The 72,089-nt window shown below is 43.5% G+C and overlaps 1 long non-coding RNA gene across 1 annotated transcript; it reads left to right on the top strand.

The window, feature by feature from the left end:
* Positions 1-26,212: 26,212 nt before the first annotated feature.
* LOC146889770 (uncharacterized) lies at positions 26,213-66,693 on the top strand. The gene is made up of 2 exons (XR_014999726.2): positions 26,213-26,554; positions 65,886-66,693. It is a non-coding gene; the product is annotated as an uncharacterized LOC146889770 (long non-coding RNA).
* Positions 66,694-72,089: the final 5,396 nt, after the last annotated feature.

Genomic DNA, 72,089 nt, shown 5'->3' with positions numbered 1-72,089 from the left:
TGATTGCAACATGCATACTTTAGGTTGTGTATCCCAGACTGGCCCATCTGAGGAACTGATATGTAAGCTGTGAACTATGTGACAAGAGGGAGCCAATCATGTGAGGGTGAGTAGGGCGAGATTAAAAGCCGAGCGAATAGTGTCCTAGTCCCTTGGGCAGCACAAGGAAGCTAGGGCAAAGTTGAAGGTAAAGGTCACCAAGGTAGGCAGAGGTCGCTAGTCTTGAATAACTTTACACTTGAATAACTTTAGGGCAAGAATCTGTTGTAGTTGTGAGTAACACGGTGATGTTTGCCCTTCAGAAGGATCATGCTGGTTACTGTGAGATTATACTACCAATGGCAGGAGCGGAAGGTAGGGGCCGGCAAAAGAAAAGATGGGGCGCCAGTTAAAAAACGATTACTCTAGTCAACACGAGTGATGGTGTGGCTTGGACTGCGCTGCTGAGGATGAAAAGATGTAGTCAGGTCATATTTCAGAGGAGAGTAGAGGAACTGTTGATGGATTGGGTGTGAGTGTGAACAGGAGCGAACAGGCTCTTATTGCTGCGGGACCGGAGTGGATGGCTGATTGTTTTATTGACAGAGGGAAGAGTGGAGGTATCAGGAGTTCTGCCATGCTTGGTCAGGGAATGATTAATGGAAGAGGGCGTTCACGCTCTGTGTTACTTCCAGCTTTGTGCAAACAGCTGTACCTGTGTCTCTAGGTACGCGACCCATGTAAGATCACACGGAGCATTCCATGCTTGGCCTTGCCCGCCGTTTCTTGAACCCAATTGCTGATTCCTCTGCTCCTCTGTTCTGGCTTTATGTCATTTTGTTTAGCTCTGGGGAAAATCATTTGTCTTTTTCTCGTTACTCAACCTTCCATTCGAATGTCAGCTACTTCCGTGTCTCGGCGTTAGCTTGGGTCAAGTCATCCCGTCCAGTCAGACAAGCTTTCCTGGACCTGTTTTACCATTCTGTAGAAACAGCGCTAGGAAACTTTACCATCCAGAACCCTCTTTCTCTTTGTCCTTGGGAGGACAGTTCAGCTATCATGTAAGTCCTAAGTGAATTCAGTCAATTGTTATTAAGTTTGACGATTGTTATTCTTAATAAAATCCTCCTTTGTTCCAAGCCCCAACTTAAATGAATTGCTTGCTAGGTTTTTAATAAACATATCTAGATTTAGATTTTAATTAAGCAGATACACACTTTGAAGTGAACATTGACTTATACTTGAGTCTTTGAGGAGCTTCACCGTTGGTTTCCCTTTGTCTGGTCAATGCGTTCATCACAATGTAGTACTCTTCTTTTGAGCCACAGCCACTGCAAACCGAGGAATTTCTGTGACCCAGTCAGCCAGTTCTCTGTTTGTGGATCGCTGTTACTATATTAGTTCCATTTCCATAGCTGTGATCAAATGTCTGAAAGAACCAATTTGAAGGAGCAATGATTTATTTGGGACCATAGTTTCGGAGGGCTCCTTCTACTCTGGAAGGAAAAGCATGTAAGATCAGCAAGCAGGAGGTGGGCTAAGAAGCACAGATGAAGAAGTCAGGGCAATATAGCTCTCAGGCATGTGCTTCCTGCAGCCTGCTTCCTCCAATGAGTCTCTACCTCCTGTCTTCTGTCACCTCCCAATGAAATCATCATATTACAATTCTAACAAGGAGTTTATTCATTATGTTGGGCCTTCATAGTTTAATGGCATTGGGAGGTATCCTCACATACACATTGGGAGGCGTGTTTCACTAATCTGAGGAGCATTTTTGAATCCACTGAAGCTGGCAATCAAGACTAACCATATCAGCTACCCTTAGGATAAAGCCTGCTGATCCCGTATGCCTTGACTGAGATATGACTGAGTCCCAAATGGGTTACAGGCTACCTACTTACCGTTTCTAGCCTCTCTTGCACTCACTTTGAGTCTGTCGTTAGGTGAATCCCAGCAGTAACCTTGGAGTCAAAGTGTGTGAGAGGTGGGTGTCATCTCCACACTGTCTTCACCTGTGTGGTCATCCCAAAAGTCACATATGGAGAAGCTAACGTTAAGTGATAGCAGGACTCTTGGTGTCTTAGGTAATGTTGTCTGGCCTGGGTTAGAGTTCGTTTGACAGGTAAGTAGATGGATGCTTCCTGGTTAAGCCACCATGCTTTGGAGTTGCATTTCTACACGACTTCTTGGACTGTTTGTACAACACATGCAGCTGTCCCAGCCCTGTGCACTCTCCCCAAGGCCACTTCTAGCCTGTTCTCTTTGGTATATAAGATATCTCACTTCCTCCAAGGAGTTGTACTTTCTCCGCCTGTGGTTGTTTCCCACTTGCTGGAAAATGTCAATGGGTTCCTCTTCCTATTTCCAATATACGCATTTCATCTAAATCTTCCTCAATGCTTAGGTCACAATCTAGCTGTCACTTCTAGATTAAGGCCCTCTAATTATTTCTGATCTATAGCTTCTGGTCATCTTGTGTAACATGGGGGCCGGCTTGTTGGGGTTTCTGTCCCGCCCGGTACCCCACAACCAGTAAGCCCCCCAAAAATCACACAGAGGACTCCAGAAGATTATAAACTGATTGGCCCATTAGCTCAGGCTTCTTATTAGCTCTTGTAGATTATATTAACCCATTATTCTTATCTATGTTAGCCACATGACTTGGTACCTTTCTCAGCAGGGCAGCTCACATGTTGGTTCTTCCGTGATCTGGACAGAACTGCCAGAGGGAGCTTCCTGCTTCCCAGAATACTCCTGTTCTCTTTGCTCCACCTCTACCTCCTGTCTGGTTTTCCCACCTATACTTCCTGCCTGGCCAATCAGCGTTTATTTAAAATATGATTGACAGAATACAGACAATTCTCCTGCACCAATCTTGCTTAGTGCACTTCACTGCATTCAGTTGGCCACCCTGCTACACTCTCGACTCTGTCACGGTCCAGACACCATCTTTCTTGCCTGTTACTGGGGCTCTAGTCTTTACCAGAGTGCCAACATTTAGGAAGATTTCAATATATATTTGTTCAGTGACCTTGACATCATGATGACTTCATCACCAGTAGGAGATAAATAAAAGCAAATAAGATGGAAATTGCACAAAAGGGGAGGACATTGTAATGCACAGCCTTCAGAACTATAGGAAGTCAGGTTAGAAGAATCCTAGATACCAAATACTGGTGGATAATGGATGTTTTTGTATATACTGTGTGTTATTATCTAAAGTATTGAATGGAAATATAATATTTTTTCTTCTTTCTCTCTTCTTTTCTTTCTTCTTTTTCTTTCTTTCGTTCTTTTTTTTTTTTTTATAAAGAATCACCAGTGGCCTTCTATTGCACATGGGGCAAAACTAAAATATCTCAACATCGAAGTATAAGTCAGCTAGAAAAGCTAGTTCTCATCTTTCCTCATCAGTTTCTGCTTCTATCATCCACTCCTATGCATGCTCTCTATTCCAACCACATGACGGCATCTTCCTTTCTCAAGGCCCATAAAGCTCCTACCCTGCCCACCTGATATTGACAGTCTGCTTCAATGACTCACCTGCTAAGACCGGCCAAACCCCTTAGCATTGTGTTGTCCCGTGATGCCTCTAGTCTATACTGGGTGGTCCCAGAGAAGATCTTTCATATCTGTCCCGCTCTCAGCTGAGAAACATCCATCTCTTGGTAGTCACTCTCTCATATATTGTTACCATCATAGTTCTTAGCCCCGTGAGAAGGAAGCTCTCAGGATGCCTGGGAGGCAAACGGATGGATGCACAGCCGTCGCAGGGATGAAGCTGCGGGAGCACGGAGAACACTCTTCCCAGCTCTGTCCTTACGTATTTGTTTTTCCTCGGTGACAGTAGGAGTATAGAAAATGGTTTTTTTTACTTTCATTATTTTCTTAAGTCTATTTTCCACTTCCTTATTTTCTCTTTGTACTTGATAGGCTTCAAAGGGTGGAGAAAATACAGATAGCAGATTTCATACCCCATGGCTATTTATGTTTTGGTAGCAAAATCTTCATCCAAAATACATGGACTTTTGATTTTTGACAACTAGAAAACAGCTTTTCTTAATCGCCTAAAATTTTATGTCCCCTTCTTGTATGAACTTTTCTTCTAAAGTTTTTTTTTTTTCTCTCTGGGATGTATATAGGTTTAACATGTCCCCCTATGTTGAGACTAGAAGAAGTTTAATTCACATTGATTTTTTTCCCCTAATTTCAAGTGTGCTGTGAATTGCCTTTTAATCCCCCACCCCCCAGGCATTTGGCCTTCAGCACTGGGGAAATTCCATCCCTCTTTCCTCACTGCAAGTATTGTGGTGACAGGTTATTAATCTTGACAACTCTCCAAGGTTGAGTCACTGGCCGGGGATGGCATGCTGACAGAAGCCTGCCCGTCTTAGAAGGGGTGGGCTTATCCGTAGGAACCTGTGAGAGATGCCACCCGACATCCAGGCTGGCTCTGGTTCCTACACAGGAGGTTCCATCTTATGCTCCCATTGACTCTGTCCAGTGACTTCTAAGCTCCTTCTCGGGACCCACAGGCCAGCGATGGATTTAAAAGCTTGCTGCTCTAGTCTTGGAGCGGATAAGCAAAGGATAAACCATGTTCCTAGGAACACTGTGTCAACCTAGAATATCTGCTTCGGGGAGATTGGGGAGGGTCTTGAGCAAGTTTGGAAAAGATTCTTAGTCTGTTCAGATGTACCTAGGGATTCATCAGTCCCCTTGTGAAACAGATGGGGAACAAGTAGGAGCAGGGTCTTGCTAGTTTCCTTATGTGTGGGCTAGAATGGTCAGCCCAGACAGATTCTGCATTAACCTGGCTAAAAAATTCCTAAGAAGGGTTCCTAACTATAAAAGCGTGTGTGTGTGTGTGTGTGTGTGTGTGTGTACAAGAAAGAGATAGAGAGAGACAGAGATTGAGAGACAGACAGACAGAGACAGACATACCCAGTGAGAGAGACAGAGAGACAGAGATATACAGAGACAGACGGATACACCCGGGGGGGTGAGGAGAGAGAAAGAAAGAGTGGGGGAAAGGAGAGAGAGAAAGAGTGGGGGAAAGGAGAGAGAGAGAGAAAGAGTGGGGGAAAGGAGAGAAAGAGAGAACGCATGCTTCATGCACATTATTGTATGTGTGTGTGTTCACCCAGCAAGAGCAATTGCTTTTTGGCTTACAAGTGCCAAGTCCTGCATTCTTTCTATAAGGCAGTCTGGATTTTGTTGTGCTCAGCAGGCCCTTCGTCTAATGCATTGACACCTTAATGAAAAACAAAAGGTAGATTCATCAAAAGAGACAAGATTGCTGGAATCATAAATGGAGACCATCAGGGAGGCCAGCGACGATAATAATAATAAATGGTGGTCATCGCCCCAGAAACTTGCTTTTCTAAGGGGCTTTGATAATTACCTGTCATGGTTTTCAGTTCCCACACCCTCTCCCTGAATGGATGGAGCCTATTTATATCTCACGAAATGCTTCGTCTTCGCCTCTCAAAGGGCGTTCCGTGTCCAGGCGCGAAGAGGGAAAGGGGTTATGTGAGTTGTCCAGGAGGGAGAAGTGACGAGACGCTTTTCGGTAGCTGCTCAACAAGAAGCGGCAAGGGAAGAAGCAAGAAAACAAACAAAAGCAAAGATAGCGTGGATGGGTGGATGGGTGGATGGTTTGGAGGTGATTCTTGTCCCCTGCAGAGAGGCACTCCTTCGCCATGGGGTTGTTCAGTGCAAGAGATGTCTGACATCGTCTGTCTCTCCTGGGTCATGTTAAAGTCAAGATGAAACGCCAGCACAAGCAATGGCAGGGGAGATAGGGGAAACAGAGCCGGTGAAAAACCTGTTAGAAGTGCGGGAACTTGGGGGATTATAATTTCTCTTCACTTAATGGATGTTCTAATATAAATGACTGAATCTAGTAAAACCACAGGCACCTAAAGAGACTGTATGTCCTGGTCCTTCAGTCTTTATGGTTTAATTCATAGAAGTACATAAGGGGTATAGTTGTAAAGGAAAAGGAGAGAAGAAGCCTCCATTTCCATCAGGGGAGGAGGGAAACTCAAATCAGGGCGTGCCAGCTAATATTAACTCTGTGGGCCCTGTGACTTGGGACAATTCTATTATCTGCTCTGGGACTCAGTGGCTGTATTTGTTTCATGAGTACATAGGGCCCTATCTAGGCCCTGCTTTTAGTTTGAAATCGTAATATCTAAGTCTTTACGGTATTGGATGCTATAAGGTTCAATTGGATAATGTAAATATTTAAATCTTCACAGCATTACTGGAGTCAGTCGATGATTACTAGATGAATATCCAAATGAATGCTTCTCTTCAATATTGTTCCTCTGTGTAGGACCCATAGCCAGTCCCTGACGTAGGTGCTCTTTTATAATGAGTTGTTGGTAATGACAACATCATTTATAAATGCACACGCATGGATTTCTTTCTTCTGTATGGATGGGGGCCTCTGGGTTGGGCTCCGATGGCCACACCCTTGTTGCTCCTGCTCCTGCATCACACTGTTGGCGTGTGGGCTGGGAATGTTGACTCACCTCTGACGGGCTGCTGCAGAAGTGACAGGTTGTCACTTCTGAGATGATGTTACAGGAAGGCAATGTCATCTGTCCTTTCTGTTTCTCAATTTGTGCTCCTTGGGAAGCCACCGCAGTCTTCTGATTGCTCTGGGGTAGAGAGCTGATGACTCAAGGCAGGATCCCCTTGAGTACCAGGGGCTGGTCCACACTTAAACAAGCAAGCCTAGATATGGTTTTTTTTCCCAGGCAAACCTCAAAATGATTGCCACCTCGGTAGATATCTCAGTGGCAGCCTTGTCAGAGACAGATTGTCAACCCACACCATTGATGACATAATAGGTATTTATTATTAAGGTAATATTTTTATTCTTTGAGAAGTGAAAAAAAACACACAGTGTATTTTGATAATGTTTATTTCCACGTCTCTAACTTCTCCTGAATCTACCCCACTCTCTCACCTTTGCGTGTGTGTGTGTGTGTATGTGTGTGTGTGTGTGTGTGTGTGTGATCGAGTCCAGATTGAGTCACTAAGTCCAGTTTGAACTGCTAACGTACTCCTGGATGTGGAGTCATCCATCCACCGGATTGTAGTTGACCTATCAGAAGCCACACCCTTAGAGAAAACTGACTTTCCTCTCCCCAAGAAGCCGCTGACTCTCAGTAGCTCTTCAGCGAGGGGTGGGAATCTCATGTTCCTCCCACATGCATTCTGGAATGTTGAATGGCTTGATCTTGCACAGGTCCTGTGTCAGCAACCACGGCTGCTGTGCATTCCTGAGTACAGCAGCTGTTTGATGGTCAAAAGATGATGCTGTTTTGGTCTGGTCCTCTTAATTTCTGACTCTTAGAGTCTTTCTATGTTTCTCATTTCTATGGTGAGCCTTCAGCCTTGGGGGAAGGATGTAAGACACGGGTGTCCCATTGTAATGGAGCATTCCACTGACTCTTATTCTTTGCACTTTGATCTCTTGTGAATTTCTGCTTCAACCACTGACTAGTGGGCAAAGAGACTCATCTGATGAGGTCTGAGACCTATACTATGGGATTAGCCATAAGAATTCAAAGGGTCATTTGCTTCTGTGTCTGTTTAACAAACTAATCATAGTAAGTTTAACCCTGTGGCCTATGAGTTCCTAAACCATGGGTTCTTGGCCTGATTGATAGGACAGACATGTGTCGCCTCCTGGGGAGTGGGGTTTGAATCCAACAAGAAAGTTGTTGATTATTCTTGCAACATTCATATCACTACTGTGGGCAATATCTTGATATACCTTCCAACTCAGTTATTATGGTAACTCAGTAGTCACAGCTAGATAAGCCCATTCCAGACTTTTTTCTGCCTCCATCGGAGTGACCTGTGGGTTTTTTTCTTTTATTAATATTGACGTGAGAAGGCCCAGCCTATTGTGATCAGTGCCACCACTGGGAAGGTGTCTTTGGGATGTATAACAATACAGGCTGGGCAAGCTATGAGGAGCAATCCAGGAAGCAGCACTCCTTCGTATTGGCTGCTTCAGTTCCTCCCTCCAGAGTTCCTGCTCTGACTTTCCTTCATGCAGGTCTGTAAGCTATAAGCCAAAATAAATTCTTTATTCCTCGGTTAACTTTGAGCTATAGTATTTATCATAGTGATAAAAACCATACTAAGTAAAGGTTATGTCCACTAAAAAGGACATAACAAAAGTTTACACCAACATGTCTGATGGCTTGTGTGGTGGCTTGAATGAAAAATGTCCCCTATAGTCCAGATATTTGAAGCTTCAGTCCCCAGTCATTGGTTCTGTTTGGGAAAGGGTGGTTTGAGGTGGTACAGCCTTAACGGAGGAGGTATATCACTGGGAGCAGGCTTTGAGATTAAAAGACCTTCAGAACTTCCGGTTCACCCTTTCTGTTTGGCGCCTGTGGTTCAAGATTTGAGCTCTTAAGTCAAGTTCCCATGTCTGCCACTGATGCCGTACTGTCTGTCATTATGAATTCTAACCCTCTGGACCATAAGCCAAAACAAGCTCACTCCTCTTTACGCCACCTTATTCACGGTGTTTTATCACAGCAAAGGGAAAATCACAAATACAACTTACTGCTAGAGGTTTTGACTGTACAAACAAGACAAGGGAATGATGAGGTGGTAAGTGGTTCGTGGGTGCGAATGTATCCAACCTGACAGCAAAGAATAAGGGTTTGCAAAGGAAATGAATTCTACCTGGAGAGGATTAAGGTTAGTGGGTAAGTCCCTAGCTCTCCTCCCCTGCAACTGAGCTTAAGAAATTGGAAACAATTTGACATTTTGCTGATTGTCTACCGTTGTCAAAAGCGCCACAGACATAATTCATGTGTTCAATATCATTTCCTCGCTCCCTGGACAGTAACGCAGACATACCGCACATTGTTGAGTTGGCTCTTAACCAGAGTCAACTGAGCTCATGAAGCTATCTCTCGTGAAGTCTGCGATAACTTCCTCCCTCCCTGCTGGATGTGGGTAGCCTCACAAAATGCTTCCAGGGCTCCAGCTTCACTCAGCGCTCATGGATCTCAAGGGTTCCACACAGACAGACAGTCTCATTTCTGGAGGTGTTACTGTTGGATAATTTGGAAGCTGGGGATATCAGCAATACAGGAAGTGAAATGCGTTTGCAACTCTCCACAAACAAAAGCACGTGCTCTTTTCCCAAGGTCTGGATCACTCTGCGTGGCTTCTGGCTATTTCTCAGACCTCCTCATTTTCGTGTCTCTTGTGTTTAAAATAACAGGCATCAAGAAGTCCTAGTGAACTCAGTATGACAAAAATGCCATAGTACCATGGTTATTGATAGACTGTTCACAAGGGACAAGCATGGAATCAGTCTCAGTGTCCATACTTATCACTGAATACATATGACATGCATTGTACATACTGTTATTCAACCATTACAAAGGAGGTAATTGGTTTTTGTAAATATTATTTATTTTATCAGCCTGAGTAGCCAGGAGGGCATCATGCTAAGTGAAATAAGCCAGACACAAGAGGACAAATATTAAAATGATATGCACACATGGGATCTGAACAAGTTGCTCTCTCAGAAGAGGAAAAACAGGATGGTAAATATTAAAGACTGGGGAATGCTAGGGTAACACTCCAGCGGAGAGGAATTGGTGAAAGGGTATGTTACTGTATAATTAGGAGGAAATAAGATAAAGAAAGCTTGTGCCCAGTACAGTAACTGTAGGTAATGACCGTCTGTTATGGTCTTAAACAATTCAGAGTGGATTTCATGTTTCCTTCACAAAAAGTCAGTGCAGGAGCTGAATTAGTCCTTCTGTGCTGTGCGTGTGTCTCAAGACATCATGGTGTGTGTGGCAAATACACACGATTTTACATGTTAAAGTAAGGGAGAAAACACACAGATCATAACACAATGGAAAAAATGCACTGGTTCTGCGGTAGCTCTTGCCCTACTCCTATGAACCTTCCTAAAAAGGAGCTTGAAGATGTTGCTGAAACAAAGAAGCTGCCTGGGGTGACCTGGGCTCAGACACAATTTCTGCCCCATTCATAGCTCACCCACCACCATCTCCTGCCTATCTGGCCGCAGGACCCTCCTAAGTAGACTCCCTTCTCTCTTTCCTACCTCCATCTTCCTTCCAAAATGGTAGGCACAAATAATCTCTTAATTGATTTAGATGTTTTTTTTTTCTTAAATGAAAGTGTGTGCCTATTAAAGAAAGACAAGTTGAAAAGTACAGGTAATGAAAATAAATCTTTTAAGCCAGCCTGCTAGTCCCTAAGGCCTTCTTCTTAGATGCAGCTATGTCTTAAGGGTTCTATTGCTGTAAAGACACACTGTGACCATGGCAACCCTTATGAAGGAAAACATATAATTGGGGGCTGACTTCCAGTTCAGAGGTTCAGTCTTTGGTCATCATAGCAGGAAGCATGGTGACATGCAGTCAGACACAGTGCTGGAGAAGGAACCGAGAGTTCTACATCTGGATCAGCAGACAGCAGGAAGAATGTACCACACTGGGCCTGGCTTGAGCATCTGAGACCTCAAAGCCCACCCCCAGTGACACACTTCCTCCAACAACACCACACCTACTCCATCAAGGCCACACCTCCAACAATACCACTCCTGAGGAGCCTGTGGGGCCAGTATCATTCAAATCACCATAAACCATGTTTACAATTGAATGCGTAGTTTTTGAAAATAGTTTATATGTGTGTGTGTGTATATATTTGACCATTTTTGTCTTCTATACGAGGATGTACTCTGTATATATATATATATATATATATATATATATATATATATATATGATGTGTATGACAAAAGCTCTTTAGAAGGCTTAGGAATAGCATCCTTCTTTTTGTTATTGTTGTTACCCGAGGTTTACTGAAAATATTACCCAACAGCAGAGGAGGTTCAAACCTCCTGGAAATTCTTCCCACTGTAGGCTGAGTGAGCAAGAGGGTATAGATATGAGAAGCCCCAGCATTTCCTCATTGTTGGGATCTACTCCAATGATCTTGGGCTGAGACCTTAGGAACATAACCATCTCTCCTTCCCATCCTGCCCCTTGATGGAGAAGCCTCTCTGAATCACCTTCGGCAGACGTGTGGCCTCTGCTCTTGTGGAGCTTCTTAATGGGAAGGAGAGTGATCTTGCACACACACTGTGAGTGTGAAAGTCATTGTCATTGCTTAGTTGCTTAGAGTACTTCCTTTTGTTTGGTTGCTGTTGTTTGCTTGTTTTTTTGAGACAACGTTTCTCTGTGTAACCTTGGCTGTCCTAGAACTCACTTTGTAGATCAGGCTGGCCTTGAACTCACAGAGCCTCTGCCTCCCAAGTACTGGGATTAAAGGTGTGCACTACCCATCACTTAGAGTACTTCTAAATGATGACCCTTTTTTGTTTTGTTTTGTTTTGTTATGTTTTTCATGTGATATTGGTTTAAATGCAGCCTATGTTGGGGGTCTGAGTAAAAAAGCATATCCCAGACTAACAGAGCCTTCGAGATCCAGCTGATCTGCCCGCTTCCCTCTGAAGTGTGTGACAAGTCTCACGCTAGTCCCCTCATTTTCCGCTTTTCACACTGGACTCACATTAGATCTGAAAACATCTAATGCTACTTCCTAGGGATTTTGACACATTTTTCTCAGGTTTCAGAGTAGCTTTCTCTCTGCCGTAAGATTGATGTGTGGCTCTTTCCCATATACACATACCACCCATGCTTAGCAACCACATGGTTTACACGGAAGGGGCACACCCTCCAATCTAAAGGGACACAGATCCACCCTTTTGACCGCGGTGGTTGGCTCAGGCATCTGATGGTTATGAGGTCTGGCTTGGATTTAGCGTAGTCAGCATAAAAACATGTCTTTCATTCTCCTTCCAAGCATGGGTAAACTCTGTTGGTAGATATTATGATAAAAACTCAGAGACAAATATATATATATTTATATATATATATGAACTTTTGAATGATAATTTGAATCTCTTAGGAGCAAAGCCAGAGCCTTGATCAACTATATTATCAGATCTTTTATCTTAGCCAATAAATAAATACTTTAAACTGTTTTAAGCATTTTCCCCCTTGGGTTTTGTATGCCTTTGACAAGCTAAAGCATTTTTTTTTTTTTTTTTTGGTTTTTTTGAGACAGGGTTTCTCCGTGTAGCTTTTGGAGCCTGTCTTGGCACTAGCTCTTGTAGACCAGGCTGGCCTCGAACTCATGGAGATCCGCCTCCCTCTGCCTCCCGAATGCTGGGATTAATGGCTTGCACCACCACTGCCAGGCCCAAGCTAAAGCACCTTCCACACTGCTCTTGCCCCGCACAAGCTTGTTCTTTACTCTTTCTCCAATCTTCCTGCTTGCGGTTTCCTCTGAGAGGTTCCTTGATGGCTTTCCAGATGAGGCTGGGCCTTCCTTCTGCCTTTCCTGCACTGAGGAGTTTCCTCCTGAATACTCCTCGTCGTGGTTGTAAGGCGTGATGGTGTTAATATCCCTCTCCATGTGGGAAAGCTCCAAGTGAAAGCGGGGCCACATCTACCTGGTTCAATGTTTTCAAACAAGACCCTGCCACATGCCCTACACGTCAGCTGTTTCATAAATGTATGTAACATGAGGGCCGGCTTGTTGGGGTTTCTGTCCCGCCCGGTACCCCAACAAGCCAGCAAGTCCCAAGGAAAATCACACACAAGACTCCATAAGATTATAAACTGATTGGCTCATTAGGTCAGGCTTCTTGTTAACTCTTATAACTTATATTAACCCATTATTCTCATCTATGTTAGCCATAATGGCTCCGTACCTTTCTCAGCTGGGCAAGTTACATGCTGCCTCTTCAGTGGTCTGCACAGGAGTGGCGAGAGAGTTTCCTGTGTCCCAGAAAACTCCCAGTCTCTTTGCTCCACCCCTACTTCCTGTCTGGCTTTCCCGCCTATACTGCCTGCCTGGCCAATCAGCGTTTTATTAAAATATGATTGACAGAATAAAGACAATTCTCCCGCACCAAATATAGACTCAGTGCGAAAGCAAATGAATGGTAGAACATGTTATAGATAATTATTATATATAGTATAGACTTCCTTTCTTCCCTCTCTCTCTCTTCATACCTCCATCTTCTCCCTCCCTCCTTCCCTCCCTTCCTTCCTTCTGTTCTTCCTTTCTGCCATCCTTCCTTCCTCCTCCTACTTCTCCTTTTTCTGAGACATGATGTCACGTACAGTCTGATCTCCAGCTCCCCAGTCTGTAGCCAAGAATGACTGACCTCTTGGTCCTCCTGCCTCCACTTCCTGAGTGCTGAGATGAGATAGGTGTGGACCAGCATGTCCAGTTGATAACTCGGCCTTTCCCAGTGATTTTTTTTTCCCAGATGAGAGTTAAAAGATCTCACACATTTAAGTACAGTGTTTATTTTTTGATCCAACTTGAGCAAACAATCCTGAAACTCCAAGATGTAGCTATCCTGTCTCTGTCATCGAATCTCTGTGGAAGCGGTTTGTGTGTGATGATGGGTAAGAATGCCATGGCAACGCAGGTCTAGTCCTGGAGAGGAAGGGATCTTTTAAGTCCTTGGCTTTCCATCTTCGGGCCAGTCTCTCAACTTCTAGCTGTAATGCTTTTCTCTTGGAGGTGAGGATTAGGATTCTGTCTGCTTCATAGGGCTTTTGTTAGGTTAAATAATGTGCTTTGCCATATGACTTTTCTCAGTAACCTATTTCTGTTTAAAAGATCATTCATCCATTCATTCATTCGCATGTCTGTGCAATTATGTGCGTGCCACAGCACCCAGGTGAAGGTCAGAGGACGACTTGCTGAGAAGAATTCTCTGTTTCTATCACATGGGTCCCGACAATAAAATTCAAGTAATCAGGCGTGGCCACCAGCGCCCTTACCTACTGAGGCACCTCACGGGTTGTCAATAGTGTGTTTTCTACCACACAGTAGGTATATTATACAGTAATGCTACACGTGGCTGTTAACTGATGTGCCACGTGCAACACCCCGATCTTGATAACCTTATTTCCTGTCTCAGTCTGCAGAGTAGCTGCCGTACAGAGTGATAGAGCATCAGTATCAGCCCAGCTGGATCTGGTTTTGAGCTTGTATGACGACATTTAAAAATGAAATGTATGCCCTGGCAATGCTGCAGCAAGCCTGGGCAGCCCGTGTACGGCGGCTCTGTTGAACTTGTCCATGTTGGGTTTCATGGTCTAAGCTGATGAGGATGACTGACCGGGTCTCTAACTCAATCTAGAGCAGTGGTTCTCAGTCTTCCTAATGCTGGGGCCCTTTAACCCAGTTCCTCATGTTGTAGAGCGTCCCCCCTCCCCCTGCATACAACTATTTTTGTTGCTACTTCATAACTCTAATTTTGTTACTGTTAGCAATTGTAATGTAAATAGCTGATATGTAGGATATCGGATGTGTGACCCCTGTATAAGGGTTGTCATGACTCACCGGTTGAGAACCACTGACCTAGGGTTTTTCTAAGGATTGACTCAATAATATGCTGAACTAAAATGGACTGGACGCTAGACCCTGAAAATTATTTCTGCCTGACTGTGACTCCCGTGTAATCTTGTGAATGCGAACAGCTGTTAGGCTCCAAAGACAAAATTGAATTTGAAAGAGTCTTTATTTTGACCGGTTGTTGCTTGTTGGTTGGAATGTGAATAGCCCCGAATGTGCCACTCACTGGGCAAGGCCATTGCTTCTCACCAGGGATAAAATAGCCCTGTTTCACTCTAACAACCTGCTGGGGTCGGATCATTAGCATATCAATGAGCAGACAGACACTCTGGACAGCACACAGGCTGCCCTGTCCCTAACTTGGGGGCTGCACCACCACGTTAAAGTGGGAACTGCATCTCTCATGCGTTCATTCACACACATCCCCCAAGCACAGGCAGCTCTGGCTGAGGCAGTTACACCACTTGAGTAAATTGCTGACTGTGTGTGTATGTGTGTGTGTGTTGTGTGAGCATCTGTGTGCAGGTACACACACCCACGTGTGCTATGTGGAAGCTGGAGATCAATGCTGTTACCCTCTATTGTTCTTTACCTATTTCTTTTCCCCCATCAGGGTCTCTCACGGAACCCAGAGCTTGGACTCTTTTGGCCACACTGGCTTGCCAGTGAGTCCTTAGAATAAATTCTCCACGTCCCAGTGCCGGGCTTATAGCCACGTGTCCAGTTTTTGCGTGGTTGCTGAGGATCTGAAGTCAGGCAGTGAAGCACGTCCTCAGCCCTTGTTAGTAAAGTAAGGCTAGGAAGATTCATGCTTGAGTTTCAGACGTTGGATGTAGTACATGAGGGAGGCCTTTTAAAAAATTAACAAGGCCTTCGTGGGGAATTTAGACTCTAAGATTCAAAAGAAAGCAGCCCCTAACTTGTTGCTTCTGCCACGGCTGCATTCCTGCCAGTATCTCTTCCCAGCTTTGGAGACAGCCAGTCTGTCTTACTGATTTGGAAATGAATGACATGTACTCTCGTCCTCAGGTACCAGTGGAAGGGCTGGCAGTGACCACAGAGTTGTGGGGCCGTCGGCCAATGCACAGTCACACAGAGAGAGAGCTGACTAATGTAGTGTTCACCGTTACTCTTTCGTGAGCTCAACACACCGGTCATCTTCTCTTCAGGGGACGCTAACCTCGTCGGCAGCATTTGAGGGCCCCTCCACCACAGAGCCTTGACTTATACAAGCACTTACCATTTCCAACAGGTGTGTGAGAATACGATGGTAAACTCCCCAACAGATCACAGCTGAACCATGTACCTTGGGGGGAAAAAGCCATTTTGGGAAAACCCCACATCTTCTAGATTTTTCTGTTCATTCAATTGAAAGTTGATTATTGACATCATACTCATCTTTAGAAAAACAGACCAGGCATAGAACAATAACAACAGACAAGTTTGGCCTCCCTTGGGACTGTTCTACAATCCACCTGAGAATTCAGGCATCTAACTCTTCTATGACTATGTAATGAGACACAGAATTGTTTTTGAGGAGGAGAATACAGGGATTTTAGTTCAGACTGGTCTTCAACTTCCCTGTGTAGCTGAGAATGGCCTTGAACCGCCGATCTTCCTGCTTCCATCTCCTGAGTGCTGGGATTACAGACAGAAGTCCTCTCGTCTGGTTTATGTGGTGCTGGAGACAGAACCCAGGGTTCCTGCACGCTAGACAAACACTTTCTTACTGCCCTTCATATCTTGCCCAAGACAGGAACTATTATTATTCAGCTTTTCTATCACGGTACCAAGGCAGGGAGACATACAATGGCTGGAGTTCAAATGGAGAAGGCACAGAGTCGCTTGGAGATGCAGGATGTTAATCAAAGAGAGTTCTCTGTTGTGTATCTGAGCAAGCTAAGTATCTGAGCAAGATAAGTTGCTCAATATGATGTGTACTGACTCCATAGTTATTGATAAAGATAACGTGTCAGATCTGTGATCTTTACAGCAGTATCGGGGTTATAGGTACTCTACCCAGCATGACATACTTGAACTTTCAAATTTTGCCTTTTTCCTTCCTTAGGTAGCATGTTGGGTGTCTGAGGCTGACCTTGAACTCACTGTGGAGCCATGGATAACTCCGAGTTTCATTTTAAAAATTGTTTTTATCATTTGTATTTCTTCAATATTCATTTTTATGCCCCCCCCCGTGTGTGTGTGTGTGTGTGTGTGTGTGTGTGTGTGTATGTGTACCTGTATTGAATGTGCAGGTGTCCTTGGGATGTAGAAGAGGGTTTCAGACACCCTGGAGCTGGAGCTGCAGGAAGTTGTGAGTCGATGTACAAGAGCAGCTTGATCTCCTCCTGACCCACCTCTCTAACCATCATCATCTCGAACCAGTCTTAACCTTGAACTTCAGATCCTCCTGCTTTTGCTTCTGAAGTGATGAGACACTTCAGAGACAAGCTTGCATCACCATGCCTGGTTTATGTAGGTCTGGGCAAGGATTCTACCACTTAGGCTTCGCCTGCAGCACCAAACTTCAGATTCTGAATTTTCCTGTTTTCCAAGCTTAGCCATATGGCATGGTCCTATGTGGTGATGCTGGTGGCAGTGAGCTATACACATGTCGCAGTCAGTCATGTGATCATAAAGCAGGGGTGAATGATCTGTAATGTGCAGAGGTGCCAGCGTTTCCTAGATATTGCCATTCAACAAATTACATGCCGTTTTCACACGTTGTTATGGAATAGGCTTTGTTTGAGGTGACTGCGCCTAGCTGTTGACTACTATGAGTTTTTTTGGCATGTTCCAAGTAGGTGAGGCTAAGCTATGGAGCCCATCCAGTTAGACTTATTAAACGCAATTTGACGTATAATAGTTTTGATTTTCCAAATCAGCGAATAAGCCCAGTGTAAGCCAAAGATCATCAGTATTCTCTTATTTAATCACTGCTAAAGCTCCAGAGAGCCATTACTAGGCTTATTTCAGGGCAATAGCATCTAAGACAGACGGAAGTATTAAGAAAACACCGGTTGAGTAAGACATGCAACGAGAAAGTAGGAGAGGAGGGATTTGAACTCCTGAACTTGGCCAATAAACACTGGTCAGCAGAATCTGCACATCGGTGACTCTCCTGGCCCCTGGAAAACGGTATGGACCCCATGCTATGTTGGCTGCCAGGGAGAGAGTGAGCTTACTGAGTTTCTTCTGCCTCTCCAAAACCTCAGGATCTTTCCAGACCCTGGTTCTCACACCCCGTTGCCTCTGTCCAATGCTGTTTCCCACATTCCATTTCTGAAGAGCTGGCTAAAGCTCACTGGCAGATGGCCAACAGAGAACTTACTTCATGGTCACGTGTCGCAGAAGTAAATGAGTTAATGTGGTCCAGATCCTTAGAGACTTTTGGCATCAGCTCTCACCAATATAATCACAGCTTTTTATCCTTTGAGGCAACAATCCTTCTTTCATTTGTTCCATAAACACTGAATGGCTGTGATGGCCTGGTCCTGGGCTGGGTCGGCATTAGTGTTTGTGACTGGGGCATTTTGGAAATGAAATGTGATGCCCCATTCATCCCAGTGAGTTTAATGGCGGAGTCCTGGCACCTTGGCAAGCAGGCTTTTTGGCCCTTCTCAGCTCTCATTAGTTCAATGGTCATTGACTACTTATCTGGACGGCTGGTCTGGCTGGCACCACCTTTGAAAAAAGTGACAGAATTTGATTCCATTGTGAAAAGGAAGGAAGAAAGAAAACAGCCTGTCTATGGTGAGATGAATTTTCTTTTTCTCAGGTCTAGAGAATGGCTCTTCTTTTCCTTCCTTCCTTCCTTCCTTCCTGTCTTCCTTCCTTCCTTCCTTCCCTTCTTTATTTCTCCTGGTTGGAGAAAAAAATAAAAATTTATGAAATAGGAATTTAGCTGCCCTAAAATCCAGTTTCAAAAGACAGGCTTTCACTGAGTCCCAGGACATTTTTGTTTTTGTTTTTTTTTTTCCCAGTTAGTTTCGATGTCTTGGTTTTTCATTGACTTCCTTCTAGCCTGAGAGAGTGTGTCTTTGGACAGGATAAACCGACAGGACACTGTGTGGTTTTGCTCTGTCTTCCTAATCTTGTGTCCGTGTCTTACAGTGGGTGACGGTCATTGGCCAGCGCATTATGGACAGTCTTTCTGATTCTGAAATGACCATCATGTGGGGATGTGAACAATTAGGAATCACAGAGCTCTAATGGGCAGGATCCTCAGCGCTAATGAAGACTGTCAACCCAGATTTCGGTTTCCTGAATAAGGATCTGGCTGCATCCAGCATCTTTACCACAGCTCCGGGGGTTCTTTGAGCCAGCGGATAATCTTCTGTATTCTTCTACAGAGAGTTCCCAGGAGGCTGGTATCAGCAGGAGCCCTCACGTGTCTTAAAGTAGTCAGAGGTCATGTGCTTGGTGGGTGACTTACTAGGTCATCTGAGAAAACACGTGATGCTTTTGTGTTTAGCTTCCCTGTGTGTGAAAGCGTGGATACGTAGGGGAGGCGTTTAGGGGACGGGACGTGCTGCTGGGCGGGTGTGTCACTGAGGACTTTCCTAGAAAAAAAAAAAAAGTTTTCTAGAAGGACTGGAGGTTAGGAGTCTGGCAGCCTACTTTCAAACCATTGTATCCAATGGGTCTCCAGATGAGACAAAAGCCCCTGAGGATAGTCTCCCTCGGCAAGGCCCCGTGGACTTTGGGACAGCACAGAATCCCTCTGGGACCATGCAGCCTGCATCTCTCTTCTCTTTCCTAATATTGATGATGATCTTGGCGGTTTGGGCGTCACTTTGTCAGCCATGCACAGGACAGATGTGGTCATTCCTGGAACTCCCCCCCCCCACTTTTTTTTTCTCAAATATTTTCCCCCAAAATTCTTTGGGAGCTGATGCTTCTCAGGTTTCCTGTCCAGGGATGCCAGCTGTCACTTCAGACCAAAGGAGCTGTCCTAATTCAGGGCGACAGGACCGGAGGCAGATCACCCCTATTTCTGTAAATATGATTTGAACGGGATTGTTCTTGACGATGTGTGCCTATGTCTGTCACCTTTACCTGCCTCAATATTTGGCCAAGCTAACAAAACATTAAGTGTTGCTTTGGTTTAAAGATGTTTTGATGGGAAAGTGGGAAGAAACATATTCGACATATTTGCTTTTGCCAGAGGTTAATGTTGGAAGATGGGAAAAAAATTTTTCATTGGTATGGAAAAGCATGCTTGTTTTTGATGTGTAAATAAAGACAGCTGGAGCTATTTGGGGCCGGCCACTTGTGTGGAGCTCACTTGGTGGTCACAGAGAATTTATTTCTTCATGCCAAGGCCCCTTCCCTGTCTCAGAACCTGAACTCGGACTGCGGCCTGACTGGGGCACTCTACGGCAAGATAGTCTGTGGGAAAGGCATTGCTGCTGCTTTGTGAGGGTGCAGGTGGCTGCTGCAGTGGCTTCTGAGGGCTGTGTTTTTCTCACCCCAAGAATTTGCAGGAGGGCATGAAGTTGGGGTGTCTAGTTCACTTATCATGCACGAAACCCCTGGTTGGATTCCTAGCACTGTATTAAACTGGCATGTCATGGCGTTGTATGCTTTAATCCTACACTCAGGAAGTGGAGGCGGGAGAATCTAGAAGTTTATCTTCTATACATATCAAATTCAAGGCCAGCCTGGACTAACTGAGGCCTTGTCAAAAAACAATACAATCAGAAATTGGGAGATCATGTGAGTGACGTATAGAATAAATGCAACAAATTTTTTGTGTTTGGCTTCAGAACACACATGGTCAAACCTCCCATGATAATTCAGGTCTTCTGCTGAACCTGACCGGTAAGCTGCTGTGCACACCCGTCAAGTTCACACCGGAAGGCACACAGCCAGCTCTTGAAGGCCAAAGGTCAGCATACTCTCCCTTTGTCTTGTCACAGTCTGGACTGTACTAGATCTCCAGAGCTGCACACTTCTAGAAATACTCCCAGAAACAATCTAGAGCTTATTGGAGGGTGACAAAACCTATCTTAGTAAGACCTCTGAGGCAAACATATCCATGACAGAGAATGGATTTGTTCCTTTTACTGCTGATTCCTGTATTTCAAACCCTAGTCCAACTTTTCCATCCCCCGAAGTGAAACCTCTGGGCTAGGCTTTTTCTGCCTCTGTCTTCCTTTATTTCCCGTCCCCTCATTCCTCCACTCCTTTCAAACTACCAGCAGGAACCAGCTCCTTTGTGTGTGTGAATTTCCCACTGGCAGAGCCCCAATCATCAGAATCACTGTTTCCCCAAAGACTCATTCGCTGCTCAACGTGTGATGGATTCACAGGGTGCCGCGTTGCTCTGCCTGGGCCTGTCCTAACAGTTCTGCACAAACAGAAACACAGGCACTGCACCTCCGGCCCACGGTGGAGGGTGGGACTTGGGGCCCGTGACAAAACCCTAGGGCACACCCGGAAATGTGCTCCTTCTCTTCAGGTTGCTGTACTTGCTGGCTGTGACTCTTTCCTCTGCCTGCTTACAGAGTTTTACCATGGGAAGTCAAAACAAGAGGGTTCTTTGGGGGCAAAAATCTATCTGCTCCAAGCAGTGATGATTTGAAAGTCCCGTGATATACCTGCCATTAACAACCCCTGGCAATATCATTCCTGCTGGGTCCACAGTGCATTGTTTTCAATAGCTCAGCTCTAGGATGGACCTCAGCACCCACAAGAAGAATTTAATCAAATCAACTCCAGTGTGTATCTCTGTGCTTTTCTAGATTTATCTGTTCTGCCATTTACAGGGAAGCTGTAAATTGTGTCCATCTAAATGTCAGCTAGAAGAAACTCTCAAAGGACTTCATGAAACCTATCACATCTGGAAACACACTTATAAGTCCATCATTTTCATACTAAAGTTGGCCAACAGGTACTACAGAAAAAGCACACGGAAATGGTGCAGAGGAATCAGAACAGACATGTATGTCAAACCACACATGCGGACAAGAAGAGTCAGCCCACAGGTCGTCTTTAGCACTACCTGGAGAACAATAGAATTTCATGAGCATCTCTAGTGGAAGTTATGCTTAAAACTTGGTGTTGGGTGGTGGTGGTACACATCTTTAATCCCAGCACTCAGGAGGCAGAAGCAGGCAGATCTCTGTGAGTTCGGGGCCAGCCTTGTATACGGACTGAGTTCCAGGGCAGCCAGGGCTGTTACAAAGAGAAACCCTGTTTCTGGAAAAACAAACAAAAACAAACAAAAAAAACCACAAACAAAACTTGGTGTCATCAGGCACTATGGTTTGGACATTGCTGTTTCTTTTCACTTTAAAGGGGGCTAGGGAACAGTTCTTGGCCTTTGTAGCGCTTGCTCGCTGGTTGTGAAGGTGAAGTTTGCATATCCTCTTTCCTTACAAGTGTCTTTTGAAGACAAGACCAGACTGGATTGCAGACACATACCCACTGTCTCACAAAGTTAAATAAATGAAAATCAAGGAAAGAAAGGAAGGAAGGAAGGGAGGGAGGGAGGGAGGGAGGGAGGGAGGGAGGGAGGGAGGAAGGAAGGAAGGAAGGAAGGGTCATTATCTTCCTGTGGGAAGTGCTCTTGTCCGGTTTTTTTGTGGCTTTAGTGGGACTGCCATGCTCCCCCCTCAGGATGTCTCTTGTTTCTCTATCTCTCATTTCTCTGTCTCTCTCTCCCTCACTTCCCCACTCTTTCTCTTCCATAGTGATAGATTCAAGGAGAGGCTCTCTCTTTGGAGAGAGGTGCATGTCACATTTGCAAGACTATACTGCTGGAACCTGCTGAAGAATGAGGCACAAATGGCAAAAAACAGAGCCATAAGTTCAAAAGTAGGAACCGGGTGGTGGGGTGACCAACATTCATTTACAGTTCCAGATCTTATGTGACGAGTTCAGCTTGCTTCTGGTGTTTTCATCTGATGGGCGGCAATCATTTCCTCTTTGCAGCCAGTTTGAGTTGGGTCTGTTTCAGTCACAGCCCCTTGGGTCCCGATGAATACCCTGAATAATATATCACCTTCTCATTTAGTCTTTACAGGACTTCTTTTTCAGAAAGGAAGCAGGTTCAGAAACATCCAGGCATGCCATTAAGGTCCTTCAATGCAGATATTTGCAGAATCCAGCCTCACACTCATATATGTTTTATTCTAAAACTCTGGGCTCGGTAACTAAGGGTCAGCTAAACAAGACTGTGCCATAGCAGCTGGCAACCTGCATGACTTGAAGATTCATTGAAAAAAATTTAAAATGAATTCTTTGAAGGTTTTATAAAATATGTTTTGGTCATATTCACCTCCTTATCCATCTCCTTGCAGATCCATCCTGTTCCTTACCCACCCTCCTCTGTGTTCATTTTTAAATCAATCAAGACCAATTTGTGCTGCCCAAATCTTCTTGGCTGTCTGCCCTTTCACTGGTGAGTGGGTCTTCTTGACCAGGGGCTACATTCTTGGAGAAAACAGACTCCCTTTTCAATTTTCAACAGCAGTTGACAGACAGAGGCACTGATGATTCCCAAATGTTTTCTTACTAAGCATGTAGGATCTGAGTGTGTTTGCCCTTACTTTGCCGCCAGTGCCTTCTCTCCTTGTTCTGGTCTCTACCTTCTGAGCAGCAGACATTTCAAACAGAGTCCTCAGTGGCTTCTGCATCTTTAGGTTACAGACAACCTAAGGAGGGGGAAATCCCATCTTTACCTGTTGAGTATCAACCGTTATCCGTGGGTTTGTCTGACCGCCGAAGAGTGTGCTTGGGGACAAGAGGGTGGTCCTTAAACCAAAGTCAGGAGTTTAATTTTTGAGAAAAAGTGAAAACAGAGAGGCACCAGGTTGGCACCATCTTCTTTCAGGGTGTGCTGTGTTTGTGTTTCACCAAGCACAGAATTCTGTCTTGAAAACAGAACAAAATGAGGTAAACACTAGCCTGGGAACTATGGTCAGACTCCAGCTGGTTGTCAACAGTGCACCCATGACACCCGGTGCTTCACAGAAGACTGTGATGTGGTAGATAGCACCTCCACAGCCTGCCACAGCTGAGCTCCGCCCACGAAGGTGCAGGAAATGGGCCAACACCCTCCTCTGTCACTCTCAAAGGCCTCTTGTTTAAGTCCTTGGGGGGATATTTTGATGGAGTAAGGTTTCACTCACAGTCGAAAGTGTTTGTGAATTGAGAGCCTTCAAAAACAGAAAACCGAAAGTCTCAAGCTTAGCCTGGGAGGAAGCTGCTTTGTGGACCTCTAGGGTTAGGGAAAGAGTGGTGAGATTGGGGCCAGGTGTGCAAACAACCCAGCACCAAAGAGTGGTTAAGTGTAAGCTGAAGCAACACACCTCTCTGGGCACTGAGATTTTCTCACAGCCGACTTTCCTCTTCAGAGGGCCCGAGAAGAGCAGCCAGGAAGTGACTTTTAGGTGATATATATATATATTTTTTTTAGCTTTTCAATGAACTCTGTCTGCAAAGTCTATCTCTTCCAAAGATAGAAATTCAGTAAGGAATGAAATCTTGCCCGCAGGCTCATGGAGCCAACCCAACACTGTAGTTCACTGCATCTGAGATCTAGAGTGCATATGTAGAATGGGAATTGGCTTCTGCTGGCCCCACAGCAAGAAAACATCTCCTTTTTGCCTTCTTCACTGGGTTTCCAAGTCCCTCAGATTGGTCATCTTGTGTGGGAATTGCAGCCCCGAGTTACATATCCCTGCCCCCATTTGAGGTGCTTATCTGCAAAGAAAACATAACTTCCCTCTGCTCCTGGAGTTGGGTAAGGAAGTTTGAGTGCGCGTGATCATTCCTTGATCCCTGCTGGGGTCAGGTGATAGTCCTTACTGGGTTCAGGTGACAGTCCCTTCACAGCCCCCTCCGCTTTTGGTGTCATGGTATAAAAGCTAGCCCCAGCAGAACAATAAAGAAGCTGTTCCACCTCAACCTCGTGCTCTGTGGATTCATTCAACCTGGACACCCTCCGCCGAGACTCGTGGTTCCAGCCCGCGCGGGCACGGTAATTTTGGAGTTGAGCTCCCCGGAGCGGGATGTTTCTGGTGTCTTCTTTTCGTCCTGGCTGTGTTTCTCATTGTGGTCCAAAGCTTGCTTCAACATTGTAAAAGAGTGCTTAAGAGGGGCTTGGAGAAATGGCTCGGAAGGGAGTGGCACCTGCTGTTCTTTTAGAGGATCCGAGTTTGGTTCCCAGTGCTCTTCTGACCAACCAGGTAAATAACTGCAATGGTCTTCCCTCTATTGATAGATAAATCAATGAGATGAGCGACTTCAGCTGTTGGGCTATGTAGGCCGGACTCCAGGGCAGGTCAGCTCTCAATTAGGGGGAGGGGTATGCAATGGCAGGTGGAGATTGGAAGCATATCATAAAAACATAAGTCTGGGTGGGGATGAACAACATCGAGGTACCTACACGAAGGTCCAGCAGATACTAGCGAGGGTTCCAGCCATGTTTGTCTGAGTCTTGAAGACTGGGTTGTTCAAAGGAGAAAGTTGCAAAGCCCACGTTTGCTCTTTCATATTAAAAAAAAAAAATCTGTCTGTAGACATCCGCCATATGTATGTTGTATGATCAAAGATCAGAGTTCTAGAAAAGCCCTGTCTCTTTCAGCGATGAAGCAGAGAGAATGGAAATGAGATATTTAAACACAGCATGCATGTAGGTAGTATATAGTCTCTCCACCCGAGAGGCACATCCAATGCCATTGACTCTCTGTTGTTCAATACCTACTGACTCTCAGTTGTCCAATGCCTACTGGAACTCAGCCATTTAACTAATAATCATGTGTGGGGCAAAGCCAGTATTTGTCAGCCATGGTGACGGGTGGTGTGGAACAAAGAAATAGCAAACGTTGTTTGTCCTGGAGATGGTCTTGGCTTCATCAACTCCCAAGGGAGGAAATGACCGCCTCTCTCCAGATAGGAGATAGGCCAAGAAATTTCCCCAGAAAAGGTGTGGTAGTGATGTCATCTTTGTAGTGTAGGCTACCATCTTGGATCAGCGCAGCGTCTGGTCTCGTGCCTCTTGATGAGCTCACAGTTCTCTAGTGTCCTGGGAAAGGCAGAAGTAGTGAGTTGAGAGTTCATGATCCGATGGCATCCAAATCCTGCATGATTTGAAATGGCTATGCTACAGGGGCTAAGCATGTACTTTAGTGTATAGAATGTTTGGGTAACATGTGCAAACTTCTGGGTTTGCTCCCCAGCACTGTACAAATGTAGCACGGCTACCTCTGGAATCTGAACATTCAGGCAAGAGGATCAGAAGTTCAAGGTCATTCTCAGCTGCATAGTGAATTTGAGGGTACCCTGATTTACAGATGTGACCCTGCCTCCAAAAAAGGAGAGAAAAGAGGAGAAATAAATGTCTTACCTTTTGTTTTAAGGAAAGGCACTCAACACAGCCTGAAACCCTGAACTCATAAACACACAGCAGCTGAGAACCCAGGGTCGGCTGGGTTTAAAGGGCCTGGGCGAATGAGCAAGCCAGGCTTTCGTGACGTCCGGGACTGGAGCTTCAGGCTATAGAAATCCACTTCACAAACAAGCACCCTAAAATAATATGGCAACTTGCAGTTTTGAGGGAATTGTTCTATGTTTTTTCCTTCACTGTAGGATACACTTAAAAAAAAAAAAGAAAAAGAAAACCATTTCGAGCTTCAGTTTTGAAACGCCTTCTTTTGAGAGCCCATTAGTCACGAAGGGGTTTCCATAGCAAACATGTGTGGGATGGCCTCGCTTGGCTGGCAGTGGTTCAAGGGAACTTCTATCATTACATCGGGACGAGGCCTGGCAAGGTGGCTAGAAAGTCCGTGGCGCCGTTCCCGCAGCAGAGGTCTGGGTTTAAGGACAAGATAAAGGCAGGGCGAAGACCTAGGGAAGAAAGGCAAACAAGTAACAAAGGGGAGATAAAAATGGAATTAGCAGCTCAGCCCGAATAATAGCGATGCAAATGGTGCCGCTAAAATAGGAAGGCACATTACTTTTTGAAAAGACAAAAGCGCAGGAAAATTGTAGTAGTGAAACATTTCGCCGGGTGAAATTGTACGCTGCGTGCACCTCTCCCAAGCGCAGCCACCTACTCGAATTTTTCCTAGCAACATGCTGCGAGGCTGTGAACTTGGTGAGTCATTTTAAGAAGATTTACTACAAAGTTCCAATCTGTTGTTTTGCTGGATTTTTTAAAATACAATTTTATTACATCTTTCAATTCCCCCCAAGCAGCTTCCTGCTGATGGTTCTGTTTTATAGCCACAAATTCTAACTGGGCCTAGGAAGCAATACATTAAAAAAAAAATCAATAAGTTTATGCAAAAATGTCTGGAATTTATTGTTAGTAAAAAATTTATGGTGGGAAAATGTATCTGGTGTGCCGATCTGCATCTATGAAAAAAGTAATCTGAATAGAAATGTTTTAAATAAAAAAAACTGTAAGGAAAGTTTATTAATAACAGAATGAGGAAATGGGGTAGAAGAAACAGAATTAGAAGCTAGAGTCTGCCTATTTTTTATTTTCATTTTGGATTCAAAGGCGTGTAAATGTTTAATGTGACTATAAAAAATAACAATAAGAAAGAGCCAACTTTAAAAACTTAAAAGCTAAAACTTAAAATCTTAAATTGATGTCATAATCACATTACAACTACATTCAATATGATATAATCTATAGAGGTAACCTAAGGGGAAACATTGCTGTTGGCAGGAATGGGAATTAGTATAACTGGTGTCCACAACAGCTGGAAGGGTCCTTAAAAGGCTAGGAGTGGAAGTAGCGTTCAGTACAGCACTCTCATGGGTGTGTTGTGCCCCAAAGAAAGAGAATCAGTATATCAAACAGACATAGCCCTCTCGTTTTGATTCCCCTTCCATCCACACTACCAAGTCTTAGAGTCAACCTTGATGTCCCTCGGTGAGTGAGTGATGAGAGAAGAGAAAATACCATCCTTTGTGGCCATAGATGAGCCTAAAGGACATTACGTTAAGCAAAAGAAGCTGGGCACGGAAAGACAAAACTCCTACGGTCACACTCAATGAGGGAACTGAACTGAATCAATTCACAGAACAAAAGGAGCAAAGTTGGGGTTGTCAGGACGGGAAGAGTAAAAGGAACAGGTTAATGGCATGAAAAAGGAACTAACTTCAAGTGTTCTGGAGCTCGGACCAGATACAATAGATCACAATAAAATTTACTGTATATTCTGAAAAATTTAGAAGAGAAAATTCGTCTTTTTTTTTTTTTAAAGATTAGTTTTAGATCAGCATACAGAGTGTTGGGCTTCATCACGGTACCCTGTTACATGTATGTTCTTGCACTTTGTCCTTAGACATTCTCTTCCCCTTTCCAGTTGGTTTTCTTTTAGAAGAGAGAGAGTGTGTGTTGAATTTGCTTATCACAAGAAAATCTCAATGTCTGGAGGTGACATATGTGGTACTCACTCAGAGTGATCCCACTGTGTGCCATCAACAGGCTTAGGTATTTGTCCTAACAAAGAATTAAGCAGATCTTCCTGACCTCATTATTGATAATATTTTACTATTTTAGCCTCCCACCTTTCTTCCCTTCCTTCTTGTATCTATATTATCTCTGTTGCACACTGTCTCTGACTGCTGGCACGCTATGGGATAAGGCAGATGAACTAGGCTTTTTGTCAGAGAAGATTTAAGACCAAAGAGCTTGAGTAAACGCCCAGAGTTTTGGATTTACACCGCAGTAATAATTATGAAGTATAATTGTGACAGATCTGAATTCAGAAAAATATAGACTCCCTAGGTCTTCCCACAGAGGAGACTTTGAAATAACAACAGGCCGCTGAGATGAGAACTCATGGTGTTTGCTCATTTACTAAGGTCTAGACCCGGCGCTGACAAGAGTCTCTCCATCATGTTCCCTGCTCAGAGGAACCAGAGTAGCTTGGGAGGAGACCAATCACAGACATGGGGGCAGGAGTTATATAACAGAAGCCCGGAGTAATCCTTCATAGCAAGTACAGAGAAGTGATGAATGGCTTGTGGCTTCCATCTAAAATACTTGAGCTGACTGAGAGAGTCTGACATTAGGTAGTCTGGACATTCAATAGGCAATAGTATAATATTATATATTATAATGATATGATGTCATTCAATACGCAATAATAGAACAATTATGAGGAACCGAAATAAGACAAGCCTGTTTAAACCCATAGATCATAAAACCTGCATGTACACAGCTAACACAGTCCTTCAGAACCCAAGACTGTTAGGGAATTTTAGAGGATGTCAGGGAAGAAATTTACAAGTTTGAAAACAAGTAAATGGAGGAGGAAAGATTTAATATGTGTATTTTCTTTTCTACACACTTCACCTTGAGCAACCAGATAGTTAACATCTTTCTGAAAATTAAAGAGAATTTCAATGTTTAGGGGAATGTGAACAAGATATTATCCCCTAGATAGTTATCAGTGTTTGGTCTACTACCAATTACCCTTAGTGATGACAATGAACTGTGGTTTAAGTAAAGAAAAGTCTTCCCTTTTGCTTGTGTTTGCATGTGTATGTGCGCCACTGCTTGTGTGTCTGTACAATGATATTTAATTCCTTGTTTAACTTGGATATAACCTAGTTATGTGGAGGGCGGGGGAACCAGATAGCAATGAAAATAAAACAACTGGGGACTTAAAATTATTAAGGTTCGTAAATGGTATTTATGTTATTATTCTGTTGCTGTGCGTGTGCATTTTTGAAAAATTTCGTTTAGAAATGTTTTAAAGCATTCAGTCAATGGTATTTTTCCCTCCTCTGCCTTATAATCTAACAGTCCTGTTTTCCCCTGTCTGTTCGTGCTCACGTGAGAAGCTCTTCGCGTGTGTTCAGAAACAAACCTGGTGGGGACAGTGACTCTCCAGAACCATTCAGAACTTTTGTCCTGGATGAACACTGGACAGAGGGAGAAATGAATCCTTCCCACTGTTCAAGCTCTGAGCAGCATCTTGGCAGGCAGGAACCCTCAGACATCTGATGTCTGGAGCGCTAGGAGAGCCTTGCGCCGGTTGGTCCCCTTGTCTAGCAGGAAGAATCACCAGAAGCAGCGGCTTGCGATATTTCTCGTTATTCTAAAGGTTTTATTCTGTATAATCTTTCATTTGTGATGCATTTCTATATGGCTTCATTACTATTTTCCTACTTCAGTTTATTTATTTTTCTATGAAACAACTATTGGTGTCTTTGGCCTTAGTCTTTCTTTTCTTCTTTCTGATTTCTGTTCCATTTCTTTATCATTTCACCTAATTTCCATGTGTTTGTTTGTTTGAGCAGTGTGTGTGTGTGTGTGTGTGTGTGTGTGTGTGTGTGTGTGTCTAGGCAAGAGGCTGATATCAAATTTCTTATTCTATCATCTCATTGAACCCAGAGCTCACCAACTCTGCAAGACTAGCTGTTTGGCCAGCTCCAGGGATTCTTTTGTTTCTTCTTCCCCCAGAACTGGGGTACAGATTCCAGTTTTGTGGGTGCTGGGAGTCAGAACTTGGGTCCTCATGCTTACGCAGCAAGCACTTTTACTGACTGAGCCGTCTCCTCAGCCCCTCATGTAACTCTTGTGTAATTTCCCCAAGCGTGTGATTCTATATCCTTTAAAGGTTTGTTCTCCTACAGAATAAATTCCTTCTCCTCATTGTACTAGATGTACTTTTTAAAAGCACCTTGTTCTTGTTTCGTGGATACTTACTGCTGCTTAGCGTTGTTCTTTAAGCGCAGTTTTCTTCTCTTTTCTTCTCGCGGTGCTGGAGATGGAACCCTGTGCCGTTTACCGTTAGGCAATCCCTCTGCCACCGAACTAGACCCATAGCTGTAACAGCAGGGTTTCTTCTGTTATGTTGTCAGTTTCTTCTGCATTTGTTTCATTCATTATTTTTGTCTTTGTTTTCTGTGTTGGAAACTGCCTTCGAATATCTAGTGACACAGGATTCTCTACATAGCTGATTGAATATTGTATGCAGATGCTGCGAAAAAAAATTTTGAGACGTGGTCTCACTCTTTAGCCCAGGCCTAGTCTCAGACTTGCTGAAGACCATTTGCCTCAGTATCCTGAATATGAAGCCAGGTCTTACTGAGTGCTTGATTCCGAGGGAGAAAGTATTTATTGGAGTCTTCTAAGTGTGGTATTACAAATACATACCCATTGTTATGGCATAGACTAATTGAGTCAGAATGATTTAATGATAAAGAATTCGCTGTACTTACTGGCTGTACTTAGCTTTATCTTGGAAAAGATTGCTGTCTCAGAGAGGATTTCTCAAATCTATTGTATTGAATGAGATAGACTAAGAATCCTACAGTCGCTGGGTGTGGTGGGGCATGACTTTAAGAGGCAAGTTGATGTCTATGAGTTTGAGGCCAACCTGATCAAAAAAGTCAGTTTCAGGCCAGTCAGGCAATCTTGGGGGTTGTGGGGGGGGGTATCATCAGGCTAAGTTTGGAGGGCTCCCCAAACCTCTGGATATAGATTGCGTTTGATTTCTCCTCTGTGCTTCATGTTCCAGGAACACAGAACTTTCCAGATTTGATGTCGCAGAATCTCTACCTCCCTGTCCTCTTCAGGTAGACTAGAGGCAATTGCCCACCTCTGGAGTGAGGGCTTTCAGGGTCTGGTCCCATCTTATTCAGACTCCCCACTGAGTCCACCTAGAGGGAGGGCTATCAGGGTCTGGTCTCACCTCATTTACACTTCCTGCTGAGTCCATCCATCTCCTTGACGCTGAGAGAGGAACCAAGGATGGATTCCATCATGTATGTTTGAGCTGTAGGAAGTGTCTTCTTTTTCCTTTCATGTTACAAATCTCATCTGCTGCCAGCCACTTTACTCCTTAATTCTCCTTGCTCTGACTCTTACTGATTCTATAGGTTTCTCTCCGTTTCTCTCTCTGTCTCTCTCTTCTGCACACTCGCTTTCTGTGCCTGTGTGTACATTTAATTTCCCCTTCATTTTCTTAGCATTGTCTTGAAAGGAAACAAAGCAAACAGAAAATTTAATCTATTCTGTTTAACTGGAAGTTTTGCTCTTAACCTCATAAGGGTTTTAAACATGATTAGTTTTGACTGCAGAGTTTGTCAGCCTTTATAAGTTTCTCGAAAACAAAATGCAGAGGACTTTCTTTTTTCTTACGCTTCACCAACTACAAATTTGGGATCATTTGAAACTTGAATTCCAAATTATAATAAAATAATAACTTTATATTATGCATCAGCGGTTTAAAATGATTTAAACTGAACTGTGCTTTTACTTTTTTCTTACATGGAGCATTTTCTTCTGGCATCTTGGTATTATTGAGTATGTATTTCAAAGCTGCGGTTGCAGATTATAAGAGCCTGCAGTGATTATGGGGAAAAAAGAGGAGGCTTGAGTTCTAGATGATCTCAGGGGTACCACTGGGTGCTGTGGCAGATCATATGCGTTTGGTCTGAGCTACACTCAACTGTGTGAGTCCCTGAGCTGATCACAGTCCCCTCACTCAGCCTAGTGCAAGCAGTGGCCATTTGGTGGATCCACACAGTCTTTCTAAATGCACAGTGCCAATTGGTGCAAGGGGGGATTCTTCCTTGACCCTCTCTGCCCGATGCTCCCATCACCACCCACTCCAGGCTCCTTGCCTATGTGTCTCGCTGCACTGGTTCTGCTAGTTCGCAATTCTGCCTTCTTAGTTTGCTTTGTGATTTTTTTTTTCCCAACACCTCCACTGTTGACACCGTTCCTTCTTATTTCCAGTGCTGTTGTGAATTTACATATTTATTGGAGCATATCAAAGTCATTGGGACAGGTAAGAATGCTTGTCCAAACTGCATTTTACTCCTTTCAGGGCAGACAGACAGATGGATGAATAGATGGACAGACACAATATCACTACTCACCAATTTATCTAAATTTGTTTCTCGTTACAAAGAATATTATATTTTCATTTTCTTTTCCCTGGTCTCATCCTCCCTCTACCTTCCTACCTCCTCCTCTCTCTTCCTTTCTTTTGAGACCAGGTCTTGCTATGCAGCCCAGGATGACCACAAACTTGCAATCTTCCTACCTCAGCCTCCCGAGTGCCAAAGTTACAGGTGTGCCCACTCACACCCAGCCTGCATTTTCTAAAACCATTTTTTCTCTCTTTGTTTGGTCAATCAGTCCTCAAGGGTTTATTTTTATTTTTTTATTTTTAAGGAAGACTCAAAAACAGCAAAGAACAAAAACAGCTCAATACTGATTTTAATGTTCGCTTCCTCTATCTACTCTGTCCAGTGGCCAAAAAACTGCATCACCAGGACAGGTTCTGTGCTTGTGCTAGTGGCTTCTGAAAAGACGTGGTGATGTGGCAGAGAGGCAGAACCCACGGTGGAAATGGTGCTGTCCCAAACGGCTTCTTGAAATGTACTCATCTCCAAAGGGCTTTCTAAGCTTCTTCAGGGAAGTAGATATTTTCCCACATTTTTAATTGACAGCCACTCTATTTTTTTTTCTGAAATAGCATTACTAAATTTCTTGACATTTTAGTTGGTACAAAGATTAATTAATGTTGCATTAGGAAGTTCTCTGATGAAATCTTGTAATGTCGCCCAAGTTGGCTTCAATCTCATGATTCTTCTGCCTTCCCTTCCTGAGTGTTGGGATTACAAGCTTGTATCACTATGCCTGGCAAAAATATTATGCTTTCTATCAAATACTTTATTTTAAGCAGGGTTTCTGCACTCCCTTTATTTTTTTAGTTGTTTTTATTGAGTTACATATTTTTCTCTCCTCCTTTCCTTTCCTTCCCCCACCCTCTCAGCTCTCTCCCATGGTTCCCATGCTCCCAGTTTACTCAGGAGATCTTGTCTTTTTCTACTTCCCATGTAGATTCAATCCATATATGTCTAGGTTCTCTGAGATTGCGGACTGTAGGCTGGTTTTTCTTTGCTTTATATCTAAAAGCCACTTGTGAGTGAGTACACATGATATTTGTCTTTCTGGTTCTGGGATACCTCACTCAATGTGATGTTATCTGGATCCGTCCATTTTCCCACAAATTTCAAGATGTCTCTACTTTTTTCTGCTGTGTAGTACTCCATTGTGTAAATGTACCACATTTTCCTTATCCATTCTCAGTTGAGAGGCATCTAGGTTGTTTCCAGGTTCTGGCTATGACAAATAATACTGCTATGAACATAGTTGAGCACATGTCATTGTGGTATGATTGAGCATCCTTTGGGTATATACCTAACAGTGGTATTACCGGGTCTTGAGGTAGGTTGTTTCCTAATTTTCTGAGAAATCGCTACACTCACTTTATGTTATTTGTGAGTCAGGGATATTTTACTATGTAGTTCAGGCTAATTTTAAACTCTTGATCCTCCTGCCTCAGCCTCCCGACTTCTGATATTAAGGAATGCATACCGTCAGACCTGGTTATTTCTGAATTCCTTAAGGTAGATTGTTTTTTACCTATTTGAATTATTGATTTCTACCATGGATTTCTACCTTTGAAATTAAAATTGAAATTTAAGAACACAATTTGGCCTATAATCTTTTTCTGTCTTTTTGGGAATTAAGTTTAAGGTTAGAGTTAGCATTGTTGTATAGTATAAAGTAAAATTCATGCCTTGGTGTGTGGTTTTCTGAGTTAATGTAGTGTTCATAGACTAAAGAAATGGTGACTTACCTTGTTCAACTTCATCTTGAGTTTCCAGTTCTAATTTCACTGCTTAGGCAGGAGAAGTGGGCAAGACATAAATAATATTTTGCTAAAGAGAAAGATCTTTATGTGTTAATATTTCTGACAGCTTGCCGTCTGTCTGCTGGGAGGTTGTTTCTTCCAACTTCTCAAGTTCTGTCTGATTCTGGGCTATCAGTGAGATTGTTGTTCTCTTGCTTAACATCCATGATTCATGTGCATACATGTGTGATCCGTGCAAATCTTTATATTTGACTCTGTATGCGTTATCATCACGTCAGATCTCTCTGTCCCTGGGACATGTGTTGACTCTTGTTTAGACTCGAGAGCAAGCAAAAAAAAAAAAAAACAAAAAAAAAACCAAAAAACAGAGCAATAAAATGGCCTAAGGTCTTTTGTCCCTGCAAGAACTATACTAGGCTGACTGTTCGTGTCCAACTTCTCATTGTATACTTGAGAAAATTAGGTGCAGGAAAGGAAATGATATGTTACATTCGCCCAGCTGATTAGCCCCAACGCAGAGCAGTGTATAGGGTGTGTATCCTGGGTAGGAGTGGAAAGACCTACAGATAGCTCCTCCTTGCTTCAAGTCAGATGATTCAGGCTGAGACGATGCCAAACCTCAGAGATCGAAGTGTGGTCTTGGCTCCAGAAGGCAAATAATATGTATCAGATTTCTGCCTTATTTTGGAAGGAATTTATACGTACGTTTCATTTTTCCAGTCATCATTTTTCTCCCTTCACTGTAGGTGAGCATATGCTTGCTGTATGAGTGTCTCAAGTAAAATATGCTCCCAAGGCAAGCCCTGGGTGACCGCAGCGTTGAAAAAGTTTGAATGGCACTTTGGAAAAATGATTCTTGCCAAAGTCTAAGTATACTAATACAATATTTACTTTTCAGTCCTTGAAAGAGTTCTGGACTGTCCACCCTGCACTTTTTATTTAAACACTGAACTGTTTTCTGTCTAAAATCAAACAATCGCATAAGTACAAAGTGTCTTGAATGACCCGCCGTGCTTTTGCTAAAAACTTTCATCGGGGTTGAATTAACAAAGACCGGATTTAGTTTTTATTTATTTATATATATATTTTTTTGCTGTATAGTACAACAATGGAAGATAAATTGCTGTGTATAGTCATATGTCTCATTTATGAAATGATTGTCAAGAATGGACTGACTATGTCTGTGATGACAGTTGGCCCTGTACGTTGTATTGCTTAGTGATGTCATCATTATCATGGTTTATGCAGCCCAAGATGCTCAACGTGACAAAATTGCATAACAACAGAGTTTTCATAACATAGGTCTGTGTATGTACTAAGCTCTATATTAGCACAGTTGATACATTTATCATAAATTTATTCTCCTTTTATGCATATGTGAGTCTCTCTCTCTCTCTTTCTCTCTCTCTCTCTCTCACACACACACACACACACACACACACACACGGCTGGAGGTTTTACACAAGGGTAGTGTTTGCCTGACATGCACGAGGTCATGGATTTAATACCGATCGAACCCAAAACTCACCAACATTTCAGCAACTTTTGCGTTTTTGAGAATGCAGCCCAGGCAGTGCTCGGTGCAACTTGCGCTAGAGGAAGGAGTATTGAACCGGGAAACACGAGCCCCTCTTCCAGCTTTGCTGTGAGCATTAGTGTGATGTCATGCAAACCATCTGTCTCGGTCTCCTCTTCTGAAAAGGAGAGACTAAGACTTCATTACCAAACCCCCTCCCAAGCCCGAAGTTTTGCAGTTCTTTCAAATAAAATCAGTGTCGCTACTTCACCAACCTTCAGAGCGTGATGTTTATCTTAGTAGGCATCCGTTCCCATCAGCGTGAGTTACAACACCGTTTTCTTTTCTGAGATAAACACACATGAGGGCAGCTTATCTTCAGGACTTCCTAGCTATTGAGAAATAGGATTTTCTTCATTAACATAGCAAGGTTTCTCACTTTTGAGAATTACTGGCAACATTTTTGGTCACTATAGCCAAAATTTAAATTATGTTTCTTTACTAAAAGCTGGGTACCATGTAGAAATATTCCAAGAGGAATATTTTAGTTTCAACCCATCCATATAGTTCTGTAACTTTTTCATTGCCAGGAGGCACAAAGGTCATTGCCTTTTGCCATAATTTAGTCCTCGACTTCAGCATACAGACTTTTGGCTAGTGTATATTCAACGTCTGCAGAAATCTAGTGGAATTGGCTGGCCAGGATGCTTGTACAGCAGAGGCCAGATACCATCTCCGGATCATCCAAGTCATTTCCATAAAGAAAATCTGTGACTCACATGGAGTCTCCCTGAGTTCTCTAGCTTGTGTCACAGATCGAAAAACATATTTTTAGATATTGGATTTTCCCTAAATGGAGGTGGCGTTGACCTGGCGTGATCATCTCTTCAGACAGCAGGCCCCCGGAGCATCTAGGTATTACTTTGCAGTTGCCCTAGCAGAGGCTCCTATCAAACCGGGGCTAAGTGACTATCTGATGCTTCTCCTGCCTTTTCCGTACAAATTTCTGTGACTCTGTCTTGATGATCCCCAACCTCCATGTTGGTGATTGCTTGCCAGGCATTTTGGCTCCGCTCAGTGCCACAAGGACACAGCTTCCCTCTCCAGAAGTCCCAATCAGGCCAGAATGAAGGAAAGTCCAGAATACAGATAAAGCGAGTGGATGTTGGGTCTGCCAGCTGAAGTCACTGTGTAGGAAGGGACTGTGTGGCCAGAGATTCGGTCCCTCCTGGTTCTGATGTTTCAGGTCCCGGGGAGGTGGCAGCAACATTGTAGCTGATATTTTGATGCTGCCTAAAGACTGATGATACCTTTTAACAGGTGAAGTTGGTGCTGTGGGGAAAGCCACAGAAGGTTTGCTTAAAGAATTTCATAATGTTTAAGGTGGGGAGGAAAGACACACTAATCTCAACCCTCCTTCCTTGTTAACTTTCTCCTCCTTTCCATCCCCTCCCTCTGCTTTCTTCTTTTCTTCCAGTAAGTCAGGGTGCTGTAGAGAAAGAGCATAGGGTTTAGATCAGATAGTTATTACCTAGACTCTTATCTTCACCGTTTTCTTCCAAATTATTCCAATGCCTCTGAGGCTCCACTGCTTATTATGTTAAGAGGCAGATCAAAAGATTTACACCCCATCCAGGCAGTGATGGTGCGTGCCTGGAATCCCAGCACTCTGGAGGCAGAGGCAAGTGGACGTCTCTGAGTTCGAGGCCAGTCTGGTCTACAAGCCACATTCCGAGACAGCCAGAGCGGTTACACAGAGAAACCCTGCCTTGAAAAAAAAAATTGCATCCCATACTGCAGTAAAGCTTAATAAATAGGGTAATAACAATCACCATTTATCCAGCACTAAATATATGCCTTTTCTAAGACAAACAGCAGGTGACACACGTAACGAGGTGTCCACAGCTCTTGCTGATGGGTCAGTCATGTGGTCATTGCATGTGTGTTCCCCAAGAACCTAGAATTTATCAGGTATTGTGCATGTTTCTGGGGTGGGGGATAAATAGCAAAGACCACATGACACCATTGCCTATTTTGAGTGGTTATGGTAAATGAACACCATCACCACCAACTCTGGCGAACCCTTTAACAGCCGGCAGCATATTTGAAGAAGGGACCCTAACTCTAGCTTGGCGAGGGTCAGGGAGTGCTTCCCAGCGGCCTCATCACACTCAGACTGAGAAGTAAGGGCTAAGAAGGGTGGGTTTGAGTAGAGTGTGCGCTGTGGAACTAAGTATGTGACGGTAAACAGATGACAGGTGGGGCCGACAGGGAAAGAAAGCAAAGATGGATGACTCAGGCTTCCCTGTGAAGAGGGAAAGGGTGAGTAAGCTGGTGCTGAGCCGGGCTGGGGTTAGGCCCATCTACCACGAGCTAATCTCAGGGTCCGTGTTAGTGATCAGTACAATCTCTGTCCCTAGACTTGGGAACAAAAGTAGTGCTATGTTGCAGACCCCTTGGTTTCTGATAGGAACAGGCAGATGGTTAGGTGTCTCACTCCTGATCCTGTGTAATCTCTTGAGCTGTATTTTTGGTTCAAAAAAAGAAAGGCTTATCTCCCTGGGAAGAGGGCAGGCCATTCTTGGTCAGCTGCTCGTTTTTATGGCTCCAAAAGTAATCTGAGAGGTGCTGGGCTGTAGGGCATGGGGACTTTTTATCTAAGTTTCTTCTGGCCAGCATTTAGCAGGGTGGAAAGCCCTCTCTGCCCGCCCTGGAGCCAGGGCCTCCTATTGAGAGTCAGCTCTCATGCTAGGGGCCATGGGGAATACCAGAGCCTTCTGACAGAGTAAGGAAGGCAGATTCAGCGGTATGACAGCCTAATTACCCGTTCCCTTCTCGTAGGAGTGGTGAGAGGGAGGATGTGCAGATCAATAAGCGAGGGAGAAGACTTGATTTATTTATTGACTCGCAGATAGTTTATCTTGGTGCCAGTGCCTCAGTTTAGGAGCACCCCTGCGGGGGCTGCTGCCTCTCCCTGGGAGGCCTGAGACAAGCCTGAGTCCCAATCACGTGACCATGCATTTATCACCCACATCTAGACACTTTAAGAGGAAAGGGGCAGCTATCAATTAGGGGGGAGGGACATCACACTTCAACTGGGATTATTTTTGGCAAACCAGGCATATAGCTGCCCAAGCTGGTAGTTCAGCAGTTATCTGGTAGCTGGAGGTTGGTGGTTAGTTTGAGATTAAGGAACACAGGGCTGAAGTGTTTCTGGATTTGTTTGTTTGCTTGTTTGTTTGAGACAGGGTTTCTCTGTGCAGCCTTGGCAATCCTGAAACTCACTCTGTAGACCAGGCTGACCTCCAATCAGAAAGATCCATCACGTTTGCCTCCTGAGAACAGGGATTAAAGGCCTGTGCCATCACCACCTGTCTGGAATTTTTTAATGACTTTTTTCCCCCCATGTTTTCCACCACAATTTCTCAAACACTCTCCATTTACGAGATTCTAGGGTGTCTCAGGTCCACATTAGCCGTCTAAACACAAAGCAAAGGAACAAAGTCGTAAAATTGGGATCAGTTGGAAGCTGAACTTGAAGAGAAAGCCCCTGGTGGCGCCTGTGGCTCCGTGGCATCTTTTACTAACTGGAAAGTGGAGGCTGTGGCATCATTGCCATCAGAGCGTCTGCCCGTGGATGATCTACCATACATTTCTGAGCTTTGATGCGGCAGGCACCATGGGTAGCGCCCATTGTTCTTGCTACTTTTGTTCATTCAGCGAGGTGACAGGGAAGATGGTGACTAACATTCAACCGCCATGAAAGAAGATAGGCAGGCATTTGTTTGATTTACAAGTGGCTTATTTTAAAACAAGTGTGTTGGTAAAATAATAGAAAATATTAGGTTTTTTAAAAACCAACACTTTCGTAGATACAGTTTTTTTTCTATTGCAAATTAAGTAGCTTGTGAGGTAATTTAGTGACCAAATATACTTTAATTTTACATTCTTTTATCTTCATAGTAACAGTAAAAAACAACCTCTGTTTTCCTCCCTCTCCCCCCCCCCAACTCTGTTTTTGAGACAGACTGACCTGTAACTCATCTCCTGCCTCAGACTATATTGTCTGACTATATAGTCTCGGATTATAATGGGATCCACGATTTCCACGTAAAAACCTATGACTTTAGCACGTTCTCTGTGGCCACAGTTCTCAGTTCAGGGTAATTGTGCCCCCACAGGGATGTGTGGAATTGTGTAGATACTGTCCTGTTCACTCAGCTGCCATGAGGAACTTCCAGACAGATGTGCCAGGCATTGTAAAAGGTGTAAAATAGCGCCCCCAAACAAATTCACTATCTGCTCCCAAATATCAATAGTGCTGAATTTGAGAAGCGGCTGTGCAGCATTTTAATTATCTAACCCAACAGTTACTCACTGAGAAGTGACTGTGTGTTGGGCATTGTAGTATGGAGGATGAGGCAGTGGATAAAACCGGATAAGAATTCTTACCCATTTAATGTTTTTCATTCATGGTAGGAATCAGGCAACAAAGAACTAAAATGCTGAGGAGTCTAGAAGTTTTTACATAGCAGTGGATTAAAATAAAACTAGGAAGAAGGTTCCCATATACCAGTAAGGAAATATACAAATGAAAGTGTTACATCCCTTACTAAAATGGACCCACTTCTCCTTGTTTATTGCATCTTAGAGGGATGGGGTACTGGTGTAGGAGGTTCTTCTTTCTACAGGGTGCTCAAGCAAGGATGGTGTGCACTGTCCCAATAGTCACAATAGCGGGCGCCTCATTCAGCTTCTGCACAGCACAGCCCCCCTCCCTCTCGGGGTTTGCATTTGCCTGGACTGCCTTCTGCCTGCCCTGCTGCTCTGCAGAGCTGCCTGGGGAAAGTCTTTCCTGGTCTGAAACTTTCCCTCACCCTTTACTTCTGCGTTGTTTTGCTTGACTTGATGTATAACAATTCTACAATCTATGGGATACAGTAGGAGGTTCTAAGACCCGGGCGTGTATGTCTTTTGTACTGATCAAACCCTGGAGCATCATTTGTACCCCCAGATTTCTGGGGAAAGTTACATCTCACACACACAAAACTGCCTCCCACCTCCAGTTAGGCCCTGCATCACTTTGGGTAAGGCAAGGGGCACTCAAGTGCAAGGTTCCTGTGCCCAGGAAAGTGGGTAGGTGGAACAGAGCTTTCACTGTTTCCACATTTTACAATCCTCCCCCACCCCACTCTCTCAGGTCCAAATTTGAATCTGTCTGATGCTGATTGCTGGGCCACTCTGCCATTTTACTTCACTGTTCTGAGCTGCCGTTTTCCCAACCCGAATACTGTCTCATGTTAACTTAAGAAGGTGCACAGCGAGTTTCAGGTTCTTCGTATGGAAGTTATAGAAAGAAAGAAAAAAAAAACTGAAGTAAGTTCATACTCTTGAGGATGATGTGTGTGTAGTATTTTTTTTAAAAATCAAATATCTTGCTTAGGTATTCCCAAATTCAGCTCCCTTTTAAAGAAAATTCTACCTCTATCAATACTTCAAATCTAAAGTGTTGCCTTAGAAGTTATGCTTTTCTCTAATTTCTTTTTAAATAAAAACAAAATTTTACTAACTACAATTTGTTCCCCCCCACCCCCTGTCAAGTAAAAGGTTTTTTTGTTTTTTGTTTTTTTTTATGTGAGAAGAGAGTAAGTTTACTCTCAGTCTCTTTGATTCTCATCCAAATCCTTCCTTAATTACCTGCAGCGGGAGGAAAAGGGATGAGGCCTCAAGAAGGAGCTAGAGAAAAAGACGACTGCCAATCACCATTTTCTTTGCTGCTGGAGGTTTTAAAACAGAAACTGTCCCGCGCTACCTTCTCGCCAGCAAGAACGACGCGGGGCACTTAGGATACTTCTGCAGTAAAGCTTTAATGCGTCTTGAGAGGGAGAGCATCAGCTTCCAATGAGGGGAACCCAGCCCTTATAAAGGAAACAGTCCTCGCTTCTGACGTGTCACTCTTGGATTGGTCCGCTGCCCAGCGGTAGAGAGTTACCAAGCACGTGCGCTGGGATTAAAGGCGTGTGCTACATCACCTTGAACTCACAGAGGTCTGCCTGTCTCTGCCTCCCAGGCATCGGGACCAAAGGCGTGTACTACCACGCCTTGAGGTTGCAGAGGTCAATCTGCCTCTGCCGCCCAGGCATCAGGACTAAAGGCGTGTACCGCCACACCTTGAGGTCACAGAGGTCAATCTCTACCTTTGTTCCTAGAAGCAATGGAGAATGTGGTCCGGCCCTCCACAGAAACCATCAGAAACCATCATCTCTCTTCTATAAATAGATATCATGTATTTTGGGGAAATGGATCAATGAATGACAAGGAATGATTAATTGGAGGAGACCATAATGCAAGAAAGATATCAGTCAAGGTCTCTGATTCACAACACTCCTCTGTGTATTCATATTGGAGTTTCACGCAGGAACAATAACACAAGAAAACCTGATGTTAGATACTGGAATGGGAAGAAAGTGAAGGAGAAAGTGGAGGAGAAGGGAATAGGAGGAGGAGGAGAAGGAGGAGAAAGAGAGCATTAATTAGTTGCATTATCTATGTGTTTATATAATTTACTTCATCTGATCCCTCAGCTCTACGAAGTATATTTGTGCTAAGCAGAGTAGAGTTCTCACTATAGGTACTCTAAGAAGAGTTTAAGTAGTTTTATTGCTCTGATATATTATAGTGATACCCAGTTATACAGAAATAAGTATCCTCAAGCAGTTTCTAATCCATAAAGGACATGGAAAACTCTTGGTAAATGACAGAGGCATCCTGTACTTATCCTTTGACCGCTTGGTTGCCATGGTCACAAGCATCTTACTCTGTGACGGAGGACCATTTTCAGTTGCCATGATCACAAGCATCTTACTCCGTGACGGAGCTCCATTTTCAATTCATTTTCCCTGGACAAGAACACAGAGCCAGAATGTGAGCATTGTGCTAACAGCTTTTCCACCCAGCAGATCATGTAACTTGTTGCATGTGTTCTGAAGTTAGAGTCCACTTTTTCACTCCACGTATAAGTTTAGTGAGTTATTAATGTCGATCCAATTCTGTTCCTACTTGCAGAAATCAGAGTGCTGATAGCTATCTCTTAGGTTAACCAGAAAGATTAAAGAGGTCCTTGGATCTTTCTCAGAACTCCAAGGGGATGGCTCTGTGATTAGTGTCCATCACTGTTGTTGACGTCTTGGAGAGCACAGGCGTGTGTGGCTGGGCCCTTGGCACACCGATCCATGGTGCCGGTTAAATTGATGTGTACAGCACAGACTCAAAGAACTGGGTCTAGAAAGGGTGATGCCGTAGTAGGCAAAATGATGGAAGGAAAGAACTGAGAACTTCCCTAAACCGACGGCACACCGCTGCTGTTTACTTGCAGGCTCTACAGCTGTGGGATGCAGCTGACCGTAGATCAAAACGCTGGAAGAAAACTTGCATTGGTGCTGCATACACACATCTTTCCTTCTCTGTAACCAGTCTCGAGACAACAGAGCCACTCAAGCGTTATTTATGTTGAACTTGCGTTACAGGAAGGTTTATGGGCAAGGAATGCAGGCCATGCTATGCCATTTTATGTAAGAACATGAGCTGGGGACTGGAATTAGTCCTCTTTGGCATTCCAAAGGATGTGTGCACTTCATAAAAGTCACATCAAGGAGACACCTAGAATTAGTGGGAAGAAAGTAATTGGGGATGGGGCTATGGGCATCAGGAGCTTTTATTCTCTCTTTATTTCAACAATTCTTAGCCAATGGTCATGTTTTTTTTTTTCCTTCTTTCTGAAAAAAAAAATGTCTTCAGAAGAACTAACCTTCTGAGCACAAATCACAGAATAACACGTGTGTTTTCTTTCCCTTATTCCATTTCTTAATGGGACACAAACACGCAAAGCAAAAGTTGTCTCATGCAAACCCGATGAACTCCCAAGAGTCGTGATCTGTCCAATCCAATGCGAGTGAAGAGAAAGGAAGAACTGGGCTCTCGTTATGCAAAACGGGGTGTTCAAATTTATCCCACAGCACTGGATAATAAACCGTTAGCGCCCACATTACTTTTATTCCTACTGGAACTTACTTCACACTGAATACAATCTGAACGTATTACAAACGGAGTCAGTATAAGAGACAGCTTCAAGTTCTTCGCTTATGGAATCCCTCCATTTGGAAATGTTAAGGGAGGCACGAAGTGCCTGGAAGGTGAAAGCCAGAGGATTTGTGGCGTTGCCTGACTGGCCTGCTCTGTCGTGGGTGACTGCCAGTTGCCAAGCACAGGACCATGATCCGTGGAGAAAAATCAACATTTCTAGTGGGAAGAAAATCCAAAGAGAGTTTATGTTTTTTCTCAGGGAAGTGTTGACATTTTAATTACTTTCTGTTTGCTTTGGAGCTACATTTGAGAATTGGAAGCGAGTTAGAAAAATAAGAATTGGCTTTATTAAAAAGAAGATGAATTGACATGAAGGCAGGAGCCGGCAAGGATCCAGGCTTAGCTCTCCACAGACTGGAGCCTGCTGCAGGACTCGGAGTTCTAGACAAGTTCAGCTACTGAAAAGCCAAACAGAACAGTTCCTACTGGGCTGAGCCTCGTCACCTCCTAGAGTGGATGGGGCTTATGCACAATCTAATCTTTTCTGCTAGCACTTTACTTAAAATGGCTTTTTTTCCCCCTTTAAATCTAAACAGACATCTGGGAGGTAGGGCAGGGGTGCAGAGAACAAAAAAGGAGGGAGAAAATGGTTGGGAAAGATGGAGAGATTGGTGGATTGGTGGGTTTAGAATTATTTACATTGTAAGGTAATCTGATAGTTTTGAAATTTCAGAAGAGGAAAAAAACCTGTTTGGGAGTGAGGGTGTGGCAAGAGCTAACGGCTCTGAGAGATATGGTTTCTTTATACTTCTCTCTCTCTCTGCACCTGGAGTTGCCTAGGATTGAATAAATATTTAACAAAACCAGGATGCCTACATATACATTCCGGGATCAGCAAGTCTGAAAATAGTACCATGGCACAAGAGCCAAGCGAAAAGAACTCTCTCTAACTAGCGTGGTTGTGCGTCTGGAAGGGTGGTACCTGGAGACACATTATCATCTTCTGATGCCTCTGCCGCCCCAGCCTGTTAATCACCAAGGGCTGTCCAGAAACACCAGGTTCAGACCAGCCAGTTCATGGTTGAGTGGATCAAACTGATCCCTAAAAATATCTAATGTTTGCTCCGTGCCTAGTACATTAAATACTCTATTCAAATGTTCCCCAAACTTGTAAGGTGACATCTCTACCATAGATATTGCTATTTACGTTTTACAACTGAAAGTCCTGGGGCTTGGGGGGGGAGGTTTAGTAAAGGACCAAGTTGTGTCAGCTCTTGTTATAAAAAATATTTCAAATGGATCTGAAAAGAAATAAAAAGTATAGTGAACCACCAAACTTATTTTTCTTGTTCAGGGCGAGTCTTATTCCTCAAAATTTGTTCCTCTCCATGAGTTAGAGGCAAACACAAGTATTATTTTATTTCATCAGTTTATCTAACATGTCTTTTGACACAATGATTCTTTAAAATAACACAGTCACCACATCTTACTAAACCTAACAGCCCCATCACCAGTAATTCCCCATATCAAGAATTGGGAACCCAGTTGGCCAACTTCCCCGTGTATCTTATGACTTCTTCTTCTTCTTTTTTTTTTTTTAAAGCCATATTTGGTTCCTTGATATGTGTCTGGACCAATTTCTATGTTTCTTCTTCATTGGTGACACTTTCTTAAAATTTTTGGCTGAAGAAATAAAATTTGTTTTCTCCTGAACATTTTCTAATAACCTGGATTTTTAAAAAAAATCATTCCCTGAGAGACTCACATGTTCATCATCTTTGTAATTTTTGTAAATTCAGTTAGAACTGGCACTTTTTTTTTTTGTCAGACTCTGCTTCCCTGATTTTGGCAATATTAACTTCCCATATGTAAAGTAGTGACATATCCATAAGTAGGTGTTTATGTGTGTGTGTGTGTGTGTGTGTGTGTGTTTGTGTGTGTGTGTGAGAAGAATCCAACTATTAAAGGTTTTCACCAGGTTCCTTCAATTCATAAGTCATTGCAAAGGGATGATATACTGATTTTGTAATTATTATTTTTTTATAATAAAACTAATCTTTAGGTCAAACTTAGGTTCATAGCAAAATGGAGTGAAAATTAGCTAAAATTCTGATCTATGTTCCATGCTTAACATTAGCCCATGTCTTCCCTCGTTGTCAGTGTCCACCCCCAGAGCAGTCTGTTTGTCTGTCTCCCCAATGACCTTCTGTTACCACAGAATTATCACGGTGTGTCCATCAATTCACTGAACCTCCTCTTGGAGGTATGCATTCTGTGGGTTAACAAATGCAAAACGGCGTACGCCAACCCATAATTCCTTTTATTGTGTATTGGCAGGAATCGTTTTAGAAGAGGCCACGAATCACAGTTCTGTGATTTTCATGAATTTCCTCCTACCACCGTGGCCTCGGTGTTCAAATTGCCCATACTTGGGGTTAGTCAGAACATACATTGTAAAAAAATTGGCTTCATGGGAAATTCATTCATATGTACTCATAGTAAGTTCTTAAAATTCCATTTGCCTATAAGAATAGCAACATTAAAGAACACGTTGGTGTCGTACTTATACAATGCTTATTCATTACTTTCCAGTTGTCTAAAGTAAAAGGAAGAACAAGCTGGTCAGCCTTGGGATTTATTGTTTATCCTGGAACAGATAACAGTGGCTGGCCCAGGGTAGAGTGCATCCCACCCTTGTGAAATCCGCGGCATGCTCTGGCATACTTGACCCTTAGTAGGTTTTGCTGTAAACAACACGTATAAAATAAAGAAGATACAGTGCAAGCGCTGTATGTATGTAAGGAAAGATCACACGCAACCCAACCCCCTGTGAAGGGGGCGGACCCCTTAAGTGAGGCATCCCTGAGTCCACAGTTCTAAAGCTGTCCTCAGCAAAGCCTCATCAGTATTCAGAGATGTCGTCTTTCCCCTACACAGAGAAAGGAAGGAATAAAAGAAGACCCATCTCTGAATCACTCCCTCCAACCACGGAAATGATTTTAATTACCAATTCATCTGTTGGCAGACTCTCCTGGCAGATGTACCTGCAACTTGGAAAGATAACAAATGAACCGATTCCTTCCTCCATGGTTGACACTGATAGCGCCTGCTAAATTTCCTCTCTGAAAAGGATCCCAGGCAACAATACATCTGGCACTCTGTGCGAGGAATTTGTCATGTCTTTGACATGTTCAGCCTCCATTGTCCATACCGCCCCAACAACGGGTCCTTTATATTTCAATGAAATTGCAGTCTGAATTAATATAATTAAAATGTAACTGCTAGTCACCGCACTGACTTCTTATTTCCAGGAGCACGGATCTGATAACACATCTGACGCTCAGGATCTTCCCCGTGATGACTGGTAGGGCGAACGGCTGATGAAAGGAACGGGGCGCGCAATGGTTAACTGGTCCTTTAAAATAAAACTAATGGAAATAAGGGAGAAAAGGGGAATGTGGCCATCCTTGGCGTGTCTAAACAGAAATATCCTTCAGACTTCACGAGCTTGTATCGCACTTTTTATAAAATACAGACTGTAGTCGTTGTCTGGACCGAGAGGAAGGAATGCAATGGAAGAGATCACCCATCTTCTAAATGACAGTTATATGATGTGAAATGGATAATTCATGGATCGGGTTCTGGAATTAAGAGGTGGATGGATGACTTCATTTTCTTTCCTATTTCATTTTGAGCAGCTAATATCACTGACCAAGCTGTCTCAATCTAGTAAAATAATAAATCTCATGCTAGATTCTTGGGGCTTCGTCTTCGTTTTATGTGCCTACAATTTCTTGAATATTGATAAAGTGGCAAAAATGACATTGGCAGCCTTTTATAAAATACTGACTCACCTTCTCCCCAGAGACTCGGAAGACATTTACTTTCTCACTTCCACTGCTCCTTCCCGGGGAAACCGGGGCCCCAGGATTGCCATGTGGGGAGACATTCACGGTTTCTTCTGTGGGAACAGTGCAGGCTGTAGACTGAACACCTGTGTCTGTCCTTCTCCACTGATATTTTGAAGTCCTAACCCCGCTGTAATGATATTTTGAAATTGGAATTAATTGGATTTAGGTGCAGCCAGGAGGATACCCTCCTCCACCCTCATCATGGGATGGTATTGGTTGGTATTGGTTATGTTTACAAGAAAAAAGGAGTCCAGAGAGCTCTCCACCAACATGAGGATTTCACTCTTCTCTTCTTGTTTTCCCCTCCCCCTTGTGACCTCATCTCCCCTCCCCCCACACCATTTTCACTGTGTGCTTTAGAGTAAGAAGAAAGTCATCTTCAAGTGAGGAAAATTCTCCCTGAGGAACTGAACTGCCTAGCACCTCAACGCAGATTCTACCAGCTTTCAACACCATAGAAAGGAAATATTCCTGGTTTAAGCAACCCAGTCATAACAGTTTGCTCTGGGGGCAGCATGACTCAGTGCATGCTTTAGATGCAGTGGTTGGAGACTTGGTTCTCAGTGGCACAGGAATGCAAGGGTGAGCATCTTAAGAGGTATGGCCCAGGGTCGGCTCATTTGGTTAGGGAGGGCCTTACAAAATTAGTGCTGATTTTGCAGACTAAGTTAACTCTTGCAAGAGTAGGCTGTTCCAAAATGACCAAGCCCAGCCTCTGGATTCATCTGGCTTCTTGTTTTCACCATGTTATCTCTTCCACACACCGCCTACCATTGTGACGTTGTCTTCAGGATATCCCCACTAAACACTGAAAAGATGGGCTACCCTGTCTTGGGCTTTCAGAATCAAAACCATGAGCAAAGTGGACCTCTTCTTTTGCTGGAGTTCCCAGCATTGGGTCTTTTGTTCTAACAAAGGGAAATGGACTAATAGGAACACTTGTCTAACAGGCATCCAAAGGGAACGAGGACTTTCCACTTTCTTCTTTTATGCGGAAACAGTCACCAATCCACCAACCCTTATCGGAAATTATGTTTCAGAAACTGCAGTGGAAGATTCTGGGAAGAGGGAGTGCTAGCATGGTGTCGAAATTACACAAGAGACGTTTTCACGGGACGGGTAGCAGTGGCCATCTGACTTTCAAGCAAATACATACTGCAAACCACATACTAAATAGTGACAGCTTTAGTTTGTCATTCTAAGACTGGACACACCTTCTCAGTTTGTGTCTTAAAAAGGCCAGGCGTGATCCTCTGGTATAAGCTGTTCTAGGTAATATTTTCCTTGTCTCCTTCAACTTAGAGAAACTATTATTTTCCGTTGAATAGTCCAGGGGTTTTCAGAGTTAGGTGTGTTTGACATTCATGTATATACATGTATGTGAGCTCCCAAGATACGGGTAGGACTGATTAGAATTTAGATGCTGGAAATTTCCCCTTGATACCAAATGAGAATTTCTAGTAGTGTTGCCCAAAGAACACAGGCTGAAAACATTTCCAAGTATTTCTGATATATACCAAAGGACACCCACAGACCGGTGCTCTTCCCGTGGACACACATGTTCAACTTTACTGCCTGGGCAGATCCAAGCATGATGCATGGAGTGGTTTGGGAAATATCCCTCATAGGCTCATGTATCTGAATACTTGGTCCCCAGTTGGTGGCACCAGTTTAGGAAGGTTATGGAACCTTTAGGAAGTGTGGCCTTCATGGAGGAAGTATGATGCTGGGGGCGGGCTTTCAGAGTGTATAGCTTCGCTCTTCCCCTGGTTTTTGCGCTGCTTTCTATGTGCGTGAAAACATGATCAGGCAGCTTCCTGCTCCAACCCCTGCTACCACGTCCTCCTAACCACGATGGAATCCTACTCTGGACTGATAATTCAAAAAGAAACTCTTTTTTTCTATAACTTCCTTTTGGTCATGGTGTCTTTAATCCCACCAACAGAAAGGTAAATACCTTGCAAATTTTTAAAACATGAGTGTATTTTATTTATATAAAAGGAGATGGTGCTTTGGAAAAGCGGTGTTGAGAGGGGCCGATCAGAGTGCTTGGACCTCTCTGATCTTGCACATAGTGTTCTTGGTTTCCTAGTTTGCTCGTCTTCGCTGGGTTGCTCAGAAAAAGTTGGCATCCCATAACTTCAGGCAACTTACTTTGCAAATGAATGCGATACAGACAGATAGATATTTCAAGGTGGGAAAAATCTTTTAATAAAGCAAATAATTGCCTTTTCGCCCAATAAATTTGTCTTGCTACTGTAGATGTTCAGTAATAGGATTATGTGTAATAGATGCATTTTTAAACATCCGAATGCACACACAGGTGGAAAACATGAAGTCGGGAGGAAAAACATGTTTCCCAAACTCTAACCCTCCCCACTCTCCGCGCTTCTGTTTTTCCCAAAGAATGTCAAAGTCAGAGTTGAGTGAGGGAGATTAGTGAATTCTCATCTCTAATTTCCTAGAGTCTACCGAATATTGGCTTTGATTTGACTATTTTTATTTCATATGTTTCAGAGAGTTCTTATGTGGTGGGTTGGAGGTAGATTGAAGATGAGGTTTAGTTCTATGCATTGCTTGACTAATGGGTGCACTGTAGCCTGGTTTATCCGAGGAAGGAAGGACAGACTCCTAGGACGCAGATTGCCTCATAGTGACCCAGAGGACTCTGTTCTGAGATTTGCAGCCTAAGTCACCTAGGGAATCAGTTGAGTGTAGTAAACATGCAACGTTCATATTCTATGAAAGAATTATTTTAGCATAAGTACATACTCCTTGAAGAGGATATCGGGAAAGGGACATACGGGAGAAGTAGCAGAGAAAGTGCTGAGAAAAGAACTCAGACACATAGGTTCAAATCCAGCCTTACTTGTCCCTGTATACATCACTTTGTGGGAATTGCAGCCCCGAGTTACATTTCCCTGCCCTCATTTGAGGTGCTTATCTGCAAAGAAAACATAATAACTTCCCTCTGCTCCTGGAGTTGGGAAGGGAAGTTTGAGTGCAGGCGAGCAGTCCTTGACCCCTGCTGGGGTCAGGTGACAGTCCCTACTGGGGTCAGGTGAAGGTTGAGTGCAAGTGATCATTCCTTGATCCCTGCTTGGGTCAGGTGACAGTCCTTACTGGGGTCAGGTGACAGTCCCTTTGCAGCCCCCTCCTCTTTTGGTGCCGTGGTATAAAAGCTAGCCCCAGCAGAACAATAAAGAAGCTGTTCCATCTCAACCTCGTGCTCTGTGGATTCATTCAACCTGGACACCGTCCGCGAGACTCGTGGTTCCAGCCCGTGATCATTTTTCATATCGATTAAATAAGAATCATCTCTCTCCCATAGGTTTGTTCAGGTACTTTCTGGAAAAGCATTTCACTGTTGCTATCAGCATGACTCACTTGAGACAAAAATGTCATTGCTGGTTGCTGCTGGTAGCAGAATGTGGGAACCAGTTGCTATTCTTTTCAGGAAAACGTGCTCGACTTTTTTTTTTTTTTTTTTTCTGAGACAGAATTTCTCTGTAGTTATGGAGCCTGTCCTGGAACTAGCTCTTGTAGACCAGGCTGTCCTCGAACTCACAGAGTTCCACCTACCTCTGCCTCCCGAGTGCTGGGATTCAAGGCGTGCACCACCACCGCCCAGGAAGCATGCTTGACTTTTAACCTCTTTTGGTCTTAGGTAGGATTGGGTTTATTCTTCTTCCTAATGTTAAGCGAAAATGTTTTGAAGAGATTTGGTGTGATATTTTAAGTTAATAATATTACTGAGAGACAGATTTCCTTTCTGCCTCTTTTCATAGTGAGTTAACTGAAGCGTTTCTCTTAGTTTGTTAAAATGATTGTTTACAGAAAAAGTTCTTGAAACAATTGATGTTCACAGGAAACCTGTGTAGTCATTCTTCGCCTTATCACATTTCTGAAATGCAGAGTAGAGATGTCGACTTTTTATGTAGAGCAGTAGTGAGTCTTTATGTAGATGTCGTTTTTCTAAAAATCTAGAAATATTTCCCATTTGAAGCTCTCCCTCTGAGTGCGATTCGAATGTATAGTAACAGTAACACATCACTACCTTTGGAGAAAACTAAAGGTGGTGTCTGCCGGGCAGGCATTCCCTCTTCCTTCCCTTCAGCGGGCTGCCCAGGGACCAGACCCTGGAGGGCGGGGCTGCCTCTTTGCCCTTGTTCAAACTGTCTCCTTGTGAAGCTATGTTCCCTTCCTCTCCCCTCTCCCATCCCTGCATTGTTCCAGCTGCTGAGCCTCCAGTATTTCCACCCAGTAAGGGGAAGGGAAGGGCAAATGGTTTTCAAATCACAACACTTCTCTCTGTGCTCCTCAGTAAAACACTGGCCACAAGATATCCTGCCTTTCCTTTCCTGGACAGAAGGCTCCCTGCTCCCCGCTCCCTGTAATCACAAGTGAGCCAAAAACCAGGGCTGGGTACTCAGGTAGGTGGTGATGTGGTCCCATGCGGCTGCTGGGGAGCACGGCTCTGCGATTTGAAATGACAACCTGCTCTCCTCTCCCACACACTGCCACCCCCGTGGGCTGTCACACCTGTCTTTTCTCTGTTGTACTGATGCCTGTGACTTCTTTTCTGGGCACAGATTCTGAAGCCCATGGCCATCCTCACTGCCCAGGAGTGTGAGTATCTGTGTTTCCCTCTCTGTGAGAGATGCGCTCTAAACCCAGGACCCAGCAGAATAAATATGTAAATATCTGTAGCATGGACAGAAGAGCCGGTTCCTGTTCAGTGCTCGCCTATATAATCAGAGGAAAATAACTGACAAAACAAGGCAGTGGGGCTGCTGGGAAGATGGTTCAGTCAGGAAAGTGCATGTCGTACAAGGAGGATACAATATATGTAACACCCCTCTCTCTCTCTCTCTCTCTCTCTCTCTCTCTCTCTCTCTCTCTCTCACACACACACACACACACACACACACACACACACACACACACACACACGGTTTTTATTCAGGACCAACTTTCATGTCTTAGGTCGAATAAAAAGAAGTTCTCGATATTCTGCATCTTCTGCAGTCTGTGAAATTCAAACGGTGACATCTAATCTATGAATACAGTGGGGGGAGCAGAAAGGACTGACAGGGTTGCTGGCCAGTCAGTGTTAATTATCATCATAATTAAGAGCTTGTGGCAGCAGCATCCCTGGGTTGACAACCATAACTGGTGGGCTGGTCCAGCTCAGCTCATGGCACGTTTTTACATGGATACCAATGTTTCACTCAGCCTAGCTTAGAAGTGAGTCGCTGTAAGAGCCTGGAAGACTTGCAAAGCCGAGAATAGCTACTCTGGCCTTGAGCCCAGGGTCCAGTGGACCATGCTCCGTGGACCAGGTTGATCCCCAAGGCTGCTTATCACTGGTCTGTAACAGGATAAGTCCAGAAACTAAGATTAAACATTTGGAAACATCTATAAATATCTGCCACCGAAGGCCAAGTTCACAATTTGGTTTATGAAAATAAAAAAGCATTCTTTTGAGGTTGATTGGGAATTTAAAAAAAAAATGAAAACCACAAAAGCAACAACAAGCTAAATGTAAAGCCTGGTCCTTCCCACTGGAAAGAATCGAATGTTTTGCAGTGGGTTTTGCCGCCTCAGGAACTCTGAAAGAACGTGCTCACGTGATTGCAGATGGAAACATCTGGAAGCCTATCAGGTGTGAATGACAAACATGTCCCGAGATTGCAAGCGAGCTGGGAAGGCTGATGAATAAGCACATTAATAACGTCATGCTGATGGATTCTCTATGCAGATGAATGGGCCAGCCACAGGTCACTTATCAGCTAATACAGTTGTTAGGTGTTGCTTCGTGGCTGAGAGAAGGCAGCCACCTTCAGATATTACAGATGCCTCCTGCACACATGGAAATTAATTCCCCTTTTGAGGTCCATGCATTTTAAGTTGATAAGTTGTCATCTGCACCAACTTTCCTGGAAATCCAGGAAAATAACATGTCTACGGCGATCCCCATGTTTTTGTCAAGTGTGCCCGTTAGAAACAAAAGAAAGAAAAGGAAAAAAAGAGCAGACTGACTTTTTCCTTTCCTGTTTTAGAATCTGTTCCAAGCAGTCAAGCCTGCCAGAAAAAACAGACAAACTCTCAAGAACAACAATACCCATTATGTGTGGGGTGGGCGCTGCCAGACTCTGATTACTGCCCAGACATTAACCCCTTTAGTGTCTTAGGAAAGAAAGACCAAGTCTGAATCCAGACATTTCCAGAGTTCTACAGACTCTCGTGGTGTGAGAACTTAGGTTTTTATAAGGAGTACCGAGAGAGGGACTTGCAGGTTAAAGGTGGCATTGACCCTTCCCCAGTTGCTGTCAAGACCCATTCTTTCAAGCAGCTGGGACAGACTCCATTGGCTTTGCCCCTTTGTGGACTTTTCTGAGGATGGGGGAGCAGCTATGCCTTGTTACCCTCCTCTGTGAGAGGGAAGAGTCAAATTTTGCAATCCTAGAGGAAACTGTAGGTTCCTTAAGGTCACCCCTTTATAGTAAGGCTAGTGGAAAGAAAAAAAAAAACATTACAACCTCTTGTGATAAGTTTCTTTCCCTTCCCCACATGCCCTTTGCAGGTCAACAGACTCAGATCTCAGATAAGGAGAGCACAATGCAGCTCCTGAGTAAGAGGGTGATATAATGTGTAAGCAAACTGTCTAGTATATGCTTGGACCATGTGGGCATCATACTGTGTATCTGTGTAGCATTCTCTTGTTATTCCCTATTTTCATATACATACATACATGCATACATAGATGTATGTGTACACACACACACACACACACACACACATATATATATGCTAGAGACTGGTTTGACATATCAAGTTAATTATAATCATTAAGCCTACCATTTGTAAAGAGCTAATTCATGCCAAACCTTTTACCCTCACATACTTGATTCAAACCTTAAAACCACTTTATAAAAAAAAGACCCCATTTTGCCTCTTAGCGGATTCATTTTCAGGTCTGGGAGTATGATTCGGTAGTAATGCAAGTGTAGGGAATTCAGCTCCACCCACCCCCAGTTCAAGGAAACACAGGCTGTCAATCTCAGAGTTTGGATACAAGGATCAGCTGCTAACTTTCCTTCCCAAAGACGAGTAAAAAATGTAGAAAGACACTCCTGTCCTTTCCTGAAAATTTATATTCTGGGTGATGAGACGTGCCTCCCATGCAGAATGAAGAGAGGTTGGGAGAGTTTGCGCAGAATGCGGTACTGGATCTGTGCCTCCCTGGCATGGGGCATCGATGAAGCAATGGCAGAAGGGGACATCCTTGAGTTAGGTGTCTGTTGGTTGCGCAGCAGGACATGTAGACTTATCAGAGGCATTTCTGACTGGGGCAAATTTATCACCCACAATGGGAGGCATGAGTAGATGGGTAACAAGGCTGTCCCTACTTACCCCATCTCTGTGTTGTCCCTCATTGATACCCTTTGGTCACTGCCAGACTTGCTAAAAGAAAATCCTACAAGACAGTCAGTTCAGCTTACTTTGACGTAATGATGACATTAGGGAAGTCATGGCAGATGCCAAAGGAACCTGCACTTTCTGCTTATTGAAACAATAAGGTTCTCTAGGTAACTGTTTCAGAAGAGAAGTCTGGCTGCTGTTGGAAGTGAGATGGCACATTGCGGGGAGGACCAGAAGGAATCGCTTCCATTGTTCCTCTTCTCTTGTGTGCTTCATCCGGAAGGTAAAGCTGCTTAGTGCTCTCAGCCACAGACGGGTAGACGTGGAAGAAAAATGTCTCACGCCTCAGCCCCATTCCAAGGAGGGGGCCACTTACTGCTGACATTGGTCAATCCTCAGAGCAGGGAACCCTTTTGTAGCCAGGGGAGGACTCTGGCTCAAAGGTAAGAGAACAATGATCTTCCCACGATGCCTTGCTGGTCTGTTTGCAGCCGATGAAAGGCAATGCACGTGGCTGTGACCTGGATTCTGGGCAGCCACCCTATCTCCGTTCTTTAAAACTGCCCTCTGAGAAACTAAGGCCTGCCTTGACATTTGGGGGTTCAGCATCTCAGACTAGCATCAGTCCCGGAATAGTGGTAATAATTCTGGGTTTTGTGCCTATTTTAAAGAAGAGTGGGCTCCTTTTAGCTTCCATATGATTTTAAAAAAATATCTCTTCCACAATTTTTAAAGTATATCCTGAGACTGCAGATGGTTATGAAATATTTGCATCCCACGTGGTCCATTGTTTCAGAAGGTTGTGGGCCAAATGCCTGTCGTTAAAGTCCCGAAGTGTTTGGAGGGACACGAAGAAGGGGTGTAGGCCCGCATCAGGGAGAGAAATTGACTGGGATTTCATGAATCCCAAACAATGGGGCAGCTGCTTTCCTATAAACAGATGACTGTTATTATTTCTACCTCTGACAGCTCGATGGCAGGCGTTATCTTCTTCCCAAGTGTCTTATCAAGTTCTGACTGTGTGAGGTATGGGTGATAAGGGGTAAGAAATGTCACCCATGGGATTGTCAAGGATTATTTGCCTGCAGCCCCCGCAGCAGCGAGCCTCTCAGCACTGAAAAGGAGTCCTATTGTTCCTGCTGGGCAGTCGCTCTTCCGACTATGCCAAGAGGGAAGAAAAGAAGATGGGTCTGCTATTGTGTGGGAGATTGAAATTTCATTCCTCTCAGCTGAACTTCAAGCCGTCCTGATTTTGAAAAGCAGCAGCCTCCTGGAATATCTTTGAAGGGGGAGAAGAAGAATGAAAGGGGCTCAGAGCTCCTCAGAAGTAGGAGGGAGGGCGCGCGAAGAGAATGTAGTGCTCGCAAATCGCAGAACTTAGGATACCAGGCCCATGAGCCTCGGAACGGCCGAGTGACATCCCATAAACACAGCTCGTGATCTAGTGCTGGCCTGGATCCCTCGTCAGAAAATAACCTTGCAGATTTCAGGCTCTTTGTCTCAGTCTCGTTCTATGTTCTGGAAAGAAATTAGTCTGTTATTGAAAAAAAAAATGCCCTTTCTCCTCAATGAAATTAAACTTATTATGAATGTCCTGCCTCTGAATAGTTGAGAAAACAAATATAATTCCTTTCTAGTTTTTGTTTCACTATTTTATCTTTCCAAACTTGTCTTCTTTGAGAAAACATGGCATCAGGCAAAAGTGGAAACTATGACAAAGCCATGTCATGTCCATATAGAATTCCTTACACAAAGATTTGAACTGTTTTTATTCAGGGTTCAGGTCATGCTGATATTACAATACAGGCTACTTGGAAGACAGCCAAATCAGAATTTCCCCCAACATTTTAAATTACTGTGGTAAGTGGAATTTCAGATGAATAAAATACTTTGCTCTTAAAGCAACAGACATGAAATCTTAGCCCCAGAGTCATCGAGATGAGGAAGGAAGCAGGGTGAGGAAGAAAGGACAAAGAAAAGGGACAAGGAAACAAAGAGGACTTGGGGAAGGACACAAAAGATTTGGCTCCTCATGACGTGACACGTGGTTGCAGGGGCCAAGGTCTGCCGTTAGTGTTTCTGTAGTTCCTGAATGGGGTGAGTGCTGGGGACGCATTTGTTAACTGACTCAATGATAAGAAACAGGGTGTTGGTATTCAGATATGGGAGGAATGTTACTTCAGCTAGACAGACTGTTTCAGTGTGTTTGCGACACTGTCTCGCCGCGTGGCTGGGTCTGGCCTGGAATCTGGAACCTTCGTCATCAGCCTCTCTCATGTGGTAGGATTACAAGTGTGTCCTATCCTGCCTGGCTCAAATATTCTAGTTTTTCAGCACTCAAGAATTTAGTAGGAAACCCAGATTTTCTCTTTAAAAAATTAAGTTATTATTCCTTGACAATTTCATCCATGTATACAGTGTATCTTGATATCATCCCAGCTCCTCCCAGTCACCCCCTCTCCAACCCCAGAACATTCCCCCATTTGCGTCTTCCTTTATTTTTGAGAATCTACTAAGTCCTTAGTGATGCCTAGATGCGTATGGGTAGGACGTCATCTACCTAAGCATGAGCAACCTACCAGGGGCCACGACCATGCAGAGGAAGGATTCTGCCCCCTTCAGTATCCACCAACTGCCTGTAGCTCCTGAGCAAGGGTTGGGGTCTCGGGAGACCTTCATCTGTGTTAGAACATTGGCTGACTTGGCGTGTGTGGGTGGTCACAGCTGCTGTGAATCCACTAAGGCCATGTTTGGAAGACAGTATTTTACAACACCCCTTCCTTCCTCCGGCTCTGAATAGGCTTTCCACCTCTTCTGCAGTGGTCCCTGAGCCTCGTGGGCAGGGGTCTTGATAGAGATAGCTCATTTAGGGATGCGTTCTCAGCTCTTGGAGCAGTTGGGTGTCTGTATTAACTACTTACCCCGAAGAAGATAGACGGGCACTGATTGGTGGGTGTAGACATACATTTAGAAGACAGCTTGATAAAATGTCTATTTATCAAATAACAGAAGTAAGTTTACCCTCGGGACCTGGGACTTTCCCAGCCATTGGCTTTTGACCACGTTTATACTGCTGGATACAAAGTCTCTTTCATGGAATGGACCTCAAATCCAGTCGGAAGTGGTTGGTTAACCCCATAACAGTCATGCAAGTAGTGCGCCACTGAGTAAATCTTGCCTGGCAGTTTGGTGGTATAGCATGCAGGCACTGCAACTGAGTAAGACTGCTGCCAAGAATTCTCCCCCGGTAGCCTGTGTATCATCCTTTGGCACTATGCAAGCTAGCAGCAGGAAAGAGATTTGGCTTGATTTTCCTCTGTCCTGCAACAAAAGGGCATGGTGTCTTTAGCCATATGGTATTACCATCTAGTTACCATGGCAATGCCAAGAGCGTGCATTGTTTCGGGGGCCTGTGGAGCCTCCTGATCAAAACCTCACAGAGAGTTATCCTATACCTGACACTGAGATTTTTGTTTAATAACGCATGTCTTCTGGGAGACCCATTCCTGATTCCCTCCTGCAGCTTACGTCCATTCAAACTCCTTCTTTTCGAAAATTATATATTTAGATTAATCACCTTACAAAATAGTGGATTTCCACAAGGTTTTAAATAGTTACATTTTTGATTTTGGTTAATGTGCTCCATCTTTTCTCTTTCCCATGGCCTCATTTTCATCCCCCTTAAATTCTTAACCCTGCTGTTCCTCCTCCCTGCTTTCATTGTACCCTGCCCACTGGCCACTCTCTAGATCTCCAGCTGCTAAACGCGTTTGAGTGACCTGTAACAGACCTTGTTAAAGCTCCAGACTGATTCTGTAAGCCTGGGATACAGTCTAACGTTTCGCATTTATCAAGCCCCTCTGGAACTCAGTACTTGCAAAACACTCTGAGGGCAATGCCTTAGAGCCCGGGTTCTCAACCTGTGGGTCGCGACGCCCTTGGGGATGAATCTTCCTTTCATGGGAGTCACATATCAGATATCTTGCCCATCAGATGTTGATATTATGATTCACAGCAGTAGCCAACATGCAGTGATGAAGTAGCAATGAAAATGATTTTAGGGTTGGCGGTCACCACAACATGAGGAGCTGAGTTCAAGAGTTGCAGCATTAGGAAGGTTGAGGACCACTGGCTCAGTGTCATTGGTTCAGTAGAGGGTTCAGCTGGATCTGAATTCTGGTTCCTTTCTTGTTTTCAGACTTTGCCAGCTTCCATTTTACTATCTCAACCATGGGTGGGTTAGGGCTTTGTAATCCTCCGAATTTTCATAGCCTTCCTATTTTAAAACAAATAGAACATTTTGGGAACCACCAATCTGTATCTCTCAGAACCTCTAGGGAGGTTCAGTTATTCCCTGCTGGGGTTGCACAAGTAATTGTGAGTGATTAAATTACACTTCAGCCGCTTCTCTGATTTCTGCTACAGTAATTTCCCCTCTGCCAGTTCTTTTTATCATTATTAATTATTTTTATAGAATACCTGCAATTTGTGTGATGCAATTTTAGACGCTGGGAATAGAAGATGTGTAAATTATTATAATTTATCACAGAACCACTTACTTGATTAACATGCTTCAACGTGACAGCAAAATCGATGCTGTGTGTAACGTGTGTGTGTTAACATGCTTGGCTTTCCTTCTTCGTGACATAACACATTTGCAGCTAGGGTGGAATGCTTGCCAAGATGATCTCAACCCTACAACTATCTTTCCATCCACTCCTTTTGTTATGTAAATATTTAGCTTATACGAAAAAAGAGGTGGTATTTCATTCTTCAGCCCTTGTCTCGCTGGGTTGGTTTGATGACTGGTTGGGTCCAATAGAATGCATCAAAAGGAAGAAAATGTCAGTTGTAGGTTCTCAGACTCCTGGCACTGCCATAAGAACAAGTGAGGGATAATTTTTTTTGGAGGAGAAGGATCAAACGTATGAACATTGTCTCAAGGGAAGCTAAGCTAGACAAGGCTATAGTTAACCGACCTCCAATGCACCTCTATGCACAGATGCCCAGAGAGAGCTGATACCTGAACTTCTCAGATACCCTAAAGTCTTGCAAGGAGCAATAAGTGCCCACTAAAGCTGCTTCACGTCGGGTGTTTTGTTCTGCAGTCCAGCTAAGTAGTGGGACAGCCTTCTGAACTCCGAGCTCTGCCAATTAAATGATTCCAGATGAGATTCTACCAGCAAGCTAGGTCAGCTATCTGGGGGGCATCTTCTAGGCTCTACCATTTCTTCTGTTATTTTGAGATAAAGGAGGGAGTTAACCCCTATTATTTTTATTTTATGGAAAGATTATTTTATTTTAGTGGAAAGATGTGTTCAACAAAGGGAGGGGATTCTGAGCGTTTCTTTCCTAGAAGAAGCCTGAAAGATGGGGGCAAGAGCTTGAGATTGGAAAAGAAATGTTCCAATTCTGATCTTGACATTTCTGTTTGCTCCCCTGAGCTTCGGCATTATTCTTAGTAAGTAGATACAGCTATAGCGATCTGCCTCTCTCAAAGGTGTTCATGAGAAAGGACAGGAAGAATAAAGAGAAGAATTCTCCACAAAGTAGTATGTGATATCTTAATGTCACTGTTTCTTGGCAATTTTCCTCAATTTCTTAATTTTTGTGTTTCAGTTTTTAAACGCTATCTCACAAAGTAGCTCTGAGTGACACTTAGCTTGGAATCCTCCTCCCTCAGGCCCCTGAGTGATGAGATTACAGGCATGCATTTCCAAACCACTCAATTCATTTTATTTTTTATTAAATAGTGGCTCGTGCTTTAGAAATTATAATACCTTTTATAACTATAATATACCTATCGTATACACACATCACTGTTTTCACTCTGTATATGTCTGAAAGGGAGAAAAAGACAATGGCTACTCTGATAATTGGCCTAGGATTTATTTTTCTTAACTGTTCCTATTGCGTATTTGGTGATGTTAAATGGACTACACACAATTAAATCAAAGATCTGAGTCAAGCATTTGTGTGGGTGATTACAAGGCTTCTGGTGACGTAGATACTGGGTGCAGTAAGTTTCCTCCTGAAATATGAATTCTGAGCTGGGTGTGTGATAAACACTGATGACCCCTCACTGAATTAACTCAATGGTTAGTTCGAGTCTTGTCAACAGGCCATTTCCTCTGCTCTCCTTCGTTTTAGGTGCTGGAGCTAATTTGACCATGTCTTATAACTGTTTCAATTGCATTACACATTGATTGTGTGAAAGGAAGTCGTGGCAGAGACTGCAATTGCTGCTATTTATTGAGAACTTAAGGCACGGGCACCCACATTCTGGGTGTTTTACCTGGTTTAGCTCATTTGTGTTTCACAAGGCTCCATTAAGAGGAGATCTATTATTATCTATTATTATCCTGTTTTATAGATGTGGGAACTGAGGCAGAGAAAGATTAAATGATTTTCCCAGAGACAATAAAACTACAAAGTAACTGTGTTGGATTTAAAGAAAATCTAACTTTATGACACTATAGCCTGGTTACTGCCAGACTTTCTTTTTTTTAAGTTTATTTTGACTGTTTTTAATTATGTGTATGTATGTGTTGACATGTACACACGTGTGTGTAGGTGCCCACAGAGACCATGTCAGATCTTCTTGGAACTACAATTACAGATGGTTGTGATACCTGGTATGGATGCTGGGAATTGAATTTGGGTCCTCCGGGAGAGCAGGGTGTGCTCTTAATGCCTGATCTATCTCTCAGCTAATGTCAACCTTTGTTTTAAGTTGGATATCATGAGAAATATTACAAATCAGCCTAACCATGGTCGTGAATAGCATCTTTTCACAAGTCCTGTGGGCACTCTTAATTGTGTTGAGGAATTCAGTCAGTGTTCATGGCCTGCTCTTCCAAAGGTCCTAAGTTCAATTCCCTGAAACCACATGCTGGCTCACAACCATTGTAATGAGATCTGGTGCCCTCTTGAGAAAGAGACCTGATCAGTCATCCTCATCAATTTAGACCATGAAGCCCAATATGGACAAGTTCAACAGAGCCGCCATATATGGGCTGCGCATGCTTACTTCAGCATTATCAAGACAAAAATTTCATTTTCATTCAACATTTTACGCTTCCAGCTAACCTGGGCGGTCCTCCTTCCCGCTCTCTAGTCTCTCATCTCATCTCCTCTACCTTGGGTCCATCCCTCGAATACCCATATTCCCATTTGTCTTGCTGGGTTTTTTTTTTCAGACAAGGTTTTCTCTTCCACTGAAGTTTTCATATCCAGGTCTTAATCTGAGCTTTGATGAGATGACACACCAGACACAGGCAATCCATTCTCCTGCAAAGATTCCTGTGTAAAATGTTACAGTCAAAAGAATTTTCTGGATGGACTGCTTTCAAATCTTTGCTTTACTCCTGGCTATCAAAATGGAGTCAAGGAAGTTACATCCCCTCTTGGAAATTAGTTAGAACCTAAGAGTCAGCCATCCTCTGTAAGTTGCCCATTCATTCATATACCTGTAAATGTTCATTCAGAACCTCCTAAATAGAAGGAACCACTCTTGGGTAGGAGGTGAGGTGGTAACATTGACCAGAACAGATACAGTCTTGGTCGCCATGAAGTTTACATTCTACTGGATGAGGCTGATGTGTAGAAAGAAGAAAAATAATACAGCAAAGGATGTAGGGGCTCAGGGGGCTATCATCAGAGAATGATGAATATCTCCTCGAAGGAAGGGTCACATGAGTAGAGATGGAACTAAATAACACTCTTTTCTGGAGCATATCAGAAGGAATCCCTTTGTAATGGCAAGGTTTAGTATAAACCTTCCAGTAAGACTCGGGATTTCCGGTCCCTTGAAGGTGATTGTATGATGAAGAAGAGGGTTGTGAATACCAGGCTATCATTGGAAAATCTTGTCTGGCTTAGGGAAGGAGGGAGGACAATATTTGCCTGGGGTTTAATCAAAGGAGACTACACTGAAATTTCCTCTTAACTCCAGGTGATTAATGACCCAGTGCCTGTCCAGCCAAGACATACACACATCCTCTGGCCACTGTGCTTTCTCTGGCTTGTGTTTTCATTGGCTAAATATATTTCAGTCCTTGATTCTTAGCAGGGAGACTTAGTCAGCTCTCCCCCAACCCCCAGAAAGTTGATAAACACAAGCGATGGTATCTGTCTGCTGCGTATTACTGTAAGTATCCTTGCAGCAGGTCTTGAAGGCCAACATGATCAAAAGAGAAATGCGTTCTGGGACAGTGCTTAAGTCAGACATAGGTCAGGGACTTCACTGACATCAGTTCCTGGAGAGGATTCAGCTTTTATTAATGAATCATAAATGAGGAGAAACAGAGGTGCTTGCAGTTTCTTGGCAATTAAAAAGGAGGACTTTCATATTTGTTCATATTTTAGTTATATTGTTGATCTAAGTGGTACATTACGAGCCAATAACCTCTTGCCTGTCCATACCAATAAGGAAACTAATGGCTGACTGTACAGACACACACATGTGCACACACACATGTATGCATGTGTGCAGGCACATACACACAAATAACCAAAAACAAAAGGAGCAAGTGTAATAAGAAGACAGAAATAAGAGAGTTATTTGTAATTTTTTACTTACTGAACCATTTTAAACTCTAATATTATTGCCAGAACTTCTTGATGGACCTCTTACTGTTCAAACAGTCCCTTGAGTGAGTAGGAGAGAGAGAGAGAGAGTCCAGGGGCGGACATGGTAGAGGGGTAGCGATGGGGTGGAGGGCGACTCTCAATACTTGGTCTTCCCAGATGCACGGAGCTTTCGTATGACAGTTCCATGTGAGATGCTGCCATGATTTAGCGCACTTCCGATGATAATCAGTCTCAACGTTCATCCATTTCCCTTCTCTTTCCTACTCAATGCCTGCGCTGTGCTGCTGGCATATTGAAGCCCTGAAACCCACCCAGTCAGATGCCAGACAGTGCTGTCTCAGACTCTAAAATTACCCATCCGAAATGCCATTGATTAAAACCATCCTTGGGAGCTCATCCAAAAGTCCAGAGAGTTAGAAATAAGCACGGAGTTCTCTTTATAGACAGACATGTAAATTATGAATTCGACTTTTAATGAAAAGCATTTTAATATTTTATTTCTTCGTCTGGCAAGAAGTAATAACTTCAAGATGGGAAGTAGCTACCTCGCCTTCATCACTAAGCCATGGCAGACATTGTTCATTATTCCCTTTACTTCTTTACTTTGGTTTGGTCTTGGTCTCAGAATGTTTTGCTATATGGTACTTTAGCTGGCAACTACCAATTGGAAAGGGTAGGTTGCAATTGCCCTCTCTGTATTATTGGGTGGTAATTCAGTGCTTTGTTTAACATGTTGTGTATATAACAGCAGGAAGCTGGCAGCTTGTTATGCATATGGTGTATTTAAAAATATGTATTTGTATACATTTGAAAGTAATAAACAATTACTGATTTACTAGGAATTACTGGTAAAATCACTCTTAAAATGTGCTATTTTGACTAGGAAAACTGATGATTACAACATATTTTAGCACAAAACTCTTTACAGTTGAGGGTTCTCAAGTGGATTTTGACAATGGCGATAGGTAAATCTAAGATACAAAGATAAGTTTTGAAAAGTAGGGGGATAAGCAGAGAGAAGCAGAAAGGGCAAAAATCAATTAGTTATTTCTCTCCACACTTGGTACTTATGATCATGAAGCACACCTTGCATAGGTAAGGGCCTTTGTTCATTGGTTTTATTTACATTAAATTATGCTTTGAGGGTCTTTTTTCTGCAAAAGGCAAAATGGGAACAACTGAAAGGGATTTTGGAGTTAAAGACCACTTTTTTTGCAAACCCCAAGGATGTTCACTTGCAGAGATTAGGGAAAACCCTTCACCATCTGCGAGTCTTGATCCTCTGGAAAGTGGCTGGCAGTTACCAACGGGAGTGACATATACCTTCTCAACTTTTTGTAAGGCCTCAGCAAGTGACCATTCCTGGCAACACGTGGAAACTCCGAGACAATGACAGACACAGGCAACTTCAAATAAGAGATAAATGAAATATCTCTAGAAATCCATCCATACTATCTATTGCTATAAATACTGTTGTGAACATCTGTTTTAAATTTCAAATTGAAATTTTAAAATTCAAGGCTCTCTCTATTTTGTGTTCCATGAAGGGGTGGCAGCCTTGAAGGCAGGAAACAGCCTATGTTAGTTCTGTTTCACCTCAGCTGCTGGTTGACATAGGTTTTTTTCTCCCCTTGATATAGATTGAGCAACAGTGTTTGTTAGCCATCTCTTATGAGACCTGAGTGGTCACCGTGGATTCACCCATGTGTGGGACGGGTGTAGGCAACATTCCGTGGGCTTTAGAAAAACAAAGCCATTCCCTGTCCACAGGCTTGTCTAAAATTAAGTTTAGCTTTCAACCTGGTGTTTTTGAGGCTCAGCAATAGCCGAATAAACAGCCATCTGTTTATTTAGTGTTTAGTCTGGGCTAGAGGGCTGAATTCGCTAAACACCCAGGGATCCTCCCATAGGAGAATTCTAGCCCTCCCTGAACTCGTTCTCAGTTCTGTTTTCTTCGGAGTATTTATTAACCCGACTGATGCTCACTGTTGTAACACTGAGGGCAGAGCTAGGGTATAGATTACACAACGTGGGTGAGAGGAGCCACAAGGAGCCTCTGGAAGGCATGGCTCTCTGAGTTTATTTAAGCTCTCTCTCTCTGCTCTTTAAGATGATTTTCACCAAAACATTCTCCTGAGAACTAAGGAAAACCGCATGCAGGGGTTCCGACCTGGGGCTTTACAGTCTTGCAAAAAAATCAGACCTCACTCCATCTATGTTTCTCACTGACATTGTAATTGTTTCCTGTGATTCTTTTTTAAGGGATAAAGGAGCTGTGTCAGCACCCTGCCTGAACGTCTCAAGCATGCTGGGCTGTCACGTGACTAGACAGTCCCCAACACAGCTCCTGATGCTTTGTGGATTGTCTTCTATGTCATACGGTGTCACTGGACCACTCCAGTGTTCATTTGGATTGTCCTGGCTCCAGAAGATAAGCAATTTTCTTTTCAGCCGTTGGCTTCTGAAGACTTTTCTGGAAACTATAAACCTTGGATGACTGGAACTGGCCAGGGTGAGAGAAGATGTTGGCCACCGTCAATATTCGGTTTAAAGCTTAGTACCACGCGTGAGGAAACTGAGTGTTTGCAATTAATCTCCATCTTGATGCTTGCCTGCAGCTCTGCCAGTGGGGATGCTGGGCTCCCATTTCTCTCCACCCTACTCTGTGGGCTTAGATGGACAACAGAGATAAAAGTGCCGTGTTTGCGTACTTTTGAATTTTGTGCATTTCATTCATTCATTTATTCTCTCTTTACCTTTCTTTTCTTGGAAAAGCAACTGCTGTAATGAATTAGACAAAATTTCACATAGGGTTTTATTTTTAACTTAAAGAGTTTAGTAGTAAAATTTTCCCAATTTGTAATACAGTTCCCAAGTTTTTCTTTTTCTTTATTTTGGAGATTGCATTTTAATTACAGCATTTCTCCCTTCCCGTTCTTCCCTCCAAACCCTCCCACATACGACTTCCTGTTGTTCTTCAAACTCATGGCCTTTCTCCATCAATTGTAATTGCATACATATTTGTCTTTGTGTATACATTCCCAAATATAACCGGCTGAGTCCATACAAAGTTACTTGTGTGCATACATGTTTTCAGGACTGGCCATTTGGCACCGGATGACCAATGGTGTGCTCTTTCATGAGGAGAGGCCACCACTCCTGCTCCCAGTTTTACCCAGGTGCCTGTAGTTATTTGTGTAGGCTTGAAGACTCATCCATCCCCCACCTCCCTTCCATGCAGTTTGGCATGTTCACCGATATCCTAGTTCAGCTTACATTTGGGTGATCGTGTTGATAAGACTTTGGATGTAGTCTTTGGTGTTACTAGGAGACACAATCTCACAGCAAGGTTCTTCATCTTCTCACTCATATAATCTTTCTGTCCCCTCTTTCCCAATGTTCCTCGAGTCTTGGGTGTGGGAGTGTTTTGTAGATGTGTCTACTGGGCCTGGACTCCAGAACTCTGCATATTGATTGGTTGTGGTTTCTGTAGTGATTTTCTGTCTACTGAAGAAAGACGTTTCCTTGATGAGGGATTGAAGGCTACCTTTATGTGTGTGTATGTGGGTAATGCCTATAAACTGTTGTACTGGTTGAGTACAATGGTAATTATAGATTCTTCTCCCATAACCATGGCTTCACTAACACTGATTAGTTAGCTAGGTTTCCGGTACCAGACATGGTACCCTTCTTGTTGAGTGTGTACTAGGTCCAATTAAAGAGTTTGGTTACCACCACAATGTGTGCCAATACCTCACCCATGCTGTATGGATGGTTTGGGCCGTTGCTTGTCTTTATCCTTTAGAAGTTGGCATGGAGTCTTCTGGTACCATGAAAGCTAGTCAGGGAGGGACATTCTTTTCTTTTCTTTCCAGCTCAGGAACATCTAGGCCCTGTTTCTGAAGTGTATGGTGTCTTCAGCAATAGCACCTACTTTACAGTTCCATGGAGACCAAAGGCAGCACAATAGGTTGCATGTTTTGTTAGTCGATTAGACAGCCCTGCCCTACAACTCAAAAGAGGGTTTTACATGTTTGGTATAGGGGTTTTGGTAGGCGGTCTTTGGCTCTTAGAGGGCATGCTGCCAGCCCAGATGATAAAAGTTGATTAAAACTATGTACGTGCCAGGTGGGGATGGCACATGCCTTTAATCCCATCACTGGGGAGGCAGAGGGAAATGAATCTCTGCAAGTCTGAGGCCAGTTTGGTCTACAGAGTGACTTCTAGGAAAGCCAGGGTAGTTACACAGAGAAACTCTGTTTCAAAAAACAAAACAAAACAAAACAAATGCACCTAAAAATGAAAAAAGAAAAACAAAATACAAAAGCAAACGAGCAAACAAAACCATGTATGTATATTTATGCACTGAATTGTGTACATTATAAGTTGTTACGTTTTAGGTAAATAATTAATGGTAGTGTGAGTCCTCATGACTTTTTCAGCCATCCATATTGTCATTTTGCCCACTGTCTTAGTTTAGAGTTACTATTGCTGTGATGAAACACTGTGACCAAAAGAGCATTGGGGAGGAAAGAGTTTGTTTGATTTACACTTCCACATCACAGTCCGTCACCGAAGAAAGTCAGGACAGGAACTCAAGCAGGGCTGGAATCTGTAGGCAGGATCTGATGCAGAGGCCATGGAGGGACGCTGCATACTGGCTTGTTTCCTATGGCTTGTTCAGCCTGCCCATGGGTGGCCCCACCCACAATGGGTTGGGCTTTCCCACATCAATTACTTATTAAGAAAATGTTCTATAGGCTTGCCTACATCCCCATCTTATAGAGACTTTTTTTTTTTTTTGCATTGAGGCGCCCTCCTCTCTGACTTGTTATAAGTGGATGTAAAACCAGGCAGTACATCGTCCAACCTCCCTCCCTATACCTGCTTCCCTCTCAGTTCCCTGAGCCTGCTTTCCCCTTCTCTCCTATCAGATCGACTGTATACACTGTTCTTCTTTACCATTCTCCAACCTTCTTCTACGTATACCTCCTTCCCTTTCCTTAAGGAACCTCTCCTTCTCTTGTTTACCCAACCAGACAACTTGTATCCTACCATTCCCCTTTGCCCGTTTACTCTCTTCCAACCTTCTTCAGTATTTATTGACCTCCTTGCATGCAGTATCTATCCAACCATGTAGGCTGATGCAGCAGGATTCTAATAGGAAGAAAACCCAGCTGCAAAGAGGGAAGGCCGAGCCCTAACATTCCGAAGGTTGGTGACTTCTGTGTGTCATCACATCCTGTAACAAATGCTCTCACTGTTCTGTATCTCATAAACAACTCACATAGCTGTTACATGCACCTTTAATCGCAGCACTCAGAAGGCAGGGGCTGGCAGATCTCTGTGAGTTCGAGGCCAGCCTGGTCTATATAGTGAGTTCTGGGACAGCCAGAGTTCCATAGAAAGACCCTGACTAAAAACAAACAAACGAACGAATGAACAAAAAGACAAATGAAACAAGCTTAAACCCAATCTTTTAGCTCCCTACATCTGGCTGCTATCCAAACACATGTAGCGGTCCCTGCCTCAAGTCTTTCCTGGCTTCTCCTCCCCAGTGACTAGAACACTCCCTACCCATTGACTTCTCTACAGAGCCCCGCTCTCCTTTCTCTGCCATATTTATTTGTACCAGCTGCTTCGAAGCAACTCTTTAAAAGAACATCTTCCATCATTCCTGGGCATGCTCTCACCGTCTTTCTTAACTTTCATTGCTGAAATGGATCTCCATCGAACATGTGACAGATGCATTAGCTTATTGATGCATAAGTTCCCTGTTCTGGAAAGTATCTGTCATCTTTTGATGAGTTATAGGACTCTACACTATGCTTCCCATGATGTAGGTGCCCAGGAATTGTGTCTTTTTTGCTCTTGTCTCTTTGCTGTGGCAAAATACCAAATGAAAATGATTTCACTTTGTTTTGACTCACAGTTTGGGGGTATGCAAAGGAGGGGTGGTAGACAGACCTGGAGGCATGTAGTTGGTCACCTTGAACCCACAGCCAGGAAGCAGGGAATTATGAGTACTGGTGTCTAACTTGTTTCCTCCTTTTCATTCCATCTTGGACTCCATTCCACAGAATGGTGCTACCTGTATTTAGGGGAGATCTTACATCTAGATTAATATAATATAGCAACTCTCCCATAGAGAGTAGTCATACACATAAGTTTGTCTCCTAGGTACTTGTATATGGCTATTCTCCTGTAGATCCTGCCAAATTGATAGTTTTAACTACCCCAGTAATAGTGGTGATAAAATTGAGTAGATGGGGCCTGAAGGCATTATGCCCACCTTACAAGATGGGGTTACTACAATATAACTCCAGTTCTGATAAGTTATTTCAGGAAGGTGGTACACACAGGTACAGTGTATTGACTGTCTAGAATTTCACAGTCACTTTTAAAACATGTTGCATCATCCCTATAGCCACCCTTTAGCCAGAGTCATCTCCCATGATGAGAGTAAAAAGGTATCTCAGAAGACAGCTTACAAACTGGCCAGAGCCACAGTTACCTTACTACCGGATGCATACCATGAACCCACATTTTGCGATGCCCCTGTTGAGGTTTGTACCATTTCACCTAGAATAAGAACAGAAAGAACAGAACTTTGCATCGGATGCAGGGCAAGATGCATCTTAGTGGAAACTAGGTACTTGCTAGTTTCCCTCCCTTACCTAGCTAGCTAACAAAGGAACACCCAAGCTTTCCATTCTGACTCTGGCCTGGAAAAGGATAAACCATAGCAAGAAATGTCCGCTCCTTTAAAATTTTCATTGTTAGGAATGATTTCTATATCATAAAGTATACTTGAGTGGACAGCTGTGTTTCGCTTTGACAAAACTCTGTATTGTATAGCAACTAGCACTATCAAGATGTAAAGTGTTTTGTGAATGATGACGTGATGGCTGTAAAAGAAGCTTCCAGGACTCCAAACAGCCTTCTGTGCCCCTTTATATTTAAACTCTGCTCTCCTTTTCCTGACCCAACCCCCACCCTTAGAGCGGAGACTCTGCTTCATCTTTAGCTGAGGACCTATTTGTTTGACTTTGGTCTGGACCCTACTTCTCTTTCTCCTTGCCGTTTGCCAGTTTCCCCTCCACACCTCAGCATGATGTCCGCGTTCAATGACCCAACAACATTCCAGAAGGCGACAGAAAAAGTCATTGAGCGAGCGAGGCTGGTGCAGACCATTTTACTTATGTCAACCCCATTAAGTTTTCATTAACAGTCAGAATGGGTTCCTCACATCAGCTGAAGGGCAGCAAGCTGCTTTGAAGAGAGAAAGCCGAACGAATGAGGGCCGCAGACATTTTAACTGAAGCTAGAGAGTCCAGTCAGCTGAAAGTATCAGAGAGGTCACTGCCAATTCTGCACTGAACTATTAGCCACCCCCTTTCTCATCAAGTGACAAAATGACCATGATAGCTCCTTGTAAGGATCAGAACATGTCGTTGGCTCCTCGGGGTTTTGAGGACTGTAGAGTCATCATTAAGCACGATGCAGCCTGTGATATTGAGGATTACCATTTAGATTAGGAAAGGGCTATGTGACTATTATGAACATTTTCTACTTAATTATTTTTTAGGACAGTCTCGAGGGGCAGAATCTAGGATTGTATAAATTTCATTCTTCATGTGCCAGCATAATGTCAATGTGTCATGCAACACAGCCCATGAGTAAACCATTTCTGAGTGCCACGGAATTTGCAGGCTAATCAACCAATCCCATTGCCAACTCTATTGACTTTAAATAGTTTTGATGAGAATTTTGAAAGGGCTTCTCCTGACATGACCACTGTTCAGCTCTTTATGTCCACACTTGAGGAATTAATGAAGATCTGAACTTCTGCATGAGGCTAGTCTATTTTCTTTCCATGGATTTCATTCTTACCACTTCTAGTTCATCCATAGTTACCTCTGTACTTGAGTGTGCACGTGTGTGCGTTTGTATGTGTGTGTATGTGTGCATGTTCATATAGTATGTGTACATATGTGTTTATGAATGTGTATTTCTAATGTGGGATGCCCTTCTCTATGCTATTTATATGTTTTATTATCATTGGTTAATAAAGAAGATTATTTGGCCAAAAACTGGGCAGAATAGAGTCACGTGGAAAATATAAGCATAGAGAGCAGGAGAGAGAAGGCAGAATCTGGAAGATGCCAGAAGTCATCAGAGAAGCATGCTGTGAGGTAACAAGCCAGGAGCTGCGTGGTAAAATAAAGAATAATAGAAATGGATTAAATTGTAAGAGCTAATTAATAATAAGCCTGAGATAATCGACCAACTAGTTTGTAGTTAATATTAAGCCTCAGAATGGTTAATCTGGAACTGGCAGGCTGGAGAGACACCTCGTAGAATATCTTGAAAGAAATTCTCAGTGATGTTCAGTTGAAGAGGAAAGACCCATCATCCAAGGGACCAGAGACCCAGACTAAGTAAAAATGCTGGGTAAGGAGAGAA

The sequence above is a fragment of the Myodes glareolus genome, chromosome 26 (assembly GCF_982192425.1).
Source record: "Myodes glareolus chromosome 26, mMyoGla1.1, whole genome shotgun sequence".
NCBI lineage: Eukaryota > Metazoa > Chordata > Mammalia > Rodentia > Cricetidae > Myodes > Myodes glareolus.
This window is presented reverse-complemented; position numbering and strand designations above follow the sequence as displayed.